The sequence below is a fragment of the Rhea americana genome, unplaced genomic scaffold (assembly GCF_003343005.1).
Source record: "Rhea americana isolate MKP2758 unplaced genomic scaffold, rheAme1 scaffold_35, whole genome shotgun sequence".
NCBI lineage: Eukaryota > Metazoa > Chordata > Aves > Rheiformes > Rheidae > Rhea > Rhea americana.
The window spans coordinates 3,184,115-3,255,998 of record NW_028186479.1 but is presented as its reverse complement, the minus strand read 5'-3'; the positions used below and the strand labels follow the sequence as shown (position 1 = coordinate 3,255,998).

Here is a 71,884-nt window from a genome sequence, read left to right as displayed (position 1 = left end):
CGGGTTCCCGGCGGCCCCGCCACATCCGCCTGTTGCCGGGGCCGCGCCTCTGACGCCAGGACGCCGTGAGCGGCCCGCCCCCGGGCGGTGCGAGGGGGCGGGGCGGGGCTGCGGGGCATGCGCATGCGCGGGGCGCCGCGGCTCGCACCGCCCGTGCGCGGCGTGGGCGCCATGTTGCAGTCGGGGACCTGCAGGCGGGTGGGAGTGTTGGGTGTCCTGGGAGGCACCGGGGGGCGGTCGCGGGCCTAGAAAGCGGCCGGGGCTGTTCCTTACCCCAGCGGGGCCCGGGCCGGGTAGGGGGGTGCTCCTGTGGGGGCTGCCCCGGGGGCCGGACGAGGTCAGCGCAGTCGTTAGCGCACCGTTTAACRGTTTCCCACCAGGCCCAGGCGGGGGGCTTTTCTTCACGTTGGRATGAAAGCGTTTTGACAAACCACTTCGGTTTGATAGTTGTGCACCAGCTCATTGATATATTGGCTGCACTTTTTTTGTCCCCCCCCCCATTTGATCTAGGTATGTTAGGATCTGTTCCTGAGTAGCCAGAGCCAGGAATAGTTTAAGGCTTGGACTTTTCAAATGTCACCGATTTGGTATGAAGAAAAAATGTCCCTTTTTAGGAAGGCGGAGTAATTTTTGAAAAAATACATGTTGAATTTCCTTTATGACCTCTTCCTCACCAGAGCGCCGTCCTACAGAATGAAATTCTGAGAAGCTGGTACAGAAACATACTGTCTGCCCTCTAAAACTGAGGGTTTGGATTTGGGCTCAAACATATTTATTTGGAGAACAACAACAGCAGCACCTCGGTGAAGTGCAAACTACCTTTGAAATAGAAAACAAACCCCAACAGYTGGGTTTCCCTATAAATCATGGGCAGCACAGTAAAGGAATTTTGCCCTTAGCACCCCCACATCCATATCGACTGCAATAATTACCATTATTTATTTGTAATCATAATTCAATTTCAAGCTTTCAATTGTTTTCTTAAAAGTGCATCAAGTAACCGGATTTTCCTGAGGAAACTATCTTGAGTTTCAATTTGTCTTTGAATTAATCACTTCAAAATACTTACTAGCTTATATGGTCTTATATGGATTATCAGCCTGACTATCTTAAGTGTTGTTAAGGTGCTCATCACCATAGTAATTAAGGCAGATAAGGTGGCGTTGTGTCTGCATCTTAAATTCCTTTCTAAATTGATGTTTGAGCACCAGTTTAATCCCACCAGGAGTCTTCCCTCCTTCCCACCCCAGGGAAGCCTTGTTTCACACAATGAATTGGAACTATCCTTGTCATTTAGTGTGCTGTGCTGCAAAGTAACCCCCACCCGCATCGATTTTAAAAGACTCCAATTAGCATTTGTTATTGTTATCTTTGTAATTAAAGTAAGCGACATGGGATAAGTGACATTTGCAGCATCTGAAATAGCTAAACATATTAAAGATTTTTAAATACTTATTAATGAGTTGGGAATCCTATATATAGTCTGTAAGTATCCATCTCTACTAAGGCAGATCTCTATACACTCAGCAGTCATGTTGTCCTGACTCTTAGGTAGGGCCGTCCTATGGATGGGCCTAGGGGAACCAATTCCACTTCCATTATATAAAATTGTGGGAGGTAGGGTGAGGTTTAGAGAAAGGGGGGTCCGGTCTCAGGCACCAAAAGGCTCACTGCGTTACTGTACCTGTGTGTCAAATTCCTGAGACACAGGGACAGCTAACCTTAATTGCCATTCTGTGCATGCAAGTTTCCATCAGTATGTTGTGTTTGCTTTCCCTCTGTAACACCTGTGTTGCAGTGGGGTTCCTGTAAGACACTACTTCCATAGTTTGCTCCTCAGTTAATATGGGAATAGTTTGATGTATTTTTTGTATTATTTCTCCAGGTGTAGTTCTTCAAGTCCTCTCCCTTCCTCCCCCCATTTTATTTCTGCTAAACATTCACTTTTTTTTTTTTCTATTTGTGGCAGTCGATGTGGATATACCTGATTCAGCTTAATAGATTCTACCTTACATGAGTTTGACCTTGTTGCTGGCAACATTTGTCAAGAGAGACTGAACTGTCTAAAACATATTGCATCTGTTGCGTATCTCTTGCACAATAGATTAAGGTTTGAGGATTAAGTTGTTCTTGGAGAAGTCAATGGCAAAACTGGTTTAGTGGAAGCAGAATTCTTTATATTAGTCTATCATAAGCATCCAACTACTATGCTTTCCTAACTGTACTGTGAGGCAGATCAAGAGCTGTAAGGAAAGTGATATGTTTAACTAAGGGACACAGAGAAAAACAGACACACTTTAGGCAAGCCAGTTCTTAATGCCTTAAAACATCATGGCTTTAATGATCTGAGTCCTGTAATATGAAAGATTTTGGAAACATTAGTTCAGGAATTTCAAGAGCAGGATTAACAATTTTTATTTTGTAATTGAAGTTCTGAATTTTTGAAATTTTATTTGATGATTCTCTGAATTTGTTGCATATTCTTTTGCAAGAAATAGCTGCTGGCTAAGGCTATTAGGTCATATTTATATTAGAGCACATTTGCCAATAAAGTTGTAATAGCAAGTCTTCCTAATGTGCGTATATTTACTAATATAAAAGTTTATTTATGCTGATATATTCTTGTTTGGTAAGCAGTAGAATCTATAAAGTGAAAAGCACATTTCTACTAGTATAACTACATATTCTCTATGATTTTTATCAGTATAAGAAAGTTGCCAGAAATCCATCCCAACAGAACAAAAATGTCTGATGTGGACCTGATGTGAATGCGTGTCTCCCTCTCTCACAGTTTTGGTACAGTATTTGTCACTAGTATCTAAACAGTAGTCTGCATGTTCCAGACTATGCTGTGCTGAGATGGACACCACAATGAATTTACTATTCCTTGCTCTAGCGTTTTCTTGTCAGTCTTGTCAAAGCTCATTCAGGCTCAAGTGTGGCAGCACTGATACACAGCTTCTCTTGATGTCTACATCTTGACATCTAGAGGAGAGACATAAGAGTTTGCTTTATCCATCATGCTGTGAATTTTCTGCAGGGCCAGTTTACCTGAGAGGTGATTATGACAATCTTTGCTATATTTTGCAGCATTGTTTTGGCGAGTTGTTGACTTGTGTTTCCAAAACCAAAATATTTGTTCAATTTCTGTTTCAGGTAGCTATTTCTAATGGCTGTTTTTTCTCCCCAAAAATGGTTGATTTAAAAAAGGAACATGAGACAAATAAAATTAGCATTTTTTTTTCCTGTTCTGACTAATGACTATATCTTAATTGCTTATGTGTGTGGAGGGTACTGAAGGGCAGGGAAGAGACCTGTGCCCCTTATTAGCATTGCAGTTCAAATATACAGTCATGCAATCAAAGATTCTCTTGACATTTTTCCCTCAAAAAATAAATATTGTGATAGCTTCACTGTCTTCCACTAAAGGTAGCAGAAAGATTTCCTTCCATATAGGTATGTATAATTTGCGTTCTGCTTGAGGTATTATAGCTCTTTTCGAGTGAGCAGGTAACAATGATCTCAATGATCAGTCTCTGATCTCAGTGAGGCAGGTACGCCATCTGCTGTGGAAGATACAGAATAATCAAATACCATTTGAGAGGATGCTTTATGTGAAACAGAACAGAATTGGGGAAAAAAAGCAGTTTCAGGAGGAATAAATCGTATCTACTTGCAGATAGAGGGCAGTTCCAGCATCCCATTCCTCCTYCTTACTGTACCTTCGTTTAGCAGACTAGATTCAGTAGGTCTGGGTTTCCTCTCTGATTTTGGACTCACAAAGCAAATGACTTTTCAAGGCTTTTTAAATGACTTTTCAAATGATTTTTTAAAGTTCTTGCGGACCCCAAAATGGCAGGACAGCAATCTCCTACCCAGTCTTGAAGTAGCAGATAAGCTCTGTGCTGCTCACATATGAGCAAGATCTGGACTATGGAGAAAACCAGGGTTTCCGCCATCCGCAGTCACTGCTAGGCTACAGACGAGAAGGAAGACTATGACCTGATGCAAAGGGAACCGTAAAAGTTACAATTTTTTTTGTGAGATGCAACAGTATGGAAAACTCACCTGAAGTTTATCCACTCTGTTTGTGTAGTAAATTCCAAATGCAGATGATACAACACAATAAATTCTGCTATTAATATAGCTTCATATGCCTTGCTACTCTACAATTTAAAAGCTTTTAACCCCTAGGTGGCACTACATAGTAAATTAAAGTATATTTAAGTAATATATTTTCTCCCTGCAGATGGAGTTCTTATTTAAAATGCGAACTAGAGTGAATTTGAGTATGTTGAATGCTATTAGTTTCAGCTTGGTAATCCTTTTTCTCTGAATCTGTCTCTCAAAGTCAATAAAAAATGGCACCATGAATCTGATTTAAATACGATATTTGTGTTTTCAGAATGTTGTGGAATATATTTTCCTGGAAAATGATGATGCATCAAAACTTACTATAGGTTTTGTTCTCTCTTTTGTTCTCTCTATGAGCAGTGAATAACACAACATAGGCTATATTTACTTTAGCAACTCACTTGATGCAACAGGACTAGATTGGTAGATTAGCAGCTGGTTCCGTAGTTCTTCCCATCTCCAGGATATTTGGCACATGGAGATTTTTTTCAATCAGGTAGAGACTGGCCTATTGCCATGCACCTGCAATACACATTTTGAAACTTTCTGAAGTGAAGCCATCCCACAAAACTTTATTCTTTCCTCCATTTATGGAGGTGTGGTGCCCTTGGGGCCAGGAAGGCCAATGATATCCTGGGCTGCATTAGGAAGAGTGTTGCCAGCAGGTCAAGGGATGTAGTCAATAAAACACAACTCRGGTTGGGGGGCCTCCAATGGGTGCATGCAGCTGGGGATGTGCGTTTGGGACGTGGCTATGGGGGACCCCCCTACACCCTTCCTGGGAAACCTGCAGGCATGACCACCTCTTTGAAATGCCGGTACAGCAATGCAGGCAGCATGGGGAACAAACAGGAGGAGCTGGAGATCTGCGTGTGGTCGCAGGGCCATGATCTCATGGCAGTTACAGAGACATGGTGGGATAGCTCACACGACTGGAACGCTATCATGGATGGCTATGTGCTTTTTAGGAGAGAYRGGCCAGGAAGGCGAGGTGGTGGAGTTGCTCTTTATGTGAGAGAGCAACTGGAATGCATCGAGCTCTGCCTAGGGGTGGAGGAGGAGGAGGCAGTTGAGAGCTTATGGGTAAAGATCAAAGGGCAGGCTAACGAGGGGAGGGGACGACCACACACTGTTGTGGGTGTCTGCTACAGGCCACCTGACCAGGAAGAGAAAGTTGATGAGGCCTTCTATAGACAGCTGGAGGTAGCCTCATGATCACAGGCYCTGGTTCTCATGGGGGACTTCAACCACCCTGACATCTGCTGGAGGGACCACACAGCAAGGCACAAGCAGTCCAGGAGGCCCCTGCAATGCATCGATGATAACTTCTTGTCACAAAGGGTGGAGGAGCCTACAAGGCAGGGTGTCCTGCTGRACCTTGTCCTTACCAACAGAGAGGGACTGGTTAGAGATGTGAATGTTGGGGGCAGCCTTGGCTGCAGTGACCACGAGATGGTGGAGTTCAGGATCCTGCAGGAAAGAAGTAAGGCAACAAGCAGGATTGCAATGCTGGACTTCAGGAGAGCATACTTTGGGCTCTCCAGAGAGCTAATTGGTGGAATCTCATGGGTTAAGGCCCTAGAAGGAAGGAGGGTCCAGGAGAGCTGGCTAATATTCAAACATCACTTTCTCCAAGCCCAAGAGCGGTGCATCCCTATGAGTAAGAAGTGCAGCAAAAGGGGCAGGAGACCTGCATGGATGAGCAAGGAGCTCCTGGCCAAATTCAGACAGAAGAAGAAAATACACAGAATGTGGAAGAGGGRACAGACTACTTGGGAGAATTGTAGGAATGCAGTCGGAGTATGTAGAGATGCTGCGAGGAAGGCTAAGGCCCAGCTGGAATTGAGTCTGGCAAGGGATGTCAAGGACAACAGGAAGGGCTTCTTCAGATACATCAGCAGCAAGAGGAGGACTAGGGAAAATGTGGGCCCGCTACTGAATGGGGCGGGGGCCCTGGTGACAAGGRATACAGAGAAGGCAGAATTGCTGAATGCCTCCTTTGCTTCAGTCTTCACTGCTAAGGGCAGCCCTCAAGAATCCCAGAGCCTGGATGTGAGGGAGAAGGTCTGGAGAAAGGAAGACTTTCCTTTGGTTGAGGAGGATAGGATTAGAGACTTTCTGGGCACGCTAGATGTCCACAAATCTATGGGCCCAGATGGGATGCACCCGYGGGTACTGAGGGAGCTGGCGGATGTTGTTGCCAGGCCACTCTCCATCATCTTTGAAAGGTCCTAGAGAACTGGAGAGGTGCCTGAGGACTGGAAGAAAGCCAATGTCACTCCAGTCTTCAAGAAGGGCAAGGAGGAAGACCCAGGCAACTATAGGCCGGTCAGCCTCACCTGCATCCCTGGAAAGGTGATGGAACAGCTCATTCTGGATGTCATCTCCAGACATACGGAGGAAAAGAAGGTAATCAGGAGTAGCCAGCATGGATTCACCAAGGGGAAATCCTGCYTAACCAATCTGATCGCCTTCTATGATGGAATGCCTGGCTGGGTAGATGAGGCGAGAGCAGTGGACATTGTGTACCTTGACTTCAGCAAGGCTTTGGACGCTGACTCCCATAACATCCTCCTAGATAAGCTCAGGAAGTGTGGATTAGATGAGTGGACTGTGAGGTGGATTGAGAACTTGCTGAAAGGCAGAGCTTAGAGGGTCGTCATCAGTGGCGTGGAGTCCAGTTGGAGGCCTATGGCCAGTGGAGTCCCTCAGGGCTCAGTACTGGGTCCCATCCTGTTCAACTTCTTCATCAATGACCTGGATGAGGGACAGAGTGCCTCCTCAGCAAGTTTGCTGATGATACCAAGCTGGGAGGAGTGGCTGAGACACCTGAGGGCTGTGCTGCCATTCAGAGAGACCTGGACAGGCTGGAGAGCTGGGCAGAGAGGAACCTCATGAGGTTCAACAAGGGCAAGTGCAGGGTCCTGCACCTCAGGAAAAATAATCCTAGGCACCAGTACAAGCTGGGGGCTGACCCTCTGGGGAGCAGCTCTGCAGAGAARGACTTGGGAGTGCTGGTAGATGACAAGTTGACCATGAGCCAGCAAATGTGCCCTTGTGGCCAAGAAAGCCGATGGTATCCTTGGGTGCATTAGGAAGAGTGTTGKCAGCAGGTGGAGGGAGGTGATCCTGCCCCTCTACTCAGCCCTGGGGAGGCCTCATCTCGAGTGCTGTGTCCAGTTCTGGGCTCCCCAGTACAAGAGAGACATGGAGCTACTGGAGAGAGTCCAGCATAGGGCTACGAGGATGATCAGAGGGCTGGAGCACCTGCCCTATGGGGAACGACTGGGAGAGCTGGGCCTCTTCRGCCTGGGGAAGAGAAGCCTGAGGGGGGATCTTATCAATGTGTATAAGTACCTGAAGGGAGGGTGTCAAGGGGACGGGGACAAACTCTTTTCAGTTGTCCCATGTGACAGGACAAGAGGCAATGGGCAAAAACTGAACCACGGGTGCTCTAGGTGACCCTGCTGAGCAGGGGGGTTGGACTAGATGATCTCCAGAGGTCCCTTCCAATCTCAACCATTCTGTGATTCTAGGAATCAGCACATTCCCCTTTTTGTCTGTCTCATGCAGATGTTTTGCACCAGTCTCAGTAATAAAAACTTTGCAGGAGCGAGAAAAGTAAGTGAAGCTTTTATGTATAGTTTCCAAGTGAGACTATTTTACTTGTTTGTGATCCTGCTCTTCACTTTGATGCTGGACAACACACATCACTTGATGCTATCAGGAAGGAATGTTAAGACTTCATCCTGCAGCCACAGTAGTAGTGCCAGGAAAACACCCAGAGTAAGCCAAGACCTGCTTTCTTGCACCTTGGTTTCACAGACTAAAAGGAGAACAAGAATATCTTCCTGGGAGTCCTTGTCACTGACAGCGTTGCCTGCAATCGAGTGGAGATGCTGGGCCTGGACCCGAGCTCAGACTGATGGGACCATACCATCCTTGGGACGTGGAACAGGAAGTTGCTGGCACGAGAATTCCAGGTGCACAGGTGTACTGTTGAGAAACCTTAACAGACAACAGGACATAAGGAATTTATGGGAATGATGCCACAATAGTCTCAATAAATTTTTAAGATTCCTCTTTTGAGAAATGATTCTAATCTTTCCCTCACATTATAGTATCTGATAAATAACCCCTTCAAGGCACCACCTAACTCCCTCCTTCCTCTTTCTATATCTGCACTGATTTCCCTGGTACACARTATTGTTTTGTATGTTTCCTTCATTCATCTCTCCTAATAGTTTCRTTATCTTCTTCCATTAATGAGTTTAATCCTTGGGATCAATCAAATTGTGTTATGATGTAAGACTTCCTTAGGATAAGAAAGAAAAAACAGTTTAATATTATCTTTGTRTTTCTCCCTTTCCGATGATAGCCAGAAGTTTGCTGCACCCAATTTCARTGCCTCTGAAAATCAAGGTGGTTGTGGATGGAAAATTATCTGTTATTACAGTACATTTGTGGTTGTGTGCTTTCCTGTAGAGAAGGCCATCCTAAAGCTTATGAAACCCTAGTTTCCACTCAAATGCTCAAATTGACTRAAGAGCCTTTATTTCAACACAAGTTCGTTGAGACCCATTCCTTAACTTGCACAGAGGCAGGTTTTCCAGTGGTATACCCTTAGAAGTAGAAGGATTAGRTCTCTAAATTATTTTGTGATTATATCAGGCCTTTTAGGACAAGCAAGAACTGATTTATTCATAACAGCAGTGTGTCTGCATGATAAATGTGTTTATGTCCAATGCACCAAGAACTAATTTATGCCCTTCCACATTGCACAGTACTTTGACCCTTTCTGAGATGCAGAAATAGAAGGTGAATGTACGCATGTCAGATCAGAGGCTTTGAACAAACATATGGTCCTTTCAGCTCAGTCTTAAGAATTATTCCTGTGCCAACCTAAGATCCTAAACTCAGCTGACAGATACATTTTGTAGGAAAGTCTAGCACTTGATGTTCTTGGTATTACAACAGTTTGRAAGCTGTTTTTTAGTGAGAAATTTTGTGAAGTTTCCAAGCAGGAATAATCTGTAAATAAGAAAAGAGAATATATGCAAATTCTAATTTATTACTTGTTTATGGTGGTAATTATGCTCTAAGCATTTCTCCAGACATTCAGAGATGCTTTCTTTCTTGAGATGTTTCAAGCAAGTTTTCTCTACAGATACAAACTTGTATCCTTTTTTYCTGCTACTGTATATTTGAGAAGTTCCCAGTTTTCTTGATCAATAGTGAAGCAAAATAARCTCTTTCATTTATTTTACTGACGAGCCCTAGATGAGATGCTGCAAAAGCCAAGAAATGTGTTCAGTACAATTTTCTGACTATCAYACAGTGAAGTAAAATCTTTATAAARGTTTTCATTGTTTCYTTTTTAAAAAAWTTTTAAATAMATTTRTATAWTTTTAAAGTATTTTTCTTCCAAAGCTTTTATGAGCGTAAGAACATACAGCTGACTATTTTATAAGTCACACAATTTGCTGAAAGATGTTAGACTAGTCTGATGAARTTATTTTTTGAAGTGGTAGAAGAAGGCTTGTTTATTTATTATTTGYCTAAAATAGTAGGTCTCTGTAAAATTCACATCTGAATTCTTTCATACTGCACATYTGCAAATCATGTGAAGATACCCAAATTTTTTTATTGTGAAAACMAACAGGAAATACACTATTAGAAGCTACCATTGTTCTTTGTGTGAGACTGAAAGGTTCTGACTCAGGCAGACTCCAATTCAATTTGAAATCTCAGTATTTAATGATACATGATTAAATATATWTTTTTCTCTTTTTTGGAGGAAATTTTAACTTGCTGTAATGTGTACTATGAAGAAAAAAATATTGTATATGCCTCTGCATGGATCCAGGACAGAAATCTCAATACATATCATGTTTTCTTTACTTACAAAGGATTAAGGTAGATTTTTATTTTGCTTCAATAGTTTATGTTGACCCTTCAAATTCCAAATATAGGTAACTGTAGCAATAATCTCTGAAAGCCATTTTAGCTTGTTTCTACCTGTCCTTTCTGCTTAACTTAAGTCAGTTGTAAATGACTTTGGCTTTAGAGGATGGAGGAAAAGGCATAATGCAAGTAGGCATGTCTTCTAAAATGTTAGAAAGATAGAAAGCTATTTAAAGAATGAAATATGTCTCGTCTCAGGAGCTACAGAATCTCTGTGGACTGACATATGGCAGTCGTACGTCAGCGTATGCCTATGCTGCATGTATAACATATATCCATTTGCTAAAATCTATTTGTGTCAAAAGTTGTAGCAAGAAGACCAAATTACAACGCAGTTAGAAAAATGCACTAGTATAATGATAYGTTTAATTTTTAATTCTTTGCAGAAACAATCTTGCACATTTTCTATTCTTTTTGTGTTCATTTTCTTGATCTCTGAGGCAATTAGATGGTTAAAATAAAACAAAATAAAAATCGCTCTTCTTGTGAAATCCTCAGAGTCAGGAAAGATGGGACCAGCACTAAGATTAACTAGAAAACAAGTAATAAACTTTCTTAAGTTTTGAGTTTTGTATGACCCTTATGTAGAACCAAATGCAGATCTTTTGAAGTTGCAGTAGAAAGACTTGAAAAGATGCAATACATGTATGTGTCCGTGGGGCAAGGCATGTGGAATTGAGGGAAAGGGAAAATAATTTTAGCTTCGTACCCTAACCAATGAGTTATTCTGTATACTTGTTTCTGGTTTCTAGAACAGAAGTCTCATTCTAGACCTGAAAAAATGTCCCTTAGGAAAATTTTGTTGAAATTAATATAATCTTAGTTTCAAACAGAAGAAAAAAATTGTTGGAAAATTTCCAATGCTAGTCAACTACAAACTAGCTGTGAAGTATGGACTAATCCAGTCCCCATGTTTCCAAAAGAAACATTCCTTCCTACACCCAAAGTTGAGGCTAGCTCTTTGTTACAGAGTTTTAAGGCCTGTATCGAAGCTGATAAGCTATATGTGTGCCTATTCTGACAACCTAAAAAGTGAGTTATTAYGAACTGCAAATAACATAAACAATTAACACAAATAGTAGTGAATGTTATATGATATGCAATGAGCTTTATTATTTTCTAGATTACTCAAATGTAAATGGAAACTAAGCATTTTAGCTGAGAGTACTGCATGATTGTGAAATAGTTTTAAGGAAGAAAAGAGACAAAGCTGTAAAACTTCCAAGTCTAATGCAKTGTTGACTGATGTACATAAATAAAGAAAATGGATTATGTATCTCCTTTCTACCTGGAAACATACAGTGAGGAATTTAGATTTCAAGCCAGAAGGTCAGGATAAATCCAATTCTGCCAGCATGAAAGGAATATCGCTGACGCTGCTGCATGCAGKATGAGAAATTCATCCACATTTTTGAGTCTCAAGCATGAATGAATATAGCAGACCAGTGAAGCAATTATATAATGGTTCACTTTCATTTAGTGGGACCTGTGATACATACATGTATGTCAAGAGCTAGAAAAAGGAAAGCTGCTTTTAACATGCATAGATCCTGGGATTAGACAATCACAAGAAGAATTTCTGCCTGAAGTTTGTTGCACTGAAACCTTTTGGAGGTTATTATCATAACTAAACAGTATGAAGTGGTAGTGGTTGAGAAGGAGACACTGTGAGATGTTAACTGTGGTTTCTGCTTCACTGCATTACTCTGTAATGACATTAACACATATTTTATATTCTGTGAGGGGAATGCTTCCCTCCTCCACTCTGCCTCTTAGAAAGAGTGAAGAGATGAGATTTGACACTTGAAAATGCTATAGTGCTGTGAACTYGTGAGGGTCTTACTGGATGCTGAAAAAGCTGCTTGGAGTGTTTTTGCTTTGTCCAGCTGGTGTCTTACCTTCTCCAGTATGATCCAAAATACAGAGCTTCTTCTAGATGGCATTGCTTTGTTATTCACTTGACTTTACTAGCCTTGTCAGAGATAATTGGATTTGTGACGTGGTCAGATGTTTACTTCTTGATTCTATTGCCCCTCACCTTGCAGGGCATATACTACAGTGGAAAACAAGTGGGATTTAACAAAGACTAAAAATATTAAGACATACAYGGATATGCCGTAAAAATCTTCAGGAACTAAAATTTAAGGACACGCATGCTTAAATATATTTTTATTCTAATCAATGTATATATTTTCACTTAGCTTCTGATTTGTCAAGATAATTAAATACATGCATGGCTCTCTAGACTTTATAATCACACTGGTKAGTTTGGTTAGGCATAAAAGCCCAGCAAAATCTTATTGCAGATGAATGCTATTTTAGAGAAAGAATAAATCACAGAAATATGAGGCTACASTTCGGGCAAAATCCCTTAGTTTATTAAGTATCAGATGAACAAGTATTGTTCATAAAAGCCTTTGTCTACAGCTATAATTTTATTATACTTTCCTCTGTGTAATAGTTTTTGTTTTGTGTATGAGGCTTTGGCACTTCGACTATAAAAGAGCTCTTATGCAATTAATTTTCTAAAACATTGCTGTAATTAATATTTTTTGTAAATATTTTTAAATACAATGAAAAACAGATATCAATAACTGTGATAAATATGCARCGATTTAAATCAAAAGTCTCAAAAGAAGAGGAACTCATTTACACCTGCTGTAAAAAGCATGAAATTAGTAGCAGATTCACTTAAAATGATTTATTCTGAAATGCAGTCTATCTGATTAAAAAAGTTTTGAAAAGACTGGAGGCCCATACATAGGCTTCGAAAATAAATAAATACACACAACACACACACACACGCGAGCACACACACACACACACACACACACACACACACAGGACCCTCAGCACACCATTGCGGAAGTCACAGTAGATATAGCAAATCATTTTTGTCATCCTTTTGTATGGGCTTGGAATAAGAGTAAATCAACCATGGGTTCGGATTCAAAGAACAGAGAAACTGCTAAACATTCATTTGTATGTTGCCATGAGATATGTTTTATACATTTTATATGATTAAGAGTATCCAGGTAAGAGGGAAAGAGGGAGGTATCCAACAAAGCACTGAAGCCCATACTTTAATTTTGYATTTAAATCCTGATGAAGTCAATATCCATGCAGTTGGAGCTATGCCAGTATATAGTTGCAGACATGACTACTGTGATATTCTRTCTTATGTCAGCATGTTATTATTAAGTTTGTAAGCAGAAATGCAATGAGCCATTCAGATTTTTTTAATCTACAAATGTTGAGATATATAGTTTAGTGAGAAACACATTATTTTGATACTGATATTGACTGGTGCAAATGAATAATACAATCAAAGAGTAACTATCTGTCACAATTTCAGTAAAAAACAATGAGCTTGATTTATCTCTACTTTAATTTTATTACCAGCATAGCTCCAATTCTTTCAATATTAGTAAAAACTGGAATAGCACAAATACGAATCAATTGCGTTTGTTTTCATTTTGGACAGCTCATTGGAAACACCAGCAAATGCACAGTAAGTTCAACCTTCTTCGCTACAACTTATTACATTAGCTGTAAAGAGAAACTTTTTTCTATAGTGCTTCCATCCTTCATACTGTACKGATTTAGATGAACAGTTGGTCCATCTAGGCCCAAGGAAAACATCTAGTTTGGTTCTTCAGCTCATTTACTGCTGGGTAACACTGTATAAGCAGATTATGCACCTGGATTCTGAACCCAGTATTCTACCTGAGTAGRAACTTCATGACTGGACCCACTAATATTAGTAGGACAAGTTACAAGTAAATTTTTACTAAGCTGAAGTAAGTCTATTAGAATCTYATAATCTATAGTATAATTATTTCTATTTAGCAAATTAATTAAAGGAAGCCTTAATTATCTTCTGCCCCAGTGTACTGCATAATTAAAAATTCTGTATTAACTTTCCTTGAGGGTAATTATAAGAAATGTATAATCTCCAGGCAACAGTCCATAGGGATATTTGGTGTATCACACTTACTTCATTACATTAAGGCTGTATTTTTTAAATATCTAACTTCAATAAAATAATGATTTATTTATTTACATGGCACCTAATAGCAATCTTCTAACAATAGTCRCAGTAAAAAAGTTCTTCTCCAACTATTTCTACTATTGAGGCATTGATTTGGAGTTAGGGGAGTAGAACTATGTTAGGAAAAGTAAGTTCTCCAACAAGGTATTTAAAAATACAGTAAATAATTAAATAATAAAACAGCAAAGAAAGCAAAAMTGCTTTGTATGATTTTATTATTAAGCTGTTACAGTAATGGTTAGCACTTACTTTTATATAAACATTAAGAGTTAAAATCCCCAAATTTTCTCTAATATTGCTCTGTGCTACTAAATCATACTGTTCTCAGCACTGAAAAGATAGGAGAAAACCTGTAAAGGTCAAGAATCATGTATAYACATCAGCATAAAGCTTATCAGCTTTTATTTATTGTTACAATCATTCCACAATATATTGTTAATACCAAGGTTATATCAACTATCTTGAAGTTCTAACTAACTTTAAAAACGCATTTAGTCCACAAGATATTGCTGAGGCTATGGGTCTCGAGGAAGCTATAATAAGATTAGATATTTGCAGGAGGAACATGAACATCTGATAAGATAAAGAAAAAACCTGCAAACCAAATAAAACCTAATGTTGTAAATCAGAACCCAACCTCCAATTTAGAAAGCAACATTCCTCTAGGCATGCTGTTGCATTTTGTGTCACTTCTACATGAACCTTTGAAATAAGACTGCTGTCAGATGCATGCATCCCTCTTTTCAGATGCAAGGTTTTCCTTAGCAACTGGYGTGAAAACAATGAGAGATCGCCTACTGTAAACGTTTCTTAAAAAACTACCAAAAGCTGGCACAAAATAAAACATCCTCAGACGTGAAAACTGAGCCCTAGAGGCTGTGAACATGGCACATAGCCCCGGACTGAGGAGGACCCTCTGGGCAGCACCAGAGGGYGAGTCTGTCTGGCCACTCTGGCATCTGCTGCCCCAGGAGTGCTGCCATCCTCACCCCAGAGGCAGCTGCAGCTCTTGGAAGGCAACCTGCCAAGGAGGTGTGTGGATGAGCTGGCAGGGGACCAGCAAGTTTCTAACAAAAATCTGACGAGCTTCTGATCTTGATTTCTTATTTAAAATATAAGAATGCTAGCTTCTGTTCTTGCCAGAGGATTAACTAGTTTATATTAGGAAGTGCATTTTGCAAAAACAGACATGTTGAGTAAAATTTAATCTAACATTTTTTATTAAGTTCAGAGGAAAATGCACATTAAGTAATATGTGCCTAATTAGAAAAATTGGCAGTGAAATATATTTTTTCTGGTATGCCAGTGTCATCTATTGCCTGAACTGTGCAGTACTGTGCTTTGTAGAAATACTGAAGCTCGTTCTAAGAGACATTGCTGAAATCTTGCAAGTAAACTATTTGCTTAACTATGGCACTTCCTTCAGGMAAGCTAAGGGCATGGGCAGACAACGACTATTAAAAGGGTTGTGAAGGTTTAAAATTTATCTCCCTCCCAAGCTTTTTACTGATTTCCCTTAGCTAAAACAAGTAGAAAAGGTAATATGATCTCTTCTGGTTCAACTCAGTATGAAGTTGCCTTAGTACAACCCTTAAACAGCCTCCAAAATTATTTTAGACATAAAGTTGTTATGTATTAACATTAATGTGTTTATATTACTTGTCATATCTGAGCTAGATCCTACCGCTTGGATTGTGGAGTGTAGATAGGTCAGATAAGTTTTGCTTACATTTTTAGAAGAGCAGGAAATTATGCAGCTTTTCAGTCTCCCAAAAGTATAGAAACTGAGTAATTAAGTAACAACTAAATAACTCTTAGAGTAGCTAAACTCTAGAGGACTTTAGCAGCCTTTTTACACACACACACAAAAAAATATTTGAGGAGACTGGAGGTTGAATTCATGCTGATGAATCCAATTTTCCTTTTTTACTTCTGCCAGTGGTCACTCTGACCAGATGACTGACAAGCCATGACCCAAGAATGTATTTCTTTACACCTAGGAGCTCATTAAAAGTCATGCTGACAAAGTTGCCTCCTGCAAAGATTTCCATCTTTCTGTATTTGGTTTTCAACATTCTGTCTTCAGGATCTCACAGCACACTCCGGATCCTTGCATCCACCTGAGCACTATTTAGCCTGAGGTCTGTCACTGGAAAGCAAAGTAGCTTGGTGCCAAATTGTGTCATTCWGTTCTTAAAACTGTTATTTCAATTTGTTATTCAATTCATTAAAAATGAAGTTTTTATTGCTAGATATTATTAGAAAGGGAGCAGAACAGAGGAGATTCACTATAATGGACGYCTTATGAGGAAGTCACAATTTCTCTTGGTGCTCCTGAGAGTGTATGAGGAAGCAACACACTAAAACGTGCACTGCTTTACTAGTCCTGCTGACCATCAGGGAAGAAGAATTGGCTTCCAATTTCAGCTGTTAGRTATACTCTGACTTCTGCTTATCTGCAGGGACCTACAGAATCTGTTACAGAAGGAAGAAATTACTGTAGCAAATAAGGATCCAGATCAGATAGTCTATCCTTTGACAACAAGGAAAATACCAGCATGTATAATAGCCTTTTACAGCCTGGAATCTCTGTTGTACCAAAACAAAGTGTAGAGGGAAAATATCTTGCCAAAGAAAATGAGGTAAATCATACTGTGATGGCAAATACTCTCAGGTCTTTATTGTGAGTACAGAAGAGAAAGCATGCTGATTTTAAGAATTCTACTACTCTGTTTTTGGTAAGGATATTTATATATGTATGAAGAGTAATAGATTGGCAGTGTTTCAAGAGCAAATTGTATTTCTCACCACAGATAAGTATCTCTCATTTTATTTTGGCAACAAAAGTTTCTTTTATTCATATCTGAGTTAAACTTCTTATGTAGTTTGAGTTCAGCACCTTTTCCAAAGGGGAACCTCATATTTTACGGAGAGCAGTCTTCTAGCTTGGTTAGCACGTATGTTTCATGTCCTAGCAAGGAGCTGTGTCGGGCCATGTACCTCTGTCACGGCACCATGTCAGCCCAGCTTCCAGGGAACCAGGCCTTATCCAGCCCAGTTCTCAAACATCTATCCAAGGAAACAGAAGAGGCACAAACACTGCTTTTCTTCAAACGCTCTTGTGAAAAGTCTTGCCACAAAGCTTCTATGTTATACATTTCAAATTTTAAGTTTTCTGATCAGAGGAAGAAGGTYATGGCCAGCTCCTCTTCCCTGTTGGTCAGCAGAACCAATAAAGCACAGAGGCACCCAGTGCACATTTTAGTGTGTTGYTTCCTCATACACTCTCAGGATCACCAAAAGGAATTGTGAATTCCTCATAAGGCTTCCATTATAATGAATCTCCTCTGTTCTGCCCCTTTTCTAATATCTAACAGCATCCAGCATACATRTTCATACTGTATTAGAATATGATAATACCACTATACATTAAAGAGTCACTGAGGTCAATGAGCTAGCAAAAGCCGTATCATACCTGCAGGACTGTGCCGCAGGAACTGATCAGACCACCTGGTATAACTTCTGGCCTTTTCACAGAGGAAGAAACATTTATTTCATGTATCAGTAATAAGATGAATTTCTTTTTCCTTGTTAAATGTCCTTTGTCACTTTGTCACCATCTCCCATGAGGCAAAACAAAAGTTGCTTCTCTGTGGGCTGTAAGGGAAAATGGCTGCTTGCTTTCAGGAACACTTGGTCACCCTGAATCTTCATAGAAGGTTCAAGTAGCTCTGAATAGTATTTCATTTGTCAAAACAGCAGCAAATATAACATAAAATGTAGAGTACGACCAATTTTTAGTGTGTCAGTAGAAGCAGCTTGCAGTTATTTTTAACTGCCGTGAAAGCTTAGCAGGCAGATACAGTTAATCCTTTAAAGGATTTGCAGGTATTCATAGCTTAATAACTAAGCAAAGTGAAGTTAAACCAATAGAAGATTGTAGTCAGTCATCCAAAGACAACTTCTACGTACTAACATTTTAAAAATAAAAAAGAACAGTTTTTTATATACTTTTTCTTGTAGTCAGGCTCAATTATCAATATCTGCCAAAATCTCGTGTTCAGATTAAATTAAAATGTTAATTAGAGTCATTAAACTAAACAACATGTCTGATAATTAAATCATCAAATACCAGAGAATTTCAGCTGATTGTCATGTTTTCACATTATCGTGCAAGTCCTTTGAAAGGCAGAACTACATCCTGAAAATGAATTAAAAATACATCCACTTATGCAATAAACAATGAAACTGTGATGACAACATTTTATTTTGTGAAGAAGAGAAGGATGAGACTGATTTTAATAGCTCAGATCTTGTATTGCTTGTATTCTTTCCATTCCTTTAAGTAAGGAATACTTAAAAGTCTCAGTATTCACTGACATTGGCTCAACAATGGGAGATCTTGTCTGTTCAATATATTCATAAATGATCTGAAAAAAGGAGATAAATTAGAAGACAAAATTTTCAGATGACATAAGATTATTAGGGTGAGGAAATCTAAATCTGGCTGTGAAAAGCTGCAGAGGATGGTTCAATATTGAATGGGTGATAAAATGCCAGAGGATATTTAGTGTCAGTAAATGTAATGCACATTAAGAGAGGAGGGGAAAATACACATACATGTATGTACATGTGGTATTAGTACCACTAGCAAAGGAATCCTTCAGTCTTTGACAGCAGTTTTCTGAAAATGTCTCGGTGCTTAAGAAAGCAAACAGAATTTTAGGAATTACTAGAAAAGTAGTAGAGAACAACGAAGAGAAGTCTCTGCCCTGTATATATTCAGGCTGCAGCCACATTATGAATACTGTGTGCAATTCTGGTCCTTTCATTATCAAAGAGGAGATAGCAGAACTAGAAAAAATGTCTTAAGGAGGATATGATAGAGAGGTATTAAATCATGAATGCTACAGAACAGGTGAGCTGGCAACAATTTTTCACTAGTTGTCAGATTATAAACATTGGAAGGCATTAGCTTTTCTTTTATTGTAATAATAAACAGTGAACATATTTTCATTAGGTATTGCAGAGGCCCAAACTATACATGGGTCAAAAAATTCAGGACTAGTAAGTTCAGCAGCAGCTATTAAACAAAACAGTCTTCCAGCTACTGAAGGCTAGAAGAGCATGGTGGAAAAATCACTATATGCATGACTGCTTCCTTACAGTTTTTCTCCAAGTATATACTTACTAAAACAGGATAATAGGTTAGATGGGCTTTTCACCTAGCTGAATACAGCAGTTCTCATGTCCTCATGGCTAGACTAACTGAAGTCATAATTTATATTATTTGGCATATTTTTATAAGGAAATTGACCAGGACCTACCAGATTTCTTACTTCAATTTAAAAAGAATAAAGAATAATCAGGTTGTTTCACTAACTATAGAACCAAAGAAGCCTTTTTTCCTACATATTTTTAGGGCTATCTCAGCTCTGTAAACTGAAATATATGCACAGTGACAAAAGAAGAATGTTACTCCATAAGGCTCTAAATAGGACCCTGCTATTCCCAGTTATTTGATAGTGGAATTTATTTTTGGCTCTGTAATTTGAACAGAACTCTGAAACATAGGAACACAGGACTAGAGAAACACAGGAACATAGGACTAGAAAGGAGCTCCTCAATCACCTTGTCTCATCCATTAATACCCTTGCAGTCATACTGCTTTATCCCTTTCAGAAACTGAGCAAAGTCCCTTTCTGAACTACCAAGATCAGATGGCAGTCCCAAAGCATCTCTGCCCTGGTAGAAAATTCTTTCTGATTTCTAGAGTCAATACATTCCCAGTCTGACTTTTACCCTTGTACCAACACAATCCTTTAGTTTAAGCAGAGCTTCTACCTCTCTGGCAGTATATTGAGCAAGAGAAATCATATCACCTATAACATGCATTTTGCCTAGCTAATCAAGTCAAACTCTTTTACAGCACTTCTATCTTACAACATGGTATGCAATGTGAAGAGCCTCAAGCAGACTGTGACACCCACACAAGTCAGTATAGCATACTGCCAGTGCTGTGTACCCACATATCTAAGAACAGTGCAGATATATTAGTACGTTTCTCTCAAACTGACATGCCCTGCCAACCAAGAAAGCCACTCTTCCTCAACATGCATTCAACATCAAGTAATGTAGCTATACTGATAGGTAGTCCAGGTGGTTAGCCCAGGCATTTCCATAGCACACTTCACTGTGTAGTGTAATTATCCTCCCAATCTCATACTGTAGACTTCTAAACCCATAGATCACTCTCTTTCACTGTCCTAGTTCTCATTTATCTTTCTGGAATGTAGAATTTCCATGGAACAGACTCTAAATTTCTTTTTATAATATATACTAAATTCTTAATGTTTCCGTGATAATCTTAGATATGCAAACTGAAAAGACTGCATTACTATTTGCCTGGGTCTYCACAGAGTTTGAACGGCCAGCTCTGTAGGAATGCTTAGCCATAGAAGTCAYCACAGTGATTCTGAGACGCAGGGACAACTCTATTATGAGAAGTACATCACTTCTGACTGCTTTGGTACAAACTTGTTAATATAGTTGTGGCAGATACTGAAATGTACATGTATTATCATCACTGAGTTGTTAAGAGATGTCTAAGAYGGGAAGTGCAGTTAAATCAGTAGCAAAGGAAGATGACATACTTTAAAGTAGTTCTGCATATTTTTTTTTTTAATCTATCCTAGTTCCTCCCATATTCCAATCTCTCCCTTACACCATCCATTTCGCTTGGCTAGCCTGGACTTCTTTCCTTCTTCCTGGTTTCTYTGGCTCTGTTTCAAACTGCAGATTTGTTACTGGGAGCTACTCTTACTAACAGATGCTGCACAGAGAACAAGGCTTCAGGAAACCTATCACTTACTGAAAGCTTTGCTTTGCTTTCATATTGGCTTGCTTAATACTTCTTTCGAATTGAGGAAGGGCAGGGGCCTAGGAGGGGGAATAAAAGCAGTTGTTTGGACACTAGCRTCCATCCTGACACAAGCATGAAGGAAAGACCAACACAAATCTTTAAAAATGATTTGAGCGCAGAGAAGTGCTCCACTTTTATCTCGAGGCGAAGAAAATATGAAAAGCTCCAGGACACTAAAGCCTGGCGTGACCTGGTGAATGCATGGTGCAGATGAGGTGCATCTGTATGTTTCATGGTTAGACTAGAAATGGTGAGAGGAAAAGGGCAGTGAAAGACACCATGGATTAGGGTCARGGACAGACTGAAAGTGAACAGAAAAACATTTAAAATTGAGAATAGATTTTTTAAAAGTTTTGTGGCCTTCTCACACATTTAAATGTAATTATTGGCTCTAACAATGTAACAAGAATAATAGATAGGCATATTTATTCCTGTGAAAGGAAGAGAAAAAATTACTAAAGCCAAATTTGCAGGCTATATGTATTTACCACAGTATGAAACTGAGAATGTTTACTTTAAAGCAGTTAATAATGGTTACAACTTCCAGCCATTTGAAATATATTTGGAAATCTATAACATACTAGAGATCAGACTACATAATTAAAGAACAATATTTGCTTGGCTGATAGCAGCAGAGGAAGTAGAGCAGTGGTCCTCCTTGTTCCCATTCTGCCAACATGATAGGTGTCTACTGGCACTGTACCTGGCTTCTGTGTTCTTGACATGCTGAAGAAACGAATGAATAAGAGGAAATAACCTGCAGCAAGTCTCTGTGCCTGATTCTCCTTTCACATGAATTTTCCATTGCTGCAATACCTTTTGCCTAGARGAGGTGTCACTTGATTTAGTTCAAGTCAAAGAGAAGAATCAGTTCCACAATGCATCTCAGCACTACTAAAACCACATACCTGTGCAATGATCCCTTAATGTTCCTGACTAGTGTTTTGAATGTCTGTCCACAGGCAAAACAAARCAACCACAGAGATTCCAGATCAAATCTGAATGCAATGTGATGTGAGCCAGACAMATTCTTCAGCTGAAGTGCCACTGTRAATCTTTTTCCAAAACACTRAACATTGTATTAATAAACATCAATACTCATTTCAAAGGCCTCAGAGAACCTAGCTAAAATATTTTTATTGCATTGCTACAGTGAAGTATCAGCAAGTTTCCACTATMAATCATCATTTTTAAGACAGGGGCTACATTGGGAGCTTGCAAAAAAGTTGGGAGAAAGAACCAAACACAGCCATGCCTTCAGAGAAATACAATGCTAGGCAATCACCAAGAGGGTCACCTGTTAGCAAAATGTGAACACTTTTTATCAAAAAACTTGATTTTCTTGTAAAATATGCCATATTGAATAAAACAAAGACATTTCCTTCCTTTATTTGCTTTGGTTCTTTTACTCACTCGGGTATTCTTTTTGTGAATGAGTTTTATAGCACAATATATTTGCCTGAAGTATGTAGGATCTGATCCTTTGTTTTCACCCTGGCAAGATTCTAAGACTCTTGTTCTTGCCAAAGTAATGAGTTTTTTTTGTTTGTTTGTTTGTTTGTTTTAGCCATGAGATGCAGGATTTATTATTTATTGTGAGTAGATAAATTATAAAATATTCTGGATGGGGTTTTGTTATTTTTTCTGAGATAAATGTCTGAAAATTCTGAATCACATACTTTTAAAAACATTTAATTGCAGATGCAGAAAAACATTATTTTAAAAGACCAGTAAATCCTCAGCTACATCCATAGGCTTGCACCCATCATATAGTGATCAGCAGGCATAACTAAGAGTGGGATATAACTTAATACATTAATTTTAGGGTTAATCATAAGCCTTTCATTTGAATGTAGCTTCACTGAGCAAATGGCTGGAAGAACCAATTGAGGGGGTGCTGTGGAAGGGAAAAGAGCGGAGCATCTGTTGCTGTGTATTTTTCTGTCTTCCTGCACATAAGGGGAGAGATATATATGAAGTGTGTACATTGTCTATTTTTAGCTATTCAGGCAAAGAACCATCACACAGCCCTGTCCCCTGTTACTCTTTTTATCTCAAGGGTAACTACAAATGCCTAGTGCTGAGAACTGATTTTCCACTCATGGTTTGATTTGTTTCCCCTAACTTTGCAAATGTTGCCTTATACATTAAAGATGTATCTGGACAATACACCTAAGCACTCTGGGAGCAGTTCCACTCATACTTTTTGCACAAYAGAATGATAGACATCTTCTAGCTTTAAATAAAAAAAACAGAAGACCAGCACTCTTTCCTTTTTAAAGGTCCGTTATAATTGTTTATTGAATATGTTCTTTCTTTTAGGTTTCCTCTGAAGTGAGAACTGCTGTTGCTAATATTTTCCCTGCCATCACACAGTAATTTTTGAAAGCATTCTAAGACACTGTGAGGCAATTGTAAAGCAAATATTATTCTTTTTTTCTCCGTATTGGCAATTTTTCTTCATTTTCTATTTGAAGCCAGATTTTTCAATGAATTCTCAGAGAATACAAATTGGCTTTTTCAATGAATTCTCAGAGAATACAAATTGGCTTTACGTTCATAACTTGATTGCACTGACCAACGTCATCCATATATGTAGTTCTGAGAATGATTTCGGCAAGCATCACTCTTACCAGATATATTACTCGCAATTCAGAATGTGAACAAAAACTGAAAGAGGAATATGAAAGAGTATCTTCCCATAACATGTGAAACAAAGTATCAGTTCAGGTAGCATTTTCTAACTCAGCAGTTCAAAGAAGTACATATATACTTCTGAACTCCGTAGCCCTTGAATGAGTTAACTTTAAAAGAAGAAATGGAGATAACCGCACAGGTTTGTACAAATCAATAAAAATGTATGAAAAAAGTTCTACTGAAAGAACAGTGTATTTAATACAATATTCACACAATCAGACTATCTGTGTTCAAGCTAAGCACTCTAGAACACTGAACTTTGGTGGYAGATAAAAATGTTCAGTATCTCCCCTGGAGGGCTCAGAATTTTGAAACATTATCCTTTGTAAGATTTTATAAATAGTTTCAGAAGTAAAACTTGTTTGAACTAAGAACATAAAACTATGTCAAACTCATTCCATTGCTGCACTGAGAAATATTAACACAGAACAGATGCTATCAAATGCATCTTTGCTTTCCTACACAGGCACAAGGTGATTCACCCCTTTCATTTACACTGCATGGGAAGAAAAGTTAAACTTTTTTATACCCTGAAGTGTGAGAACAGTAGCAATAACCACCCAGTAGGTGGGCCAGAAAGAAATAACCAGTTAGAAACTTAAGTCCTGTAGATAAAAGTTTCTCAGGCCACACAAGAGAGCAGTTACRTGACGGTTTAGCAAGTTGCATTTTGAAGAGCACAGCTATATAAATAAATTATTGCAAGAGAGATAAGAGTACAGGCTTACATTGTTTTAATCTAAAGTAATTGTCTCTATGAATGTTCTTATTCTACGGTAAATGGAARATATTCAATTCCCACTGAAAAGAAAACAAATATAAATTTCAGATATCTAAAGAGAAGAACATTCATGAAGAAGCTACTACACCACAAATAAATATCAATAAATAATCCTTCCTTATTTTACAGTAACCTTCCATGTAACCATGCCATCCGAGARCCAAAAAGCCAGTATAAAGCAAGACAGCTTCAAGAGAAGCAGTCACTAAACTCCCAGAAGTAAAGAACTGACTAAGAAGCAGAATTGTAAATAATGCACAGGAAGAGCCTGCTGCTGACAATCTCTACAGTAATCAGAGAAATGTTTCCTTCTGTATATATATATTTTTTGAATAAACAGTATTGCATCAAAAATATACCTAAGACTTCTCTTGAAGAAACACTCCTGCTTGAGCCAAAGGAGCAATCATAGTTACACTATGTGGCCCTAAAAAGAGTTGAATGTGCCTGAGAGGAAATTAGTAGCTGGTCTCCCAATGGGAAGTGAGGGCATTCAGCTCTTGGCTGATCAGGCCCTACATGGTTATCTTCTATGTGCACATAGCAAGCATGTATTTTTAACCATCAGCCAGACCTTTAAAGCATGTGTTAATTCCCATCGAGTTTAACAAAATTTAAGRATATACTTAAAATTAACCACATGTTTAAGGTGATCTGCTGCATCAGGTAAAGAATGATAACTACTTTATATTAAAGAAATAAAACATTGTTTCTGTGAAAGAAAMCAGTCTCTGTCTTCTTTGCAACAGGCATTAATACTCTGCTTCATAAAATTATACTTATCCTGCCATATTCTTAAAAAATTACAGTGTACTATGTATTACCAATCAGCAAAAATGTTATTCAATTAATAGCAAGATTTATATTTGGTCAGAYGGAAAACAGAGATGTGATGGACAAAGCTGGTCAGGGTGTAATGTTTATTATGCACTCGTCTCATTAAGTCTCTTGAGATGTATTTGATATTTCTAAGTATTATCCATACATTTATATCAACAAATTTCAGCCTACAAGTTGAAACAACATTCTGTGTTGATGCTATCCATTTGCAATTTGTGCTATTGTCAATTATTCAGTTAAGTCATACAATATTTTTTTCCATTTCTTGACTGAACAAATGGAGTATTGTAAACAAGAAAATAATCAGTAATTCACTTTCAAGATTAAGTTTCAGACAACTATCTGGTAATACTACAAAAAAGGCACTTCAAAAATAATTTATGTCTTCATGAATGCTCTCTGAATATCCATTACACACGCATTCAGATCAACAAATAATGACAAATCACACTTGTCTTTTTTTTAAGAAGTTTTATTTGTATTTTTAATAAACTACAGTCAAAGCCACCAAAACATCTTATTGTAAATGTTACATATTCTGCTTCTTCACTCCTGTCTTTTTAAAGAGATGCTTTCAGCAGAGTGAACTACYAGAATGTATTGAGCACTGTGACCTTTATGATTCTGGTTGCAAACAACAAGGTCAACATTGCTAAGAAGACAGTTTTGCCTTGAAGGCAAAATCTCTCTAACAACATAAAATGGACTTTTTAAATGTAATTGAACTATAACAATTCATTTCCACAGGCTTATGAAAAAATGTCTTGTGAATTCACAACCAATTTTATAGCATTTGGCCACTGACAATGCATGCAGACAGAGAAGCTGGCCCATTATTCTTTGGATTTCATAAGATGATAGTTCAGACAAAAGTTTTTACATACAGAATGATAGCCAACAAGGACCCCTATGTTAAGAACAAGCAGAGGAGTGCAGAATAAYCAAAACACACCAAAAACTGGAAAAGGCCCAGAATTTATGGGACACCACGATCCCATTCGCGGGCTCAGTACCAGGCTGTGTACAGGAGGCACCTTCCCCTGTTCTGTTGGTCCCTGCTTGGTCAGCACAGTGTAACTAGCTCACAGCTACACAACTGACTCACTAGCAGGGTCTGCACTTTGGCAGCACCCCAGTGCAGCTCTCAGAGRAATCTAGATCTTGCCTGTGCTAGGAAATGACATTATTGTCTATAGTTTGCCCTTGTGYATGCCCACTGGCAGGGACAATGCTAGTCCAAGTTAAAATTGTTGCTAACAACCCACAGCTGAAATGATGCTATTTCTTAACATAGTTGAGGGATTTGATTCTTCATTATCTTTGTGTACTTCACATAGTCACATCCTGCAAGYGTCACAGTGACAGGGTGCAAGACACTGTCAAATCAGAATGGTAATTTTCAGGGTGTATATACACAGACATTGCAGTATTTTAAGAAAACGTACTTTAATCTTGTAACTTTAAACATAAAATTTGATATGGGGGGACAGACCTTATATTTAATGTGCATGGATAAATAAGTACAGGAAGAGTGGGGTAGTAGAAATCAGTCTTTTATGTATGCTGCCATCAGTTCCTGTTTGTTATCACCTTTAGGGAAAAAGCTGCATGGAAAGGTTGTTTCCATACAATCACCAGATAACAGAACAGAAAATTATTTTACAGAGAAGGATGGGAAATGTCTTACAGGTTTTTTCTCTATTATATGGTTGCTTTATGTTCATTACGGACTTTTCCTAAATTTCCTCCCTCTATCAAGCTGCATAGTTAATTTTGATAATAATTCTCTCTGTATAGTAGCCTTGCCTTTTAAGCAAGGTGGTCTATCAGTGTACTATAGAGTTGACAGAGAYTTGATTCTATCACTATTTTTATTTCCCTCTTGATTTTTTTTCTTTTGCTGTCTTAAGAGTGTATCAGTGTATGATGACCAGGCAGTTCTCTTTTCACTTACTCCTCTGCAGCTCCTGAGAGAGAAATAAAATGGAGAGGAGGCAAAGCAGGAGGGAGGTACTGATTCTGGTAAAGGTAGCATCCATCATCAGTTCTGTCAGGTGTGACAATCTGGTATGCGAAACCTCACAGAATTAACTGTAAGCATCTCTTTGAAAGGCACACAGTAAAATCCTCCATTACATGAGAATGAGACAGCGAAAGCCACCTTAAAAACACTCCAGAGTGAATGAATGTCAGGGGAAGGAGGGAGTGAGAGAGGAAAGAGGTGGTCTCTCTTTCACTATGAATAACCTTTGGCAAGTTTACAATCGTCAGATACATTTTTTTTCCAGCTAGCAATATTAGCCTCTGTAAAAACAGAAGAACAGGAAAACTGCAGCGTCTTTTCTCGACATCAATGTGTTCCCTACCCAGCACAAAGCAATATGTTCTTATATTCATCTTCCATGTAGCCTTTTATTTTGTGCAACTTCCATCTATTTAAAATATAATTTACTATCATATAAATTCTGGTTTTAAAAAGAGCCCTCAGGGAACAGCATTTACATACCTCGATTTAACATAGTTAACATGCAAACAATATGATATAAAACAGCATTTAAAATAACAAGCAACAGAATAGTTTACAGCTCTTTCAGTGCCTTTGTGAGTGAGCTGTTAAAAGGTTAATCACTGAATTTTAGAGATTTTACACTTTTTAGTGAAGTTTTACAAAAAATTCCAAGACCACAGACCAGGACAAACAGCAGTTTATTTGTCAAACAAAATGAAAAATTGTGTTAAAATCTATGTTATCCCTTTTGACTAAAGTTCACAGTCAGAATTTGGGCTATTTGAAGATGTTCCAGTTAGGGAATTTATTGTAGAATCTGCTGTTAGTTCTCTTTTGAAATGTTATTTACAAAGAATATGTAGGCAATTKTTTTTCTGAGAAAAGCAGAAATCAGATAAGTTCAGTTTATTGTCTTACAATTCCAGCCATCTCTATGGGCTTAATCCTGCCCTCAGAGCCTCTTTCCTTTCTTTTGCGATTGCAATTTCACTTGCAATGGAGCTAACCTAATGGTTTTCACTGCCACTGAAAGGGCATTCCCATCTCCCTYCTCTGTGCCTTAACATTCACCCTCCCTCTACCTTCTGATCTTCCCTCTAGTGTTACTCTGTGCCCTGGTAGGTAGGTTGTTCCCTACCTTTTGTTCTGGCTCTGACACTTGTCAAACCCTTCCACAAGTTGATTCAACTCAGTAATTGCAAGAATTCTTCTGCCATCCTGGTAGTCAACTTTCTGCTATTTTAGTGATTTAAATCAGCTCACACAAAGGTCTGATGAAAATCACAGATAACATGAGGTGGCAGTTCATAGCAGGCAATGTGGAAAGAAGGGGAGAGATAGGAGCAGAAACTCCCCTTTCAAGAGTGGAAACCTGCTAATTTATTCCTGTGTCTTGGGAAAACTTAGGGTCATGCTGTAACTATTTTTACTCAGTWGCTTTTCAGCAGCATCTCCCTGCTGGTCACTCTACTTACTGTATAACACATCTCTATCAAAACGTAGCCAGTTTTCTGTATCTGCATTCTGTCCACAACAAAATACTCCTGCCTAACATTTTTGCATCTTTCATGACATATACCTGTAATTTTAGGTATGGCCCCCATTGTTTCAGATATCTTATTCCTAAAGGACCTGAACTGAAATTTACTGTCATGCATGAAGGTTGACCTAGGAGTTCTGACAAGACTCACCTGCCCTTCATTAAAACAACACATGAAAGGAATGTTCCTAGTTTAGGTTGCAAAGCAACAGAAAAGCACTGAGAGGAATACACAAGTGAAAACATCTATTATATTTTTGCCTTGTAAAACACTGCTGAAAAAGCAGTCTTTTTCTGGGAAAGATTAAAAACACAGTAGCAAAAAAACTTCCAAGTACAAACTACTGGCATATATGAGCTACTAATACTGGCACTATTTTCAGATATCTCCACAGACTCTCTAGGAATGTAGGCTCTCCGARAAAAACGGCAGGTATACAAGGAAATGCCCCCCAGATTATGTTTTCCCTGAATCAAAGGGATAAAACTCATCCTCACACCTTTGTGGAATTTAAAGTGATTCATGTCTTACCCTAGGAGACAYAARCTACYTCTGTAAATTGAGGAGAAAGRCCTGAGGTGCTTGTTTTCTTCTTGYGGGACTTCTAGTAAGAGCTGAGTTACAAAAAGGGAGGTGAGCTGACTCACCCTTTTCCAATTCTGAAGGGATTCTTACGAGAGAGAACAATTCTCTTGGAGAACATACGACCACCCTGCCCCCTAAAAAGACACGTCTTACCCCTCTCCACACTTCGTTTCCTTGGGTGCAAGGTGCTTCCCTGGGGGCTTGCGCTGGGTGCGGAGCAGCGGCACCGCCGCCACCGCGCTGCGTGGCACCGGCAACCCGCAGGAGCGCGGGCGCCAGGCGCCCCGCCCCGCCGGGGTACAGAGGCGCTGCCCGTGGGGCGGAGGCCGGCGGCGGAGACAGCCCAGAGGAAGGGCACCTGTTTGCCCGCCACACCTCTCGCTCGGAGCGCTCCGGTGTTTGGCACGGCGAAGGCCGGCGGGGCGGACCGTTGGGTCCCCTCAGGGGCGGCGGTTGGCGGGCGGCGGTTGCGCGCCCCCTGCGCGCGCCCCGGAGCCCCGCCCCCTGCCGGCGCCCGGCCCCGCCCCCCTCCCCACATCCGGGTTCCTGTCAGCAGCCGCGGCGCCGCCGCCCGCTCCGCGTCTCGGGGAGGCGGCAGCGAAGATGGCGGCGGCGGCGGGCAGAGCCGGCTCCTTCGGCTCCGCTTCGCCCGGGCTCGGCTCCGCTGTCGCTTTTTCTTCTTCCGCTGCTACGGCCACGACGAACAACAACGCGGAGCTGCGGGCGGGCGGCGAGGAGGACGATGGGCAGAACCTCTGGTAACTGCCCGCCCCGCCCCGCGGCCGGGCACTGGGGCGCGCGGCGGCCGTTGCCGCCCTCGGAGCGTTGCCCGTTGCCTCGCGGAGGGGAGGGGAAGGGAAGGGAGGAGGCTGCCCAAGCGCCCCCCGCTCCCGCTGGGGCTTTCAGCCGCTCTCGGTGATGCGGGGGCGAGGGGAGGGCGCCTCCCTCTTGTCAGCTCCTGCCCTGCCCCCGCGGCCCCCTTTCCCCCCGCGGGAGGCGGTGAGCGTGGAGAGGGGGCGGGAGGAAGCCGGACCCCACCGCCGCCGCCCCTCCTTCCCCCCCCATCCCCAGCGCTGTCGTTTCTCCACGCCAGGTCCTGCATCCTCAGCGAGGTGTCCACACGCTCCAGGTCGAAGCTTCCTTCGGGAAAGAACGTCCTCCTGCTGGGTGAGAAAAGCATCCTGAGCCCGTTCTCCTTCCCCTCCTCCCTGGTGCATGCAGGCTTGCTCTCAACCCTCTCTTGGGCATCTGGAGCTTCTTTTGTTTAGTGCCCGAAGGAAGGGAGGGGTTTTGATGGTGGCAAGGTGCTGGGTTAACCCTCTCGCTGCTTCTCCCATGTAAYATTTTTGTTTTGTATTGCATAGGGTATAAGGTTATCCCTGAAATGCTTTAAGTACCTTGCCGTGGCACTCATGCTTCCCACTCTACCTACCCATAGTTTCTTAGGTAAATATGGCTTTGAGAGTTTTTTTTTTTTTTAATTGTCTTTTTGGCTCAATGAGTGTAGGCTCTGGGGTGTGTGAGGTTCCTCCAGCATTTTCTGAGAACTCCCTTGTTCTTGCAACCAGAGGTGCTTGCTGGTCCTTATGGTGTGTCATACAAACACAGAAATTACTTCCCTGGCTCTGGCAGTATGAATGACAGCTGCTGCCTGTTGGCCGGAGGGAGGGGTGTACTGTTGTTGGAGGCGTGTTGGTTGTGTCCTGCCCACATGCGCTGAGCTTGTCAGCAGTAATATCATCAGCAAGTTGTGCAGCAACGGYGGCATCATTTACTGCTGCTGGCTTTCACTGTGTTCTGTTATCTCCACCCAGTGCTTTAGTCCAACCTTGCATTTGGCAAGGATTAGAAGTTACAGAATGGGAATCTGATGGGGGAATAATGAGAACCAGCTATTATTCATAGTGCTGAAAGAAAGAAGAGAAATTATATTAATGTCAAGCAAAATTAAGAACTTTTAGGGTGAGGAGGGAAAATAGGCACTCAGATTTTGGGGGGCTGAAAGACTACTAAATACTAACTATCAGCAGCAAGTAGGCAGTCCAGTAAGTGTGAGTGGATGAATTTATTCACTAGCTGTTTCTTCTCTCCTTTTCCAACCTCCYCATTCCTGAAAAGACCTGTGTATGAGCGCTAGGAAACATGATTGAAACTCAGTAAGATCATGTGGACTCCAGTTTATGCATAATATGATTTGTCTGCTGTATAGTCTTCCTGAAATATCTTGAGGTTTTTCAAGGTTTCCCACACCCCCCCCCATTCTTCTCTGTAATCCTAAAGCAATTACTGTGATCTTTGTCTTCCTGTTAAAGAGTAAGGTGATGGCTTAGAATACAATATGGAAGAGAAAGCATGTAAGGATGATGGGATGGTCCAGAGAACCCCATACAGGACTTGCTACTCCTAATTTGTTGTGTTCTGGATCATGTAATTAAGCAAAAGATCATGAATGGAAGTCCTGTTGATCTTAAAGGAAAATTATTGTGACAACTGGCAGCACTTTAAATGATCCTTTGCAAGTAAACTTGACAACTGTCCTTGCTGAATTTGGAAAATTCTTCTTCAAAGTGTGATCCTTAACAAATAGATCATATTCTTGTTTGTTTCTCTCTAGCACATGGGATACTGGCAATCCTTTATACTCAAGAACTGGAGACTGTGCATCCTTTAGAACCAGAGAGGGGTTATAGGATGTTTTCAAGTGCTAACTTACTTTGTGAAGTTTGATCTGTTATGTATCAACTACTCTTTATGCAGAGCTTATAGATTAATGTAACACTTTAAGAACRGTGTGTGTGCGTGTGTATATGTATTTRCAAGATGCGTGGATTTATAGAATAATTCTTAATTCTTTAAGACTCCTGATTTCTGAAAGGCCACAATCAAAAAATCTTTCACTTGTATTTTTGAAAAAGAGCATCAGATCTGAGGACTGGACAATGAGAACTATGGTTGTGTTCTTTGTGAGAATATTTAACCTGTATATTAAACTTGCATGTTCAGCTGCAGGCCAGGATGCTGTCCCYGAAGCATATTGGCCCTGGCAAGGGWGAGGTCTTGTGTATTCCATATTAGATAGCTTCAGGTTTCTAGTACATGAAGTTCTGTCTCTTCAAAGTTCTCAAGCCATCATGTTTGCAGTTTCTCCATTGTCTCTCATTTCTTCTATTTTTAAGCTTTCTTCCCTTAAATAGCTTTGTACTAGCTTTTGTTGCTAATATGAACTGACTGCTCCTTGTTGTGACTATCTTCAGTTTTGCCATGTCTCAAATACTTTAAAGTGGGGGACATAAAGCTGACCAGAGTCTTGATGCTTTTTACTCATGTATTGATAGGCAAGTTCAAGTATAAACAGTTTATTGGTTAGAAACTCCCAGATGAAGCATTACATATCAATAATGAGTGATGTCTTACTTCTGACACAATGCACCTCCCCCCCTCCCACCCAAACAACCTTTTAGTGTTTCTTTGTTTGCCAGGACAAGTTCTTTAATTTGCCTGCAACATCTAGTTTTTTTCCAAAYGCTGTATATACTTGCGTGCCTAGTTTTTCTGGGAATCAGGTTGTCTGGTTTTCTAATTCTGCCATTTCAGTATTTATTTCTAGCTGTATTAACATCTCATTTTTAAAAACATGGAAAATGGTTCAAGACATTGCAGAAATAACTGAAGGGAACTGTGGTAGGAATAGCTGTAAAAAATCTATTATTTAGAAGCACATGTTTTATCCATGAACACAGTTATAGTTGGCTTTTTGTGAAGCTTCCTTACTCATATTGCCAAATGCTAATCTCTAATCTCTAGATACAATGCAGTGTCTTGCAGAGTGGGGATTAGCGTATAATAATGGTAATTCTGTTCAAAATCGGCCAAAAAAGCATGTATGGCTAAAGTATAGTTGTACTTCTCCAAAAGTGTTTCACTTTGAGAAATGTCTACATGCTTGTTTTCCCATGGAGGCTTTGAACTTTAATTGGCAATGCATGTACTGTAGAAGCATTTCTCTGTTACTGTAGGAACAATGATAAAAATGCAAGTTTTCTTAAATGTTTCTCTATAGCAAGTATGTTCTTATTTCTAAGCAGTTCTGTAAGTGACTGGAGCTGCCTCATTTAGTAAATTATGACAGGAGAAAACATAAGGTATCCCTGCTTCCTTAATCATAAGGAAATTGGTTGTTCTTAGTGTCATTTCTAGCTACTTTCTGCAGATACCAAAGGAATGTGTGTCAGGGAGGAGGGAGGGTCCCTTCTCCTGGACTCCTCTGTTCACTTGTGTARTAAAAGTAACTAACTGATCAGAGGAGATTTTAGTAAACATCAGTACTTTCTGAGTGTGATAAGGGTGATGCTTACAACTGAGAACTCTCTTGTTCATTCCCTTCCCACTGTAATTCTACCTGAACCAGCAAGTACAGTAGAGGGAACAGCTAGGAAGTCACTATTCTAGGTTRTTGTTGTATGGATGAAATTCATAGTGTTGTAGACTATATGAAGTCTTGAATTCAGAGATCCAGACCAATCGCTTATTCAATGAATTGCAGCATGCGTTCAAGCAGTAATGTTCGGAGTCATTCCAGGATGTACAAGAAAACAGGCTCCCTGGCTTGCAAGTGAACTGAATAGCTGCTTTCTGTCTGGCTTTGTGTTTTGTACATTCCTCTGTCTCTGAAGCATAGTACAGTTCTTTGCCTGCAATTCTAATGATGTCAAACCAGTGACACGTACTCCTGACTCGAAGTGTTTGTGTTGCACATTTATGCTTCTACTGAATCATTAGAGTTTTGGTTTTCTGTATTTACCCCATTTAATAGAGGCTTTGAGTGTAGTGGGCAGTGAGAGTGTTCAACTGCCTTGTGTCCACATTTTCTCTTTACCCCAGACATCTCACTTTGCAGGGCCAGGCCTGTTTGTTTGAATCTTGGAGCTCTGCTCCTGTCCAGTGGCTGTCAGGAGGCTTGAGAAGAGGGTTCCACAGTCTACAGCTAATTTACAGGTACACTTTTCTGTGTGTACATGTATTGGGAATGACTATTGTAGAAAATTGATACTTAAGCTGTTTTAATCTGATGCTTTCTTTTGGTGGACCCATGAATGATAGTGAACTTAAACTAAGTTAATACACAATCTTGTGTCATGAGAGTATATCAAATCAACATAAAATTTGCTTGCTTGATTTTAGTGATGAGCACAGATTTCTATTTTTTTCTATTGAAATAGCTGAAAATCTTTCTCTGTGATCACTTCATCTTTATATCTGATGAAATGCTGCTTGTTGATACTATCCTGACTGTTCATCTCAAATGCTTCTTGATTCTCTAACATTGAAGAAATTAAGTCAGAAAGCTTTTTCCTTTTTTTCCCCCCTTCCAAATCTAAACTTGCAACTTCTTCACCATCTACATGCAATAAAATTCTTCCAAGCGTAAACCAGGTTTTATTTCAGTCAACAGAATTATATTATAAAGTGTTAATTGTTTTGCTAGGATGTTGACCTTGAAACAACACTTTTTTTTGTAATACTTTGAAATTCTTATTGCAAGTGAAGGATATGCACTTCATTCAGTCATTGCAGGAATTAATTGCCAATAGATTTATTTCTGTAAAATATAAGGGTTATAGATAACATTCTAATTGCTTGTTTTGCAACTACTTTTTTTTAAATACGCAACTACTTTTTTTTTTAAATACGCAACTACTTTTTTTTTTAAATACGCAACTACTTTTTTTTTTTTTTTAATTCTATGGAGTACTTCTTGATGGTGACCTTCCTGCTGTAATACAATTCCAGAAAGGCAGAAGTAAATGAATGCTGTGTAGTAAGCCCTACTTAGTCAGAACAGCATGGGAAAATCTGATTTTTTTTGAGTTACGTTTAACTTGTCTCTGCTTCACCAGAGGTGCTGCTGATTGCTGGATCTACCTCTAAAATAGTGCCAAAGGTGAGGAACAGTGAAAGGTATTGTTGTGTTTCTGTATTCTGCAGGGAGGTGAGGGGCAGGAGTACAGATCTGAGGGACATCTGAATAGTTGTCTGGGGTTATTCTATTTTGGTAGTGAATCTGGGTGAAACATATTGGATGATTTAATGCTGAGTTAAAGGAGTAAATTTTCATTAGAACTGCACACTGCTTAGATTTGTTGTTGATTTCTCTGCAATGCTTTRCTTTCCTTTCTTCCAAGCCCAAGTAACAGTGTTACTGCTATATCTGGTTTCAAAGTTGGGCCACGTGTTTTTGTGTTACAGGACTTCACTGAAGGCATACTGGWGCAGTTTGTCAAAGATCTACTTTTTATCATGTTATAAAGTAGTAGSGCAATTAAAGTGCTTCCCAATAGTGTTTAATTTTTCCATGTCACCCCAAAAAAAAAATCCCCAAACAGATGATTAATACATGAGGAAAGGTGTATTAAGTGGAGTAAAACTAACTTAGTCAGGAGGAAGAGGATACACAATGCTTGTTTGTTTAACAAGTAAATTCTACTTTAGTGGCTAGTTATTTGATGACTTCATATGACCTACGTATTCTTAACTTGCGTATTATTTTTGAGGGATTCTAGAGAAGAATCTAATCAATGTAATTTTGTTCTTCAGTTTCCTGAAAGCAAACTAAATTTGGCATATTTTGATCTTATTCTGCAAAAGGTATGTTTCAATTAGTACAGTATATATAAAGAAGTCTATTAAGCTGATGTGAATCTGTGAGAAAAGCAGTTATTAGTCTGTGCTTGTGAAAAGTTTTCTATATAGTGCTATWGTACTTGTGCCCTGGATTCTAGTGAGATGATGATTAATGCTACTGTTACAACTCCACTAGTCAATGTATCAAGACATTSCACATAATGAGGAATGAAGATCACTTTGTGATTTTTTGGGGTGTTTCTTTGCCTTGTTTGATAACTGAAGTTCAGRTCTGCTGACTCTATTGGACTTTGTTCTATTATATTTGTGAGGTTGCTTTGTTCTCTAATAAGATAATGGTTTCTTTTTATTATTACTAGAAATATATTAGTGAGTATTTTGAATTGTTATATCCAGGACCTGTCTTTGTTTAGAAAAGTATACAGCTAGTTCACAAACGAGCAGATGTTTTTTTGAGGGGAAGAGGTTAATTAGGACTGTTATCTGTAGTTTTGCTTGACCTTGTTTGAACGTGTTTTGTTTTTCTTTTGTTTTCCTAGAAATGACTTGCATAATTACAGTATCAAACTGGATTTTAAATGACCTGTCATGTGTGTGGGGGCTGCTTTGTTTTGTTTAAACCAACCTCAAAGGCACCCCAGAGGGTTCTAGTCACACACAACATCCATGGCTTTTTCAAACTGTTGTTTAACAAAATCCGAGTCCCTATCGACAGAGGAACAGACAGACAATGCTGACGTAAAAGAAATGTTCACCTCTTGCTGCTTTGGCTTTTTATATTATGTATTTTATAGCGTTTAAACAGACAAGAACAAAGTCAAAGCTACTGTGCAGGTTGTATGTATGATTGTTGCATGTACAGACCTATGTGAGAGCTAGAAGATGTCTTTTAAAAATGTTTTTTTAAAACATGAAAATCTATTTCTGTTTTCATCTTAAAGAAATATGAAAATAGCATGAGTAGTAAATATTCTTAATTTAAAAATCTTTAATTGAAAGTTTAAAGAAGCTGAGCTTTAAGGCCTATATAAAAAAGATAGTTTTTCAATTATGTTCAAAGTAACTTGCATCTCTCTAATCTAGAGTCCAAGTTCTCTTAACTGATTWCATAGTTGATGGTTGACCAGTTTATGTAGGTTCATGGCTTGCCTGTGTTCACAGTAGGCGACTCATTCATCTCACTGCTCATCCTTTCCTTCTATGGGTGCCTGCTCTGCTAATCCTGTATTCTAGAAGAATGCTAAGGTATATCTACTGAGCAGAAAATGAAATGGGTGAGAAGGGAGGAGGCCAGGCAGAGAGGTGTGTTATAGTTTCTTGTATCTCTGTGAGGCCAGGAAATGAGAAGGACTCTGATCAAGCTTCAGTTTGTAGCCAAAATAGCACCTTGGACAGAGAAGCTATGAAAAGTACAAAACTAAACTTAATGAGCGTATCAAAGGAATAAAGTGTAGCTGTATGGGAACAAAAAGTGAATGGCCTTTGTTTAATTGAGTATGAAATTTAATGTTTTGTCTCCAAAATGATGAAATACTGTGCTTAAGCAGATTCTTTTTTTTTGAGTAGTAAATCTTTTTACTGAATGCTACTTTAAAWAGCAGGATGCAAAATCTTGAATTTGCATTGATCTACTTAGAATTGCAGACTAGCATAGCATTATGTCAAGAATTGTGCATCAGAAATGCTTTGCCTTGAGTTTATGYGTAAAAGCTGAGGGGTCAGGCAGTTCAGAGTAAAGAAAAAGCCAAAGAATTTTTCTCTCCTGGAATTCTAGGGGGAAGAGGAGGATGATGAGGACTCTTATGTGCATGAGGCTCTCTTTTATGTATTCTTTTAGCAGAGCTTTGGGAGGGAAAAGTGATTTTCTGGATCACAGTGTTCCTTTTTTGTTTGAAATAAACAGTAGGCAAAAGCAGTASTTAAGAGATATCCACAGACAACATGAAAGTTAAATATGCTTKAATATCTTGGGGTTCATCACTTCAGATGCCCTGTGCATATATGTTTGATTATATTATATCAAATATATAATTTGATACATTCAAAACATGTTGGCTTTTCCAGTGCTTAACTACCTAAAATCTTCAAAATAAAAAACAGAATAATAAGGATGCAAATATCTGATTTGTAGCTGTCAAAGGGTATGTGCAACATGGTGAAAACTGTAAATTAAAAAAAAAGAGGGAGGGGAGAAGAGGTAGATGGACTTTCAAGTCTTAGGGTGGTCTTTTGTCCAAAGACACAACCAGCTATTTGTCACTTCTTATGATGAATGTTTCTTCCTAATTTGAAGTGATAGAGGTTCTAGTTCATAACTGTGGTTACATATTCCTGCTCTAATTTTCATATTCTCCACAACTTAAACCAAATACTCTTTGTCCGCTTAGAGTAAGATACCATTCATACATGTTTAAAGGCTGCTGTTTATTCTCTAGGTTTTATTACTTATACTAAACTAACAATTCTGTGTCAAGAATTCTGTATCAGAAATGCTWTGCTTGAGTTTATGCATAAAAGCTGACGATTAATTTGGTTGTCAGACAGTTAGGGGTAAAGAAACGGCCAAGGGATATTTTTATTCCTGTGTCTCTGGGATTTCTATCCCAATGTCTCTTTTATCTAGACTTTATGTAACTTATTTACTTCGCTTATTTTAAAATGAGTTTTCCGAAGTCAGTATGGTATTTCAGCTGAGACTTAATTGGTGAAAAGGAGGAAGTCCTTATGTCATGTATGCAATGCTTCTGTTTTTACTTTGTCATCTGTTTCCATAATACCATCCTACTGGCTCCAATTTGGCTTGTGAATCTTTTGATAACTGGAACTCCTGTGAAATAGAGCACATCTGGCTAGGCAGCTGTCTTGTGCCCTTGCAGGTGAGTAGTCCTATTCATAGACTACACAGGTCAATGCTTGCTTGTTTTGGACCATTTGTCAATAGCAGTCTTCACAGAGCTTTTAACTTCTCTGCTATCATCTGCAAACTTTACTATTCCCCATTCATTTATCTGAGTTATTAATGAAAATGATACTGAACCCTAGAAAATCCCATTAATGGATTATTCTGACTTTTTAATGAATGATGACTATTCTTTGAGAGTAGTAACTCGTTATAACACRTGTCAGAGATCCACCTATCTGATCTTGGCATTTTGAATGGATGGATATTTGCTAAGGAGAAGGTAGTAGAGTTCTGTTCGTARGGGAGATCAAAATTAATTCCATGACAGAAAGCTGACTACTGTGTRCATATGGACCAAAGGTACTAACTTAATATCAAATAAACTTGTTTTATGCTATACTGGTAATACTTCTTTCTATGTGGGCTCTGAAGATAATTACTGGAAGACTTTATAAGTAAAATAGGATTCCARCTGTCATTTTGTCTTGAGAAATTACCATAGCAGCACTGAACTTCAGTTTACTTTAGGCTTCTGAAAGTAAGGGGGAAAAAAATCACACAACATGCAGCCATGATAAGGGGCTTGTTGGATGTGTATGTCAAGCTTGTCTATGTTGTGCTGCATGGATCCTTTTGAACAATAAAGTTGCATAGATATTAKCATTAGTTTTCAGTTTAGACTGCTTACATGTACCTTATGGAAAGTTCTAAACGTGACAAAATCRGAGATGTCTCCTACCTAAGTTGCAGCTGCCTTTGTTAGGACCTGGAAGATGCATTTTGCAGATGCTAAACTTTCCCAATGTAACAAGCTGTAATCCTTATTACTACCTATGTGAACAAACTAGTACATGGCCAGAGGTTGGCTTTGTTGAGAAACTGGGAAAGCTGTTAAGTGCAACTCCTCTTTTAAAAAAGAATAACAAGTTTTGTGTTGTCTTACCTTTTCTGCTAGTACAAATGAATTGAAGTTGCCTCTTCAAAAATAATAGGATGAATCATACAGAAAATGTTGGCAAAAGTAATAGCAATTCCAGCAGTGTAACATACCAGTGCAGCTGCTCTTAGTAAAGTCTCTATGTTTATTTGTAGATGACAAATTTTAGGAAGCCTGGATAAGTACTTTAATGGGGGTAGGGGAGGTATTGTAATTCATCTATAGTGGAAGAGCTTGAATTCTTAACCACTTTGGTGGAACTTCTATTTAAAAGAGAACGTTCTCAGAGGAAGAAAATCTTGGTGTACGAATGAAAAACAGTCCTCTTTTCTAATGTGTACTTAAAATCACCTATAATCAGATGCATYTAGATTTAATAAAATTAAGGACCTAGAAAATGCTGAGTGTTGAACAGTAAATAATAAAACTTCTTAACTTCTGTATACTTAACTGGATCTTAAATGTCAGTTGCAGTCTTATTTGTCAGGGATTTTTGTTCTGTTTTTGTTTTTTAACACCTTTTCATTCTATTGAGTGAAATCCTCTGTGCTACTCACAGTAATAGTCTTCTTTCTGTTATSTTCCAGGATATTAATCAAAGCTGAACCTAAATTCAAACTCTAAATTGGAGACTTCATGCAGTAATTTTGGGAATGTGTTGAGTACATAAAATTATGTGACTGTATCTGCAGTCTTTCTAATGTAGCCRTGATCTTATCTAGAAGATCGTGATCATCACCTATTACAGGAAAAACTACATTAAGTGTATCAGTGAAAATGACTGTCCTTGAACTCCCCTCCCCCACTATACATAGTCAAACAAGTGTTTATACTTTCCCTGTGCAAGAGAGGCTTTGGAAAAAAATGTTTTTTGACATGAAATTGGACAGGCACTTCACACAAAACTGATTTTATCCTWAACTTTATAACCTGAGAATGATTTCGAAGAACTAACTATCAGTCTTAACTGATATGTGCCCATCTTTTCTTGCCCTYCCCAACATACAAATTAATGGCAAAACATTGCCTAATGTCCAAATTCAGCTTGATTACTCCTGTAAACTATAAAATGGCATAGGAAGTTCTCCAGCTCCAGGACATACGCCTAGAAATAGAAATTCTTCTTGAAGAGTCTCTGGCAGTAGTTGAGCTAACTGATTACACTACTAATGCTATGAGGTTCGCTAGTTATCCAGACTCCTTTTGGAGTGGGGGGGATAGGCGGGATGAATGGATCTGGATTGTAGGTTTACCATTTTATGTGTACCCCACAAATYTGGGTCAGAATGTAAAACAATGGCTTGCTGTTTGCCTGATCTTTTTAAAGCTTCTTTAAAGTTGTAGAAGAGAAAAGATTCATAGAAACTAACCTTTACAAGAGTGAGGAAATGATGTGTGTTACTTGGCCTAGCATTCCATGCCATTTGATATGAGAGTTTTAAATAGTATTCTTCTGATTGTACAATGAGTTTATCATGACTTGAACTCCATTTTAGAATTTTGTTACCRTTTCTGTTGTAGGCAAAAGACTAAAATTTTGTGAAATGCTTAACTACTTCTTGGGATATCTTTTAAGCATGTATAAGAACCTTTCTTGCATTCATAACTACTTAGAAATACAATTTGAAGAGGAGGCATGTGTTTTGAACAAATAAATGAGTTGGGCAAAGCCCTCTATATTTCGTGACTAATAAACTCAGTCACCCTGTTAGTACACTGCTCCCTTCTTGTCCTAAGTGGGTTTTAGTATATAACTTTGATTAAAGATTGAGTGATATTTAACTTTCTGTCTCTCCAGGTGAAGATGGAGCAGGTAAAACTAGCTTAATAGGAAAAATTCAAGGAATAGAAGAATACAAAAAAGGAAGAGGAATGGAGTATTTGTATTTAAATGTGCATGATGAAGATCGAGATGGTAAGTTTGTAGTTGCAGTAATATTTTAAAGCAGTTTGAAAGTAATAGTTCAGTAGCGTGATATTTAGAATGAGTGTGATATCTTACTTTCTAGATTACTTGCAGGAATTCAGCTTAGTCTATGAAAGATTTGTCATGAGGAGGTCTTTAGGTTTCTCATTCTAATCAACCTTTAGTAGATATCATGAATAACCACTGAAGTGATAGAGGAGGTGAGAAGCCAGTGAATAGGTTGAAAAAAAACAGAAAAACAATCTTAGCTGCGCCATTCTAAATTGATGCTTGACAGAARTACCTTTGTTAAGCCTAAAGGAAAATATATCTAGGCTCTTATCTGGTATCTCCGTWACTATAGTAAGTATTTATCTTAGTGGGCATACAGAGGAACCTTTGTCTTGGTGAAAGCAGGGAGAATGTGCAACACTACATGTAAGGGACTGATGGGTTGGAAAACATACAGTGGTAAAAGAGATAAAGGGCAGAAGAGGTGAAACAGAATTTGAAGGAGAAGCTGTTGTTTTGCTGGCTTGAATTGGCTCATAGCTACAAGGTTAAAAGATGTTTAAGATCCAGACTCAAAATACCTGTGTGATGGAATGTGTAGCTGATGCTTGTATATAGGGGACAGGGGAAGAGTATGACCAGGCACTGTAGAGGTACAATGAATTATCTAGAGGCAATGCTTAGAGGGAATAGGGTGTGAATAAGGACATACTGGGAGCTGGGGGGGGGGGAAATGAGATTTCTTGTCCACTTTAAAAGAACAAATATAGGTAAAAGGACAAGCAGAAGAGGACAGCCTTTCCTGATGCTATTTTTTTTTTGTTTTTGTTTTTCTTTCCCCTGCCCAAAATCATCTGCTTTCCTGACTTCTATGTTTTTTGGTCTTGAAGATGACTTGACAGAGTTAACAGGACTGGGGTTTTTGTTTTAAATGTGTTCCCCAGCACTCTTGCAATAAGCTTAAAAAACCCCAAGCCCCTAATCTGAAGGCAGCTTGTCATTCACAATGGAAGTGTCTCTGAATATATGAATACGGTGTTTTGTGGGGAGAAACAGTGGAGCAGTCTAGCTGCATGGTGGTTGGGTTTCTTTTTCAGATTGGAAGGACTAGCCATGAGTAACTTTTTTGCCTGATAACTTTCCATCTAAGCTATTAAATTTTGATACAAAAATATGCAATTCTACACAAGTTTTCTGAAGGGCCAGGATGCACACTGTTCTTTAAGGGGAATATAGGCTTATCGTGTTGGAGTTTTGCAGGGGAAATAGCCATCCTTGAGGGTTGAGCAGCTCTAGAACTGAGAAGAGATGGTTGAATTTGCTTAATTTCCCTCTGTACCACCCCGTTACCCTCAAGGGGCATTTTTAGGGAGGGGGAGAGGAATMTCCCTCTCTAAAATGAAGAAGATAACATTCAGTATTTCCAAAATCTGTATTTTGATGTTTGCTTTCAGATAATGTGTTTAAGATCTTCAGTTATCAGCCATTAATCTAAGTTCTTTAAATTTCAGGGCTTGGGAGAGGAAGAAGGGGGTTTCCACAAACTGCAATTTGCTGTCTTGTTATGTATCTGTTCATTTAACTTATAATRACATGTCGTCTTGTATTTTACATGTTTAGTAAAGATTTAATATGTTATGTAGYGCACAATTTTGAATAAGGCTCCTTTTCTCATTTCATTGTAGATCAAACAAGATGTAATGTATGGATCTTGGATGGTGACCTGTATCATAAAGGTCTTCTTAAATTTGCAATGGAGGCAAGCTCTCTAAAGGACACTTTGGTTATGCTGGTAGTAGATATGTCTAGGCCTTGGACTGCACTGGATTCTTTACAAAAATGGGCAAGTGTTGTAAGAGAGCATATTGACAAGTTAAAAATTCCTCCTGAAGAAATGAAAGAAATGGAACAAAAGTGTGAGTATTCTGCAAATAGGTAGGAACCTGCTGAAACCAAATATGCTTAAGGCTTTCYGCACCATTTAACCTCTCCATTGCAGTCTCTTTCATGCTTTGGAAATGTGATTTAAAACTGAGTGTTGGAGATATCCCAGTCATTTTTCAGATAAGTCTCAAGTACTTACATGAACTTAAAGATGTGGTAGCTCTGGGTTAATTTTGGACAGCCATTTTTTTCCCTGGGGGTACTAATCTCAGTCATAACATCAGTCTCTTCCATTTGCCTCCCCTTGAATTATTTCAAGAAAGAGTGTTTGGGAAGGCTGTGTTTCTAGATCAAATAGCATGATTTAACTTTGTTTATAAGGCTGAAGTTGCTCTTGAACTGGGACATTTTTAAGCAACTCACTGCCAAATTGCTGAATAGCTTTGTCAGAAATGCAAGTTGTAGCTGTGATTAAAATAGCCCATATGGTATTAGTTGTAGATACTCTGGAATTTTTTTTTCCTGTTTTTTGTGGCTGTTCTTTTAAGATGGATCTTTGTAAGGGGAGTCTTATCCTTGAGGATCTTACCTTCCTCTAGAATAACTTGCTTAGGAGAGCAGCAGCTTTGGGTTCTCTGTGTGTGTGTCTGTGGTCTTCTCCCCACCCCCACCCCCCATCTTAAAACATACACCCACACCCAAAACCAATTTCAGGATATGATTTTACTGAATGGAAGTATGGAAGTACCAAGGAAGCAATTTCTTTGTTATCAAGTCATGTTTAGCTGTTACTTTAGTGCCTTTGCTGACTGAATGAATAGRATAGTGAGATTCTAGAAAATCCGTAAAACTCAAATGATAGATTAAGACAAGAGTAACAGCTACTCAAAGGTTTAATCTACCATCTTGAGCTCTTTTGTCATCTAGCCTAATTCCTACGGATACTGGTGGTCCGTGTGGGAGTTATAATAGAAGCCCTGGATACAATCCGGATACAAGTTGGAAGAAGTTTTTGTTCTGGATCTCCTATGGTGTGGCTCCATGCATGGCTACGCTAACAGCAGCTTGCGACTGCCAAAAGGGGAGAGAAATCTTGCTCGCYTGACTTAGGCTGCATGGTCCTGCTCTATCCTTTTGTCAGCCTCAGTSCTCGTGAGAGGCTCCTGTGAGCTGACTGAACTTGCTAACAAGTTTGAAATCTATGAAAGATTTGTGGATGTGGTTTTCTGGAGGTGTTTTTCTGGGTTTACCTTCCAGTTCTAGCAACTTAACTCCACTCAAAGACAGACCCTGTGAGGACTGAAACTGGCACGGGGGAAGTGTTAGGGGAGGAACAGCAGCTGTTCCTGGGGGATAGGATCGATCTTCCTATTTTTGAATTCTGCTGTATCTCATGGCCTGCTCACTTCCATTGTGCCTCTAGGAAGACCTGAAATTGATGTAGTCTATTACAGCTGAAAGACTCTGGAATACAGTCTTYGGGGTCAGGTTTAGCTCAGTCGGTTAGAGCGTGGTGCTGCTAATGCCAAGGTCGTAGGTTCAGTCCCTGTATGGGGCTGTGCTGAGGGTTGGACTAGATGATCTCCAGAGGTCCCTTCCAGCCTTACCATTCTATGATTCTTCCTCCTTTTTTCTTCTTTCCCTATTTGTAGGAAAAACTGTTATAGACATGCAGTGGCAATTTTGGGACTCCACTGGAGTATTTTGTGTGGGTTTTTTTTTTTTTTTTTTTTTTAAGTAGTATGTGACTATCCTAGAACAGATAGGATGCTCTGGGGGAAAGCCTCCCTTGCATGGCTAGCATACCTCTGTGAGAATTCTGCAGTTAATTTTATCAATTTAGGAGGCTTTCAGAGGGTTCATGAACTGACTGTTGAGGTAGAGATGCTAATCTGTATTTAAATAAARTTTTCTGTTGTTGTAAACTCTGAAATCTGTACAGAAGTTGAATAATCTTGGCCTAATAACCCTTTTTCTTCAGGTTGTTGAAATAGRTCTTTCCCTGTTGATTCAGCTAGTGCTTTTCTAGATGTGAGCTCAAAGGCCTCCAATCAGTTCAGAGAAGGAAGGGAAGCATTAACACAGATCAGAAAAAGCAATGAGAATGTACTGAAGRAATTAGCCACTAGTGTGCGCAATTCAGCTAAATTGTTTTGCTGCCTGAGTTTTTAGCTGAATCAGKCTGTGCTACTCATGGGAAAAATAATCAGTGGTGTTCTCAGATCAGATGTTGATTCTGCTGTGTGGGACAGGAAATGTGAGTGGAAAGGCATTTGATGCATACTGCTGCGTCTTTGACTGCAGGAATAGTATATGACCATGTAATTAGAGGCTTGGGTATATGCATTGGAACCTAACAAGAGTTACACTTGTAGCCTTATCTTTGTTTCTAATTCTTGTTGTATTTTAACTTACTCTTGCTAAATTTTAAAGTAATATCTGATCTATTGTAAAAGCACACCTAATATTAAATATGGTGTTTAATAATATGTTTATATGCTAAAATAATAGAGGTTACCATTTGCTTACCACTGCGTAACAGATATGCTGTTGCTGCTGAAAGCTATTAAATAACACTTGTATATTCTGTATTTCTTTGTTACTACTGTAGATTCATTGTACAGAGGGAAAGGGAAGTGTAGACACAGGGGTTTTTTAGGTCAAACTGGTGTAAGGTAGCAGCCGAGCACTCTGTGAAGCTTGCTTCTGTTTATTCTAACAACCTGTTCCATTAATTGTACCAAGAAGAACACAAGAAAATTGATTTTCTTTAGGAGACATATAAAGTAATAATAGCTGATAGCAACTGCCTAGTTGTTCTACAATGATTAAAATGCAATTGGGTTAACATCCTTACATTGACCCTCTTTTCCTCTGATCATGTACCTGCTGACAAAGATCTTAGATTTATGAGCTCTCTCTTGTGCTGCACAAAACAAACAGGCAGCATTCAAGGCATATTCAATTCTTTTCAACATAAAGAAGCAGAAGTACAATACAATAAACAGTACTAGAGATCAATGGCAGTGGAAATCATTGTTGAAATAATATAGTAGCTGCTCTTTTAATACAACTTTTTTTACTTTCAGTGGTAAGAGACTTCCAGGAATATATAGAACCAGGCGAGGATTTTCCAGCTTCTCCACAGAGAAGAAATACTTCATTACAGGAAGACAAAGATGACAGTGTGATTTTACCCCTGGGTGCAGATACACTAACATGTAACTTAGGCATTCCAGTAGTAGTAGTTTGTACAAAGGTTTGTTTCATGTTTTAGGGTTTTTTTGTATATTTTGTTTAAGGAACTCTGTCAATTGTGGATTTGGGGTGGGAAGCAGGTGGTTCTTAAGTCATTCTGAATACCTTGGATAAAAATTCTTAAGTGTTCAGTGTTAAAGTTTGCCTATCTTCTGAAAACCCTACTTGTGTATTAATTTGGAGTAGTTTTTCCTGCAGTCATAGCAATTTGCAGGGAATTGAGGAATACCTCAGACCTAGTTTTGCTCACAGAAGTGAGCTAGTCAGTAAGTAACTAGATATGCCTTAGTCTGCTAAATCTTCTTTTTCCACATCCAGTATTTTGGATTTTACTTTTTAAATATTTCTGATCTTTCTCTGAAGATGACTATATTTGAGGGTTCTGATTAGTAAAATGTTTCTCTACTAACTTTCCTTAATTCTTAGGATGCTTCTATGATCTATTTTGATTTGTTAGATATGTAACAGTATTCCTGGCCCAAAGAAAAAGTGGTGTAGTTCCCTTGTGAATCTCTCTTTCTGGCTCTTCGGTTCGCTTGGGCATCAAGCATACTGCATCTGCAGCCTTTGCTGGCCCACAGTGAAAGAATGAAGCCTCTTGACACAAGTGCTGTTTCTTTACTGCAAGACTAACCCTCTCATTTGCTACACTCAAGCACTTCTACTCTCACTTGCTGGCCTTCTATCCCTCTTGCCCTATTGTGTGCACCTTCCCCCACCATTTTTTGCTGCTTCTGCATTTCTTGCTTTTGGCTTTCTTTGCAAAGGGCTAGGTAGTCACTGGCCAAAAAGACTGTCCTATAATACCACAGTTTGCAGAAGCATCATGCAGAGAATGCTGTTCTCGTTCAATATGTCAATCTTCAACAGAGACTTTGGGTTATCTCATAGTGTGGGGGGAAGGGCGTAAGGGGAAGACAGAGAAGTGAATAAAATTGCAATCAATTTAATTCCCACTTTAATGCTGACCACAGTATACGTATATCAAGCTATATATTAGTTTGAGTTACTTGTTCAGTTTTACTTCTAAACTCTCTCAGCAGATTTTTATTCTGTCCTTTTCCCCCCTTCTTCCCTTCCCCCAGTTGTAAACAGGAGGTGTAGCAGCACTGCTGCTTCAGTGATAACTGAAAGCTAATTTTGTTTGACTTGACAGTGTGATGCTATCAGTGTTCTGGAAAAAGAGCATGACTACAGGGATGAACACTTCGACTTCATTCAGTCACATATCCGACGGTTTTGCTTACAATGTATCCTTTAACACTTCATAAGGATAATAAAGACATTAATGCAGAGATTTAGTTATGACCAGTTTAAAGGGATATTTGTACCAAAGTACGCTAAATTCCTTCACTGTATTAGGAAGTCTGGTTCAGTTACCCTCTGCAGACAATGTTGAATGTAACTTTTCCTTTTTTCCTTTTGAGTGCTATTAACTCTTTGATGGAGCTGCAAGTCTTAACATGTGCCCTTACAATCAATTTCTTTACTTTTTTTTTATTTCCGTATTAAGAGGCAATTCCCAAATCAGCAAGGCTTAGCTAAAGTTTTCTGAAATAGTAACAACAGGACAACTTACTTAACTATGATCATGCTTCAGATAAATGTAAGGTATGTTATTTTTTTCAACCTGAATACTTAGTCTCTCTTCAGTAAGAATTCCGCAAGATAATGCGATGAAGGAAGGAAGTACAAATTGCTGTGGGAAAGACCCACTGGCTTTTCTTTGCTTGGGTAGAGACAGTGTGCATAGCTGACATAGTGCTATTGTTCCTAAATTTCCTTGTTTAAGGAAGCATGCAATAAACAGCTTAATACTTAACTAGAAAAGCTAAGATCTAGAGTTTAGATGCCAGTAGGATGTCTACATTGTGCAACCATCATTTATGCTGTGGGAAAGGGGATCTTAAATATCATTGCAAAGACAATAGTTGACAAATAAAAAGTTAGCTCAAGAACCTGAGGCCTCAGTTTAGTTCTGAGGTGGCGCTTCCTTCAAAAACCTTCAAACTCCTCATTTTTCAAAATGAAATGATGGGTGATTATTATAAGGTTTGCCAAGCAGAGAAAGAATAGGGAAGACTAACAAGAATTACTCACAGGTAGCAGTATACCCAGTACACAAATTGGAGTTACTCAAATCGTTGCTGAATGTGAATCATACCCTGTTAGATAACTTTTCTCTTTCTGAATTTGAATTGCATATATAGAAATAAGTTAGTGTTTTTGGCATATTATAATCTCCGGTAGATACTATTTTAAACTTCCCTGGTTGCTTCTATTAAGCTTTTGCATAAGCAGTATTATTTTGATATTGACCCATGTCAGAGTAGCAAGCACTCTCTTGGTCTTCTAGTAACTTGAACTGATACGCAATACAACTGGTTTACCTTCATTTGATAATAAAGGAGGTTGCCGTGTAATGTGTATGAGCTTGCTACTCTAATTTAAATACTGAGGAGAGGAAGCAAGAGCCTGTTTGGYATTTTTAAAGTTACTAGTGTTAATGCTGGAGTATCTGTATGACATCTCTATCTAGTCCTGCAAGACGGGATAATGATAAGAGATAGGAATACTTCATGAAACCTTTCAGACAATAAAAGCAGAACAGTTTTGAAGACATAAGGTACATTATGAAGACATAAGACATTGGTACTGCGTACTTTGAAACAGAGCAGCCTGTAGAAGCAAAAGATGAGTTGACCTAAAATAAATCCCGGAAAAAAAATAAGCTATGGAATAACTTGCTTCAAAATTAAGTTTTAGAAGTTTTTTGACCTAATTCACTTTGTGTTCTCTCTTTAAGTTTTATAAAGTTGATATCCTTTAAAATAAGCAGAGAAAAAGGGGGGGGGGGGCATTCTACTATCTCTTACTAACCACAAAACTGAGTTTTCTTTAACAAGTTTATTCAGATGGGGCAGCACTAATTTACACTTCAGTAAAGGAAAACAAAAACATTGATTTAGTATATAAATATATAGTCCAGAAATTATATGGATTTCCTTTCAATGTTCCAGCTGTTGTTGTGGAAAAAGATGCAGTATTTATGTAAGTTATCTAAGTACTTATAACTAAGTACTAAGTATACTAAGTGTTTACTAAGTATATATGGCTACACAGTGTACTTGTGTAAGACTAAACAGCATAGAGGCCATTTTTTGTTTACACTTGTTAAAGTTCAATGTAACATCCTCATGAGGAACAGACTCGGGGTTTGGTGAGTGCCAGTGGATCAAGATTGCAAATACTCACTACCATAAAGAGAAATGTTAAACCAGAAGACATTTCTCTTCTATATCACAGGGAACAACCCGCAATCTCTAACTAGCTATGCTAGTCAAAAACCAGCTTGCATGGAAGAAGGAAAGTTATTACGGCTTTCCTGGCTTTCAGCTCCGTGCAAATTGGGATTGCTCACAAGGATAACCTGAAGTACAAATAGAATTTAAAGCCAAATGATTCTCTATATAGTCCTGCAGGTTGGGATAATGACAAGAAGATAGGAATATTGCATGAGAACTTTCAGACACTAAAAGTGGAAGACAGTTTTGAAGATATCATAACAAAGCCACCAGTGAGGAAGGTAAATTGACATGTTTTAAAATAAAAGTAATTTTGCTTATGTTTTGGCATTCAACATTTTTATTTACCTGTCAGTTTTTGGAGTGCTTTATGTCTTTGCTTCCCATTTATCACAACTTTGTGTGTTTTGCTTATTTTGTCTTCTCCAATTTCTTCTTAAATTACCAGAAAATCATTGTGTGTATTTGTGTTCTGTATAGCTTTTCTTCASCTTACACAGTGTCATCTTCTGGCACTATTACAATGTTCAAGACTATAAATGCACTTGTTTTTATCTTAATGCATACTCAGTATAGAAAAGTCCAAGTGTCATTTAACTGTTGGTCATGGGTGATCTGGTCTTTTTAAGAACACTTCCTTATGCTCTGAATTATGAATAACTTCATGATTTTTCCTTATTTTTAAATACTCTGTTATGGAAACACAAAGCTTGAGACAGTGTAAAAGTAGGCATGTTAAAACAGGTTCTACGTGCATTCAGCGTATTCTCTTTCATACTTGTAAAAGACTCACAGAACTACCTGAAAACATATGCGGGGTTGTTGAATAAAGTGACAGCAGCAATGGAGCCATGTGTGGAAAAGTTATTGAAGGAAAATATCTGTAGTTTTTGAATTTGGGACTGACTTGTAATTTTCAATTTGAGAAAAMCAATACTATGTCCTTTCTGTAGCCCTTTTAGGGAGAAATAAAAACTAAAGTAGTATACAAAATTCTAAGGTGCCAAGGAAAATGCAACTAACTTTTTTTACATGCTTAAGCTTCAGGCCTGGATTATAAATTTTTATATTGATATTTCCACTTACTGTGGCAAGACTTGTTAGTTTGTTTTGTAGTGGGCTTACTTGGAAGAGAGTGTGTGTGATTTGATACACAGAACTGGAATCCAAAATGTCTGACAGTTAATGTACCAGTATAATGATGCAGGTGAAGAATCACTTTTGCCATAGTTACCCATAAAATAATACCTACCAAGCATAGGCTAAGCTAAGCTCAGAGACATATAAGCATGCTGCAATGGAGTGAGTGCGTGTGTGTGTGTCTATGAAAAGAGACTTAAATTTATATCAGATGCTTTAAATGCCTGTTAAACTAAGTATTTCCTACAGCTCCTGAGACCCTTTGAATATGCCTTGTAACCGCTCACTTCATTCCTTTTTTTTTTTTTTTTTAATTTATATTTAATGGGTCTTTCCACAAGGACATTTAGAACCTTAAATCAACCAGGTAGAAGGATTTAATGATCATTCTAGTTAGTTAGAAATTAAGACTTAAATGGAGTCCTAATGTAGCAGTCTTAAAAATGCAGGAAATACATAAAATACTATGTTGRCTGCAGACAACAGTTGTTTCATTATTGAATGCCTTAGTCGTATTTATCAAGAGATATAAAAGGCAAATGCTTTTTTTTAAAGTCAAAACAATGTTAATGTTTTTATATTGCAGTTTGTTCATGAAAAAGAAATTGTAGCAGAAGATGACCAAGTGTTTCTTATGAAGCAGCAGGTAATTTTCTGTGCATAGAAACAAAACAAGCAGCCGCTATTTCACTTAACAAGTCTTGTTTAAAGAATGTAAAAACCAAATTTGTACTATCTAACTATTTTTTTATTTACTTCTGCAGTCACAGTTGGCGAAACAACCACCTACTGCTGCAGGAAGGCCAGTGGTTAGTAATAAGAATTTTAAATCTCATCACATGAAAATGATTCATTTTCATATGTTTGTTTCGGGTTTTTTTTWAATTTTATTTTTATTTATTTGTTTATTTATTTTAAACCAAGTCTGCATCTTACACTGCTCTGAAATGATGATACTTCTTCCCAGCTAGGCATAACTGCTTATATTGGCATTAATGGCTAAATGTCATGCTTTACTTCCCATACGCTAGAATGAATCTAAGCATCTAGCTAACTACTCCTTCTGTCCCAAACGTGTGTCAGGGAGCTGACGTGTGTCAGCTGAATTGCCCTGGTCAGTTGTATGTCCTAAATCAGGCAGTGCTGCTCTAAGAATATTAGACTCCAGCATAAAATTGAGCTCAAATGAAAAGCATGGCATCAGCTACATTTAAATAATGTATTTAAAATATAAATTAAATAACTAAAAAGTAACACGAGTTTAATGGGGAGCATGTGATCTTACAAAGGTGGCTTTTTCTTTTTTGATGATTTGCGATTTTGCAGAAACATGACTTATCTTTGAAGTAGTAAGTAATGCTTTTCTCACAGTTTGCTTTTAATCCTTTCCACGATGCTAGTGGTATGTATTTTCTTTCTAAGACACTTGATGTAGTTCCTCTGATCCAGTCCGTGCAGTTTTCATTACAATCAGAGGCACTACTGAGCAACAGAAGGTATTTTCAAGTTTCTCACAGAGGTGAAATGAAAAGCTTCAGCAGTGCTTTGGCTGTTGGGCTAAAGTCAACATTTGTAATGTTGTGCAAGTGAAATCCATGGGAAAAATCCATATACAATCAGTAAAATCAGTCTTGCATCATTTCAATTGCATGGGATGCTACATTATCATAAACAGATTGAACTGTGAGAAGCAAAATGCTTCATTTCATGTGCTCTTACGTAGCATGATTTTAATTCTATAGAAGTTTGACTACTTCAATTTTGGGGGTCTTGTTTTTTCCTTTTGCATAGGATGCCTCACCAAGAGTTCCTGGAGGGTCTCCTAGGACACCAAATAGATCTGTAACATCAAATGTTGCCAGTGTTACACCTATCCCTACTGGGTCCAAAAAAATTGATCCCAATATGAAAGGTACTTTTTCTTGTAAGGGGACAAATACAGTTGGGAAGTAAAATAGCTGCTTTTGCCTGCTTGCTTTAATATGCTTACTTAGATTAACTGACACATAAGGCCAGTATATATTTCAAAAGTGTGTTGTGGTTTTTAATCTCCTCTTATAGCTGGAGCTACTAGTGAAGGAGTCCTGGCTAACTTCTTCAATAGTCTGCTGAGTAAAAAAACTGGTTCCCCTGGTGGCCCTGGTGGTGTTGGCAGCAGTCCTGGAGGAGGTGGCACTGGAGGTGCTGGCAGCAATTTACCACCGTCAGCAAAAAAGTCAGGTATGACTAACGATTAAAAAGTCAATTCATAACTTGAGTGATACATCATTTCTATTAATACAGATTATCAGCAGTGTGAATATATTTAATTGGTTGTCTTATTGGATAYGGGTTTTGCTTGTTTTTGTTTTCACAATGTTATTAGTTCTGCCTTTCTTGTGGCTCTCAGAGGATTAAAGAAAACCTTTTATATGGCTGTTCAAGTTGGAATTGTGTCTATGTGATTTCCCCTTTTTCTTTTTTCCTGTCTCGCCATGCCCATTAATGACTTACAGTATAGGCCATTTTTTTACTAGTCAGATACATTGGGACTTGAAATGAAGTTGATTTTTTTTTTTATTGTATTTTTAGCGATATTGTCAGTGTTAAGATTTTTTTTTATTATTTGTTAGTGATCTAACTATGGGATAAAAGATTTGATTGACTTTGACAGCAAGTAAAACTACTTACATATTTTTCTATTGATAGCTTTTTTTTTTTATGTTATATCATTAGTATTCACTATTCATCTGAAATGTGTAATAGTGACTGCTTTAAAGCTAAATGCAAGACTCTTCTGGGCTTCTCATTATTTTGGAGCAAAATATTTCTACTTTAAGAACATATATCCTGAACATGTATACTGACACTGCTCCCACCTTCAAGAGTAATGCTGCATTTAAGTGGGAATGGTTGTCTCACTTGTACTTGATGTTAGTGTTTACTTTCATATAAAAAAGAAGAAACGCTTGGTTTCCCACTAACATTTTGTGTATACTAACACTTGAATCTTTTTTTTTTTTTTTTTTTTTTTTTTTTTTTTTTTTTTTTTTTTTTTTTTGCAAAGCTCAGCTGGCTGAACAAAGTATGCAAGTACTTCCTAACCTGCTGCAGGCAAATTCAGCAGGACTAGGTTGAATAGCTTACAGAGACTGTTTGAATGAATGTAGCTGATTCAGCGTGAGATGGAGAGAGTAGCTGCTGAAAAATCTTGTGGGGAGTGGCCTTGGTTTGGGGGATGCCAGTGAAATGGAGATAGAACTCTGGAAGAGTGGTTGTATCCAGGGCCATGGCAGAAATTTTAAGAACAGAATTAATATTAAGGAGGAAAATGCCTTCAGAATTTTCCCTATTCTGCAACAAGAATTAGGGTAAGGCCAGTTTAATGTGGCAGAGGACTAGCCTTTCAATGAATTGTTGTAAATCAAAGAAAGTTTGTCTTATGTGGGCTTAACACCTTCCTCAGTACTATTGTACTTAGTGACTATAAAACTCACTTATCTGAAAATTGGCTGTTAAGACAATGGTTTGAGATTTCAGAATTATTTTCCTTGTGGCAATTATGGGAAATTTCTGTGCTTATAAGCTGTAATCTTAACTGGTTTTGCTTCTGATATGATGCTAGCCACTTTTAAATGATCTGAAGAACAGCACAGTACATTCAGCTGTATGGGTGGTTCCCAGTAGCTGTACCTTCAGAAAGGCTGTAGTGGACCTTGCTAAAACTACCCAGGTGTCAAAATTTTCCTTTATAGCCTGGAAAAAAAAGTACATGCTTATAATGCTTGTAATAGTGTATACCTTGAAGTCTTGTGCTGTCTTCTTCTGCATCTTCTTCTCCATTCCTGTGACAGAACATGTGTTTGTAGAAGAGGATAGAAACCCTGACTGGGGAATAAGAGTTCAAAGTTTCCTAGTGGAAAAAACAGTGTGTTTAAACTTGAATCAGGTCACAGCATGACTGCATAAATGCTTGTGCCATTCCAAGTTGGTGAGGAAGTAAGTGTATGAGAAGAGAAAGGGATATGCCACCTCTGTGTGTGTGTGCACATGCACAGGCAGTGATGTCAGCTTTATGCTGACCAGCAATATGTGAAACTGATTCTCAAGGTTTAGTGTCACCTGATTTAGGTTCAGAATTACTTTAAAACACAGCTGGTACAGGAAACTCTGTAGAAATATTCAAAACTGCTAACCTTTACTGTGCTTTTCTGTATGAAGAACCAATATAAGGCATAAAAATGTACTGACAACTAATATATGATCAGGGAAATTGCTTTGAGAAATCTGAAACATGCCAGAATGTGTTTTGGTATCTCTTCCCTTTTGCTTGCTATTGTTATTTCATACAGTGAAGACATACTTAAAAAGTAAAATATCAATGTTTAGGATTTGTCTAAAGCAAAAGCGGTTTTTATTTTTGTCTTGTCTTTTGTAGGCCAGAAGCCAGTTTTAACAGATGTTCAGGCAGAACTGGACAGAATTTCACGAAAACCTGAAATGGTCTCTCCTACAACACCTACATCTCCTGCAGAAGGTGAAGCATCTTGAAGACACCAAATAAAACCAATTATTCAGTTTTCTGGGATAAATTCAAACTCGCCTCTGCCTCTTCCTTCAGTGACTGGAACTAAAGAGCTGAAACTTTTTTCTTTTTTTTTTCTGGAGAACACCAACAGTTGATGTCTGTCTTTCACATGCATTGCCCAGCTTTACAAAAAGGAACTGTACAGATGGAAAACAGTATCACACCATGTAGGACTACTGTTCACAGGCAACAATAGTAAATTAACTTCTTTCTGGGTTTTGTTGAAAATTCAGTTTAATTCTGTAAATTTGCAAATGTGTCCACTTTTTCTGAAGTTAGAGGTTGCTTAGATTGGGAAAAATGATACACACCACAGGCACTTAATTTATATTGACCTCCTGACGTGTTAGTCAAGTTCAATACCATCTTAAATAGTAGCTCTCGTCTTTAGAGGCTAATCTATGAGTTTTATGGAAGAAAAAATGATAAATTGCACAAAACTGTAACAACAACAATAAACTCCAAATATATTTGAACACTTCATCTGGAATATGTTTGCAACTCTGTTTCATCTCCCCTGAGATTTTTTTACTGCAAAAAAAAAAAAAAAAAAAAAAATTCAAAAACTTGATTCTAGATGCAAGACCTGAAATTAGTGGCCAACTTGATTTTCCCTCCCTTGATTTAATTTCAGACACTGAATAAAAGATGTATAAATAAAAAGCAGAGGTTAAATGTATAGATTATCAGTATCCAGATTTGTCTATATATATGGCTCAGCCTTAATGTCCTCCTTTTTTTTGTTTCCCATACTAGTTGTTTTAAAATTGGTCATCAAAACTGTAATTGGTTAATAAAGTATTCTCTGCATTCAAATTTAAATCACTTTCATTGAAGCCCTTGTGTTCTTCTTTGGTTACTGTTAAACCTAAGGATGCAGTCTATAAAACCTTAAAATACCTTTTAACCTCTCAGTGTATAATATCATCGGCCCAGGTTTAAACTTCCTTAAAATGTCACTTCTGGAAGGAATTGGATGCAAGTCTGCTCTCTTTATTTCTAGCAGTAAAACTAGCTTATTGGATGCATAGGGTTTCTGCTGTAATGCATTTTAAAAGCTGACCAGTTAACCCTGAGAATCCTACCAATGACTCTGCAGGATGTTGTATGATAGCTACTCACACAGGGTTGGAGCTGTACTCATCAGTTAAAACTTCCAGGACACAGATGTCAAGCATYGCTCTACTGTTCTATGTCAAGTTTATAGCTTCTTTCTACTGGTAGCCATGCAATAGTAAGTGTAAAAAGCATATACTGATCGAAAGATTTTTAAGAGATTTTTTTAAATTTTTTTTTAATCAACAAGTATAACAGTTATACCTCCTCTTCAGGACTTTTCAGAAGTCTGAAATAGTTGAAGTTAATTTTAATGTGGAAGGTGGTGGTACTCTGCTCCTCAAATTCCTATGTTCTTTACAAATTGGGTTAACTGCTGGTTCAGGTGAACCACCTCTCTTCCTTCAAAATAAGTAGATTTCCTTGAGAGCAACAGGTAAAATATATATATCTCTTTCCTAGGGAGTTTTAGTGTACTTGTTGGATTAACTCAGATTGAATGGTGGACTGACAAATTTGAGTAGAGATTCTCTTTAACTATGGATCAGTTGTTCATACTGGAGTACATAAAATGTTGCTTCTGGTAGTGATTCAGTAAAGGTATCATATGGAGAAATATGTGACCTGCTGATAAATAGCTGTATAGAATAAATTAAATGTCTTGGGGCAGTTGGGGGGAAGGGTTAAATTTCTAATAATGGATGTATGGCGTGYATCCATATCAGAACAGTTATGCAGTTTATGTACATAAACTTCTTGAAACATAACTTTAAATTCACTTGAGAGAACATGTCCTGCTTATACTATCCCCAGTACACTACTTCCTACAATTGCAGGGCTATGTGTTTGAAATTTCAGACAGTAACACTGTAAAATATTCTTGTAYGGTTTAGCTGCTTACATCTTGAATTTAGGCTTTGATAGATGCTCAAATGAACTTTGAACCTGGAAAACTAAACATGTAATACACTAAGAGCTACTGCATTAGGTGGGCTGTTTTTGTAGAGGACAGGACAGGGGAAAACCTTACCAATGATTCATTAGATTTCACTTCACAAAATAAAGTTCTTGAAACAAAGCATCACTTCTGCATCTTTAAAGTTTCTAAATGTGTTTCTTCCCAAAACCTCTGCTAGCTGTTTGTTTTGTATTACAGAAAAGTGTATTTCTGCTATGCCTTTTTATACTACAAGGTTGAAGTTCATGTTTTTAGCCTCCTTCACTCCTTAATGTTCAAATTCTCTTAAAGCTGCTGTCCCTATCTCTTCAGCCATTTCATGCCACTTGAAAAAAAAAAAGACCTTAAGGTACCTTCACCACATATAGAGAAACACATTCTTAAATGTTTTTCTTAACTTGTTTGGTTTTGCTGCTTGTTTCCATCTGATGAGACTAAGATTAGTTGGCTGGTTACTTTGTCCTCCTGCACTGAAATTCCCATCACTACCAGCTCGACAGAGTAGATGATTAAAGTGGGATATACCAGAACTATTACACAAAATGAATCTGTTAAAGGCCATTTTCACAAAATGTAGGGTCTGTAGATCCTTCCAACTTTCTCCTTTTTCACTATTAAGTGGGGCCAGAAATAACTGGATAAAACAGTGAAGCTGACTTGGAAAAACAAACAACAAACACTATAAAATAACCAAATAAATTCCCTTGYGCTTTCAGGGCTAGTTCTTTGTAGATGCGGAGCTGATTAGCTACTAAATAAACATCTTTGGGGAAAATTTTATTATCTCTCCTTTTTCTATCCTGTACTCTCTCACATCAGTTATTTATCTATACAGGTTATAATAAAGCTGGTCTGAAGATCTTAGGCTTGAAAAGTTGGGGTAAAAGGCCGCTTTATTTCCAGACAGCTACTTCATATTTTTCAGCTGGAGTGTCGCTTTCTGTAACGTATGTATGCATTTTGGACCATAAAGGCTAGCTATCATACTATACTAAAATATATACTGAGATATTTGAAATGTGAGTACCAGCCTGTTGGACTGTTTGTGTCTCAAGGTGAGCAAACAATTTGCAGCAGGACATCTGCAGCTTCAGAAATGTTGCTTGTGGAACACATTAGAGCTTTATGCTTCGTTCTATGCCAGAGCATGTTTATCAGACAAATGGAGAAAAACAGTGTTAAGAGTAAACCTAACCCTGAATATGGAAAATGCAGTAAGTTGAATTTATTTCCTCTTGTGCCATAAAAGATACTCAGAAATAGCTGTTAGAAAATGCTAATTTTCATCTTCAGCAGTTTAAAGATCACATTCTAATATACTAGTATGATGATCAGTGTTTGTGAAATTCAGTTGCAATACTGACCCCAAAAATAGAGCTGATGAAGCTTCAGCAGATGCAACTCAGAAGTCTTTTGTGAGCTCTTCATGGCAGCACTCAGTATATTCCAGTTTGTATCTAGTCATCTTACRTTTATTTCATTTAATGCTTGCAATATGTTGGGCTGAAGTCATGATCAAAAGGCATCGTGATGCCTGTGTGGGAATACCAGAACTCTGAGCAGAGCAGAGCTTTGCCTCCGACTGGCTGACAATAGTGTAATTCCCCAAACTTCAGTGGCAATAAACTTCAACACGCTTTGGAGGAAACTGAGGTCGTCTCCTTCAGCARTTTGGGCTTTTAAGGTACTTTCCCATCCCTCTACTTTCTTCTCCCCACCTTCCTAGAAGAAAATGCAAAAACCCACAACTGCATTTGTGAATGTGATGAAGTCAAATTAGCTAGCTGATTTTGACTGTGAGGGATTTAGGCCATAATTTAAYCTAGACAACACTGTAATACAGCACAAAGCTGGTTCCAAAGAGCCACAGGGGCTTCGCTTTATGAAGTGCGCAGTGATGCAGCTCTGGCCTGCATCCACTATATTCCTGTGGCTGAYGTTTGCTCAACTGCTTCAAGGAGCTCCAGTCATGCTCTGTTGCAAGTTACTTCAACAAGACAAAAAGTGATAATAGTGTCATACAGTTACACTCTAAGATCCTTAATGATGTGGCCTTCTCAAATTATGGGAGATTGCTTGTTGGTATATGGTGGGTATCTCTGGAGAAGATTTAATGAAGAAGAAAACTAGGTCRTTCATCATTAATCTCGTTCCAACAATCTCCACTCTTTGGTTCAATGAAGAAATTACAGTAGTTTAGGATTTAACTCCAGGACTGCTTCTCAGCTACCATGTCCTGCCTTTAGTTCTTGCTCTACCATCAGAGGATGTGTGGGTAAGAAAGTAAGACTTTTCATTCTGGAAAACTCTTTCAATGTAGCACATAAACAGAAGGAAATGAATATATGTACATCTGGAATGGGATTTCCATTACATCATGGCCAGGTAATTGCAGTTATTTCCATTAAACAGACTTGTTAATGCATTGTAACTATTGTAACTATTGTTTTCGTTTGCATTCCCTCTTTAAAGGAGAGTGAGATACTGTATTTGAAAGATGGCTCTGAGAAATGGGTAAAGAACATTACAGTTACTTAGTCTTTCACAATTACTGCAGCTTTTTTTGTTGCTCTGCTTTTCATGCATCTCCTTATAAATAAATAAATAAAGTGGCCTAAACAAGTTAGGATTACAATTACAATTCATGCAGCTTTGATATTTATTTTCTGGAGAAGGCCTGAACAGGAAAAACAATTCTTAAAGACAGCATAGCTAAAAAAGGTTGCAATACATTTTATCTTTTGCAGGCTTGTAGTACATTTCTACTATTCCTTGAAAAGCAGTCTCTTCTCAAGACATCTGTGTTCATTAACTAGCAATGTTGTATTAAGATATGGGTAAAGATTCAAATGGGAACTGCAAATAGATGCTACTGAACACTTTAAAAGGAAAAATTTCAATTGCTTCTATCTTTATAAGCCCTGTCTCCCTCAGACCACCACATAGTCTAGTCTCATATGAGGCTTTGGTGTTATTAAGTCAGTTTTGGCATACTAGCAAGGAAAAAAAACAAAGCAAAAAGGGAAATTCCTTCAGAATATGCTTTATGAAGAGAGATGCTGCAATGAAATCTTTTATAAAGCACTAGTGTGAAAACTAACAATAAAGGTGGGGGGATTCTTAAGTGGTAATAGTAAACATTACTGCATGCACCTATCTGCTCAGTCCGACATTTGGTTGATACTGCCAARGCTGGTGTCAGACTCATCCCAAACCCGAGTAGAAGCTACGGCACACCCATAGCGATACCTTACTTGTTTCAGCGGAAACTCCCATGCCTTGGGAATTATGGAACTTGATCTGCTCTGAAGCCAGTTCCTGCAGTCAGACATTGTTTATGGCACGAACAAGTCTGTACTACTCTGCCTCTCAGGCTGCCTGCCTACTTGGCAATGTTTCTCTAACTTGTATTTTCTTACCAGGACAGATTGTGCTTGTTGGTGAACATTCGACACGAAACATGACTAGACTTTTTTTTTTTTTGTTTGTTTGTTTTCCTGGCCCATACTCTCAGGGGAGTTAAAAATAATGGTCTAGCTCTTGGGTCCTAACACTATCTTTTCCCTTAATTGCATGGGTTCTGGAAAAGGTCTCTCAATTTCCTAAACACATACACTTCACATAATCAAACAACACATAAAACTAAGGTTAAGAAAGACAACCTGCTGCTAGAAAAGGTGGCAATTTTATCTGACTTAAGTAAATTTATCGTGACTAGGAAGGACCACAAAACTTCTGTGGATRCTATGTTAATAGTAACACAAAATAACACAAAAGTGAACGTAGTACACCTTCACTTGCATATAAGGGACTGGCATACTCCTTCTATGCAGATGCCAAAAGTCATAGCTTCTTTCAAAATTTGGTCTGCGCAACACTATGGGCATAAAGTATTAAAGTATTAGCAAAGAACCTATGGGGATACCGGTTGTATCTTGTGATTTAACAAAGAATGCAAACACTTAAAGCTATGATTTACAAAAACCTTTCTGAAAACATAATCTCAGGTGACAGCAGGAAGACAAATAATCTTTTAAACTCTTAATAACCAGCGCTGCTCCGCTGTGCTTTACGCAGCCGTGCACAACCCACGCCCGTGTCAGCGCCGCCCGCCCCCGGCCCGCGCCCTTCCAGGCAGCCGCCGCGGCACTTCCCAGTCGCGCTCGCTGCAGGAAGCGCCTTTGTCCCGCCGGCCCAGGCGGGGCCGCCGCCGCCCTTTTGCTTTCGCTTTCCCACAGCTCGGGAGCCGGGCGGCGGCGCGGCCATGGAGAACGGGGCCGTCTACAACGAGACCACGGAGCCGCAGGGCAAGCCGCCGCGCCGCGCCTGCCCCTGCGGCTGCACCCTGCGGCACCTGCGCGGCCGGTGGCGGCGGGCGGCCAAGGCGCTCCAGGCGGTGAGTCGTCCCCCCCCCCACCGTGCCGCCCGCCGGCGCGGCGAGGATGCCTCCCGCGGTCACGCGCCCCCCCCCCCGCACACCTTTCGTGGAGGCGAGCGGGCTCCGACGCCCCTGCCGCCCTCCTCCTCCTCCCTCTCCCCCCGCGCGCGGCGGCCGTTGGTGCGCGGCCCCGCCCTTCCCCCCCTCGCGCGCGCCGCGCGCGTCGGTTGAGCCCCGTCGCGGGGGGAGGGGGAGACGCCGCGCGCAGTAACGGCCCCCGGCGCCGCCTGAGGCGGAGCCGCGGGCAGCTTCGCCTCGCCGGGGCGGCCGCTTTTCTCCCCTCTTCCGGGCTCTTCACTGGCGACTCGCTGCTGGCTCCGTGGGTTGCGTGTTTTCTAGGTGTCCTTGTTCGCCTCTGAAAGTGCGGTTCTGATGCAGAAACGAGTCCCTTAGGCTGGGCTCCTCCTTCGGGACAGAACCTCTGCCTTAAAAATAAAACTTCAGACTCGCTGAGAAAGTGGAGGCTCGTAGACATGTGTATCGATCAGAAAGCCTGACTAATTCAAACCTAGAGGAGGGAAAGCCCATACCGGCTGTGGTTTATGAAGTTTCACACATGGAAAATGTGACACGGACGTAGAATACCATAATTTCAATGGGTTCCTGTTACTTTGTGATGGAGACACAGTATGTTTGTTTCTTTAGTCATTTCCAGCTGCAGGAGCACGGGCTAAAATCTGACAGTTGTGCCCGTTGTGTGACCGAGGTTAAAGACTGCCATCCAGTGTGGTTCTGCTGTTTGGTACYAGTATAATTTAAAATTAAACCGGACAGGATCCTTGAAGTTAGTATTTTCTTCCAAGGGCCACACTGGATGAAAGTAGGAGGTGGAAACCTCTAACGCTAATTGGTGCTAATTCACGCTAAAATTGGTGAGCGTGTTTGTCCCATGCTTTGTGGTAGAAAATTGCACCAGAAACTTGCTGTGTCGGGGGGAACGGGCAGCTGACTACCAACGCGTGTCAGTATACGTTTTCCAGCCAGCCAAGTGGCTTTTTAAATCAGGTGTCTCATCCTGATAGGAATTATAGGTGGTTTCCAACCCTTTCTCATTGCTCCACCATTGCAGAAAAGAGGATGTTTTGTTTTTTTAAACTTTGTTTTGCACACAGTCGAAAACTTCAACCAAAAACTGCAGAATTAATTGCTGGTAAAGGTAACACTAACGCTTGCCAAAAACAATGTTTCCTAAGAGTGTTTAAAAAATCACACTCAAGAGTGCTTCAAACAAATACGGTTAAAATAAAGATCTGTTCAATATTGCTTCCAAACAAATACTTCATTTATGTAGGCAAATTTACTGATGTTCTAAAGTCTGCAGTTGCTTCCCTGGACAGAGGCATCATTTAAAAAGGTAGGAAAAAGGAGTACGATTAAGGCCTGTCCTTAACAATGGGCAGCTGCTTGAGATGCTCCTGAAGAGTTGGCATTTTATGGCCTGAACCTGTCCTTCAACATGAGGAAAAAACGAATGAACTTAACAGCTGCTCACTCTTGTAATTTCCAAAAGGATTTTTTTCCCTTTTTGTTTGCACAAGTGCACAGATCTTTTGAGTTATTTCTTCATCAAAACACGTTAAAGAAACCTCGGAAGTTACTGAAGGTAAAGCCTCAGTACCTCCAACATGAGAAATGTTCCCATTTTAGGAAGGAGATGATTTTTGGAATTCTCTGTGATTGTGATGGGTATTACCATGTATTAGCCTTGTGATTAAAGCGGTGATTATTAGAAATTATTAGGACTGCACACTGATAATCACTTGTGCAGGCACTAGCGCTGAACAGGCTGCTGCACTCAGAAAATGTTGGTGTCTTCGTTATAGAAGTGATCAAATATCTTCTAAAACACTAATAATACCAAAAGATGATAAAACCCCTATGCAGCTTCAGTGATGCTCTTCCCTTTACAGCACACAAGGCTGGCAAACAGCGCACACGTATGGCGAGGTGTGGATATACCTGCCGAAAGCGGTGAGCAGGGTGCCGCCCTCTGTGCCCGTTTGCATGCCCAGGGCCGCCCCCGGCTGCTCCGCACTGCACCCTGCCCCAGCTGCTGCCCAACCTCAGCTCCCCACCAGCGCTGGGATGACATCTGCAGCCAGGTGGGAGGGAGCCAGGAACTAAAATGATGCCTTTTTTTTTTTTTTTTTCTTTTTGGTGGTAGGACAGGAGGGTAATCCCTTTAATGTTTTTTATTGTGATACCAAGAAGCAAATTAAGAAACCAACCAGAACTATGGCAGCATATGAACATGCTGTTGATGTCCCATATAGGACTCCACTTGATACTGAACCTTTAATAACTATTCTTTGAGTATGATTTTTTTTTCCCCATGTAGTTGTACAGTCAGCTGAGAGGCTTTTTCTCAGTCATTTAGATCATGTTATGGTTATCTGTGCTTCTAATTCTGTTACAGGCATATTTCCAAAAAGGCCCTTATTTCTTTTCTGTTCTGTTTTGTCTCTGATTAAAGTTATAACATTCAGTTTTCAATGCTGATAAAAAGAGCTGTAATTTTTATACATACATGCATACATACATATATATATATAAACATATGTTCTAGCTGACCTTGTGCCAATGAAATAAAAGATGATTGGACACAGCTGTAATCAAATACTTTGAAATTAAGAAAACACCTCACTTAAAAATTGGAAATTCAGAGTTGAAAATATTCCTTGGGCATCCATTATAATGACTGAAATAGGTGTGAGGGTTCCTGAGAAATGCCTTACCAGCAACTGCATGAGAAAAAGGAAGTATGCTGAAGCCTAACTGTAATATTTCAGTTTCACAACTTGTGTGTTCTTTCCCCTTCTGAGCTCCTGTTTACTTTTATATAGTTGCATATTCAAAACATGATGTTTTGAACAGTCCTGCTGAGRTCTGACTTAGTGGGGGAACTTACAGTTCCCACGTGTCAAATTGTTTTTCTTATTTATACTAACAGAAAACTGAAACCAAAGGCTTGGCATTTTCCAAGAGCAAGACCCAGATAAAGCATCCGCAGTTTCTTCTACATGTCAGTAACTGGAAAATGACAATTCTGAATTGTAGAGCTTGATTTTTTTTTTTAAGAAGCACTGTTGACCTTTTTATTGCATATATATGCTTATAGGATCATTGTCCTTATGTCATTCTTGATTTTATGATCAGGTCTGTTTCCCAATAATTGTTTTGTTGTAGTTTCATGAACTCTTCACTACAAGGATCTATAGCCTGTGTCAACTTTACAGGATGAAGGAAACAAGCAAAGTGGCCAAAATGAGGGAACATTTAAATAAAGCACAGCTTTCATGTACCATAAACTAGTAAAAAAAAAGAAAAAAAACAACAACAGCAGATCCATAGTGACTATTCAGGAATTCACTTTCATCCTTTCCTCAGAAAATATTGTGGGAAGGTGAACATAAACTACGTAGATTAAACACTGTCCAACATAGTTTAAACATAAAAACTACCTAAAGCATAGTTCCTAGAAATGCAGCCAAGCTTCTTTTGTTACTGAGTCATAAGCACACGAGCAAGTAGCTATATCTACTTTCTCTGAAGTTTTTCAAGGGAGGTAATATCAGCAGTAAACTTTCAGGGAAGTAGTTGATTGGATCAGTATCTTCTGGGATTTTTTTTTTTTTAAGCACTTAAGATTAAATGTAAGTGTAAGTAGTAAGAAGTAGCATTTTTGCCAGTTCTGACTGGAATGCATGCTCTCCCTGCTGTCTTGCACTCTGGTTTCTAACTGCAGTTGCAGAACCAGGGATCAGGAATCTTCACTAGCCAGTCAGCAAGCCTGGGTTTGGTGGCGCACACTCAGCCTACCCAAGTGTAGGTTATTGATTAACAGGAAATGTAAATTGTGTTGCCACATATTTTTTGTGCCTGTAATAAAATAGCACAGAATTATACAGGGTTCTTTTTAGATTGAGGATTTTTCATATAGCTGTTTTCATTAATGTTAATATCAGAGATGTCTCTCTGCTGAAGATACTAATGACTTGATCTAATTCAGGTATGTTATTTGTTTACAGCTGTTCTCTCTTCTGGCTGTTATTTGTGAAGAAATTGTGGAGAATTGTATCAAGTGTGGTGGACTTTACTTCTTTGAATTCACAAGCTGCACTGCACTTCTTTTGAGCCTCCTCATACTGTGTGTGTATTGTACTACTGCATATGAAACATTTGGGAAAGATAAAGTAGAGAGAGTGGTAAGGAAAAAATATAATTTTTAATATTATAAACAAGGTTTTTTAAAACAAACTATTTGATGCAAACGCAAGACTACTGTGAAATAAAAAGACTATGTTGAAAGAATATTTTTTCCTTAGTGTTTAAAGAGGAAAGTGAAGTTCCTTGTAGTTAACAAATAACTATAATATAAACTATATCTCTATGTATTATATTACATAATAATATGATAAATAACCCTCCCCCCAACTCTAAGCATCCATTTTATATTACAGACTTTTCCAAATTTGTTGTGTCGTTTACTGTAAGATACGAGATGTTTAAGCTGGGGTATGGAATCAGGAAAGTAACTGGGCTCTGCTGGAAACAGCAGACGTGTTTTCCCTGCTAGGGGATACATTTTCTTTGATATGGTTAAGTTTCATGTAGTCCCTTCAGAGCAGAAGGAACTGCAGGAACAAGAGATTTATCTTGCTGTGTTACACAGACCATAACATTTTACAGTTTAATTCTGGTGTCTGTATTTCTGGGTCCGGGCCTTTCTTGCAGTAAGTAAGAAAAAAATTCTGAAGCTGCTGTTAGCATCAAAGCTCCCAAGTACAAATTCACCGGCAGATTAACTTGGCTGTTGTTATGATGTTTGTTCTTTATCAGGTAGTATATCTACAATTCTTTGACACTCCCTTTTTACACTTGCAGAATTTTTGGGCCATGCCAGGCATAGGTGGCTTTTTTCTATTAGCTTCAGTAGTGCTTGCTGCAACCAGTTCTGGATCTGATTTAGAAAAGGCTGCATGTGTAAGTATAAAAACTTTATCATTTATTGGGTATTTAGCTTGCTCTTAACTTCTGTAGCCTTTAAACCTCACTACATCTGCAGGCAAGAAACTGGGCAGGGAACAAAATTCAAGGTGTTGCATGGGATGGATGTTTCAGGAGGACCTAGCTATTTCAGAGCTTCTAGAAACTTATCAAAGAGCAGGCATTCCTCACTGTTGCTGGAAAGCTCAGCGTGTTAAAGAGTGACTATGCATGCATCTCCCAGAGAATGCTAAGAGGCTCGAGGCAGGGCACTGAAGATGCCTTGGCGTGCTATGGAAGTCATAATTCCTCACTTTTATGGTACTTTTTTGAATAACCTCGGAATTGTGAATGTATGAGTTTGAAAGATCAAATCTGACATTCTTGAATGAAAAAATGAGTTTGGAAAGTAAAGAAATGAAAGGAATTCTATTCCTTAATCAGTATGAGCTATTACAGTTAAAGTTGCACACTTCTGTATAGTCATCTTTTGTAACATTGATATATTCAAATCTAATGGCTTGAGTATAAAATCTCAGTTTTTATCTGGAACTGGAAAAATGAAAACCTCTCATGATTTAAAACTTAGCACATAATTGCTTTGGGGCAAATCAGCTATATAAAATTTATTTAAAAGTTACTGTAAATGCATGTGTTAACAGCTTCTTGCAAGTAAAGAAGTAAAACCTAGCCTCCTCATCACTATCTTGCCATGCCTAATACTGAAATTTGTCACTAACAAAATATCCTTTCATCCCTACTTGGTCACACAGTAAGGACTTGCTTAGGCCCTGCGGATCATATCTCCCTTCACCTTCCATATGTTAGTCATCTTCATTAGGTATCTCTTGGATAAATTTTGTGCTATACCACTGATTCCATACTACTTTAATAACTATTTTTTTGCAATTAAACTAATATTTCTAATGTTAATGGCTGTTCAGGCTATATTGTAAGAGTCACACTTGATTGAAAGAATGAGAACTGTAAAAACTCTTGCATACATGTTCTGCAATTATGATTTCTGATCTGTTTCTAACTTAAATGRAATCATTGATTTAAGGATGACTGGAAACTTAATACATGGGATTGTTAACTTGCATAAAAAATTCAGCAAATTTCCCCAGCCAGTGTTTGAATTCCATTAGTATTTACACACTTTAATCACACGTTTCTTTCACTTTCACAGACATTTGGATTTCTTGCAAGTGGTGCATTTGTAGCTGAAGCAATTATGAATTATTTGGATAGCCGGAAACAAGACACCGAAAGTCGTTCTGAAAATCCTGCCAACATTCAGACTGCCACAGAAAGTCAGCCACTGAATAAATAAAGCTAAACTTTGCGATTTTTTTTTAATTGAGCAAACTGAAATGAGATTTCAGTGCACTGTAAATAACTTCTTCTGTCTTCCTTCTAATTGGTTTTGTAAGCATTGCTCACCACAAGTTTTTATAGGTCTACCAGTGGCAGCTTGGCATCATGTTCTGTTTAATTTTGGAGTAACTGATCCTGCTTAATAACTGCCCAAGTGGCATATACTAAAATATTTTGTGTCTAATTAGAGTAATGTAAGGGCAGTAGTGTGTGATGATTTGATTTTGGTAGGAATGATTAATAAAGGGTAATTTATGGTGCATAAATTCTGAGTTATATCCTAAATATATTTTCTATATAAATGGACCAGATACTTCTGTTACTAATTGTAAATTAGTACAGCAGAGTTCATTTTTTCTACTTACTGTTCAAACTGTGAATGTAAAAGGGATACCTAATTGCAGCCTTAGAGAAATGCTTATTCTTACATAAGGGTTTTTATTTTTTTTTTTATTTTTTATTTTTTTTACTACTCCTGTACAATTCTGTCTGTGGAACTCAGTTTAATAAAATGATGAGTGTAGCTTTTTTACGGGGGATAGTTTAATGCTTTATTAAGGAGAGTTCTGCATCTCATGGTTGTTAATGATTAAAATTGTATGCCAGAATCTCCTTTCAGATTGTTTCAAAAGCAAGAAAAGCTGCAGGAAAAGCTTTGATAAGCTAGCTCTGAGAGGAGGAGGTTGAAGGACAAATATTTTCAGAAGTTAACCTAAAAAGTAGCAATTTGAAATATCAGCGGGAAAAACATAGCAGCGCATCAGCACTGATAGTGAATATCACTTTCAGGGTTAAGCCTAACTGCATTTTGTTTATGCATAGTTAATGGTGAGTTTTGCCAGAGTGAATTTTGCCAGAATGGTTATGTACTCCACCACTTTTTTTTACCTATAAATATGCCACTGGTTTGAGCCTTTTTGCTACCAGCTAGGTCAGTTGGTGAACAGATGAATAAATAAGCACTTGTATCATTGACTTGTCTGAAGAGCAGCAGGCTGCAAGAGAAACTACTGATGCAACATACCAAACAAGTGATGGAGTTCAGACCAGATCTTGATGGCCACAGAAGAAGGGAAGTGATGCAAACATCTTTTTTAGATGTCTGAGGGAGAAACAAAACTGCTAGACTTCATTTAGAGAAAAGCAGAAAAGTAGGGCAATTGCCATAAAGCAAGGGATGTTCCAAAATACCAGCACAAATGAGAAAAGTCTGATTATGCAAAAACAGTTCTTGTCTGAGTTCTCCTGACATTTGCCATGCCTTCTAGGCATTGACTGCATTTCATCAATACTCTGACAGATTTACAGTCCTGTAACCTATTGTGGCAGCACTGAGACTAAGCCCTCCAGAAGTTGGCTGAACGTGCTATATTTGGAACAGGATGAGGAAGTTGTAAGACAAAGCACTGTAAAGGAAGGTCAGAGCCTTTTTTCAGTACTGCTGCTTTCTGATGAGCATGATGATGTTTGTGACGTTTTCTCTATGCTCTGGGACTTTAATCCTAACACTACACTTTGCTTGGGGATTTGAGTTTGACAGTTTGTGAGGAACATCAAGTTTAAGTTGTAGCTTGGTTTCAGAGCCATCTATAAATACTTACTTTCCTTCAAGGAATTTCTTGCTTTGTGAAGAGAGTTCTTCTTTGGACTGGCATTTTCTCTTATTTATTAGTGTCTATTTGCACTAAAACCTGATCTCGGTCTAACTGTACAGAGCTTGCTCTAGCTGTCTCTGAAAACTGTAGGTAGATAAGAGATACATTTTGTTTACAAGCAATGTTSCTGGTGATATGAACTTCCCAAAATGAAAAAATCTCTGTTACAGTTATAATTTCTTTCTTTTGGGTTTGTGTCCATATCTATGGTTAACATTTTCAGGGTTTTTTTCTGCTTAGTGCCTAGGATACTACTAGATTTGTGTTCATATCAAAATGGCTGTAGGCTCTAGGTTTTAATATGTAATTAAAAGCTGTAAATATAATGTAACAATAAGACTGTGCTGCTGATATTTATTAAGCAACGCAGCATGAAGGCAGGACTTCTGCCCTCAGTTAATTTTTCCTTTGAACTTTAATTTTTATCATCTTGAAAATGCATGAAGAGTTACGGTTCTCTGTAATTTTCCTATAGACTTCCCCCTACCCAAGTGCTGTTTTCAGTTTCCATTCCTGAATCATTGGTATTGAAAGGGATCTGTAAAGTCATCTCTGTGCCTTAGCCTCCCTGTCTGTGTGATATCTACTGCTGATGCTTTACAAGTGAAGAAACTGAAATGCAGAACAAGTTACTTTATGAAAAGGTGCCACAAGGAGTTGGTGTTGGGGGAAGTGATTATAACTGAGTTTTCCTGACTCCGTGTTCTGTGTGCTAGGCCTTTTGCAATGGAAGTACTGCCAGGCTTTGCAGAATGGTTTCATGGGTTCTCCTGTTCCAGACATGGTAGCATCCTTGGCTCGTTTCCRGTTGTTTCTTAGGGTGAGGTTTTTGATGTGTTGTCCATTTTAGTTTTAACTGTTCCAAGTAGTTTCTCATTCTCTGACCAGCTGATGCAAGTATAGATGTAATGATCAAATTCAGTCTGTAACCAAAAGTGATGCAAACATTGTCATCACCTAAAGAAAGGGACATGGATAGTCTTTTGGAAACTGGTTACTTCTGCTTTCCCATATGCAGAAGGGGTTTGCCARTAGGACTCCTGCTATTCCCCCTCCCACCAAATAAATAAATAAATAAACAGTGCTGCATCCCAGATACTGTCTAGCTGGCACTAATCTGTCATGCAGCAGTTAAATGCTATTAGCCAGACCAGCCCCATGTTGGTTATAGGTATAAGGTAATTGCTAACTAGTTGCCATCAAAGCAGTTGGTGGCTAACAAAGCAGTTTCTGTATGGTGGCACTGTTAATACCAGGCTTATGAGTGTGAGGACTTTCATTTAAAAACCCTTGAGGAGCAGGTCTCCTGGTAYGCGTGCTGTTCTCTGCTTCCGGGAG

General features: G+C 38.8%; 2 protein-coding genes across 5 annotated transcripts in view; both read left to right on the top strand.

Moving 5' to 3' along the window:
- The first annotated feature begins 30,060 nt into the window (after positions 1-30,060).
- Positions 30,061-56,907, top strand: DYNC1LI1 (dynein cytoplasmic 1 light intermediate chain 1). Of its 4 annotated transcripts, none has more exons than XM_085311807.1 (13): positions 30,061-30,281; positions 30,617-30,690; positions 41,803-41,919; positions 43,608-43,838; positions 46,896-47,065; positions 48,221-48,314; positions 49,980-50,115; positions 50,539-50,650; positions 52,096-52,155; positions 52,274-52,318; positions 53,301-53,421; positions 53,571-53,729; positions 54,556-55,007. In XM_085311807.1, the coding sequence occupies exons 1-13, from the start codon at positions 30,127-30,129 to the stop codon at positions 54,624-54,626; spliced, it is 1,545 nt and encodes a 514-aa protein (XP_085167933.1). In that variant the 5' UTR covers positions 30,061-30,126; the 3' UTR covers positions 54,627-55,007. The 4 variants fall into 4 exon arrangements, with proteins under 4 accessions (XP_085167933.1, XP_085167932.1, XP_085167935.1 ...); XM_085311806.1 differs by lacking the exon at positions 54,556-55,007 and adding an exon at positions 55,927-56,907 and having other exon boundaries at positions 30,062-30,281; XM_085311809.1 differs by lacking the exons at positions 30,061-30,281; positions 54,556-55,007 and adding exons at positions 34,421-34,518; positions 55,927-56,907.
- Positions 56,908-62,236: 5,329 nt separating this feature from the next.
- Positions 62,237-71,884, top strand: part of CMTM6 (CKLF like MARVEL transmembrane domain containing 6) — an 11,100-nt gene continuing 1,452 nt past the window's right edge. The window contains exons 1-4 of the mRNA XM_085311804.1: positions 62,237-62,486; positions 66,557-66,733; positions 67,413-67,511; positions 68,704-71,884. The exon at positions 68,704-71,884 is cut by the window's right edge and continues 1,452 nt beyond it. Coding sequence (XP_085167930.1) covers positions 62,355-62,486; positions 66,557-66,733; positions 67,413-67,511; positions 68,704-68,847 — 552 coding nt within the window. The 5' untranslated portion in view covers positions 62,237-62,354 and the 3' untranslated portion in view covers positions 68,848-71,884. The remainder of the gene's footprint in view (positions 62,487-66,556; positions 66,734-67,412; positions 67,512-68,703) is intronic.

Excerpts from the sequence above, each read along its gene's own strand:
- DYNC1LI1 (XM_085311806.1), top strand. The coding sequence starts at position 30,127 with ATGGCGGCGGCGGCGGGCAGAGCCGGCTCCTTCGGCTCCGCTTCGCCC. Across the intron at positions 41,920-43,607 it reads GCATGATGAAGATCGAGATG|ATCAAACAAGATGTAATGTA; the intron begins GTAAGTTTGTAG and ends ATTTCATTGTAG. Across the intron at positions 53,730-55,926 it reads ACCGTCAGCAAAAAAGTCAG|GCCAGAAGCCAGTTTTAACA; the intron begins GTATGACTAACG and ends TGTCTTTTGTAG.